General features: G+C 45.7%; 2 protein-coding genes and 1 long non-coding RNA gene across 5 annotated transcripts in view; 2 read left to right on the top strand and 1 right to left on the bottom strand.

Moving 5' to 3' along the window:
* Positions 1–12,096: 12,096 nt before the first annotated feature.
* LOC123368046 lies at positions 12,097–40,347 on the bottom strand. The gene is made up of 3 exons (XR_006578673.1): positions 40,220–40,347; positions 24,115–24,286; positions 12,097–13,482 (listed from the first exon to the last, which is right to left on the bottom strand). It is a non-coding gene; the product is annotated as an uncharacterized LOC123368046 (long non-coding RNA).
* LOC123368020 (protocadherin-8-like) lies at positions 14,611–19,035 on the top strand. Its single transcript, XM_045012458.1, has 3 exons — positions 14,611–17,274; positions 17,413–17,620; positions 18,125–19,035. Exons 1-3 carry the CDS (start codon positions 14,827–14,829, stop codon positions 18,496–18,498), a joined length of 3,030 nt encoding a protein of 1,009 aa, XP_044868393.1. The 5' UTR covers positions 14,611–14,826; the 3' UTR covers positions 18,499–19,035.
* Positions 40,348–56,714: 16,367 nt separating the features above from the next.
* Positions 56,715–71,571, top strand: part of CNMD (chondromodulin) — a 16,714-nt gene continuing 1,857 nt past the window's right edge. Inside the window, exons 1-7 of one of the 3 annotated variants that reach the window (XM_045012486.1) lie at positions 56,715–56,776; positions 57,515–57,655; positions 61,518–61,658; positions 64,179–64,292; positions 66,345–66,498; positions 68,684–68,892; positions 71,547–71,571. The exon at positions 71,547–71,571 is cut by the window's right edge and continues 1,857 nt beyond it. In XM_045012486.1, coding sequence (XP_044868421.1) covers positions 61,539–61,658; positions 64,179–64,292; positions 66,345–66,498; positions 68,684–68,892; positions 71,547–71,571 — 622 coding nt within the window. In that variant the 5' untranslated portion in view covers positions 56,715–56,776; positions 57,515–57,655; positions 61,518–61,538. Of the gene's footprint in view, positions 56,777–57,134; positions 57,257–57,514; positions 57,656–61,517; positions 61,659–64,178; positions 64,293–66,344; positions 66,499–68,683; positions 68,893–71,546 lie in introns of those variants that run through there. The other 2 variants (XM_045012472.1, XM_045012478.1) reach the window with 2 other exon arrangements.

Below are 71,571 nucleotides of genomic sequence, written 5' to 3' on the forward strand. Positions count from 1 at the left end.
ACATGGTTCATCAGCAGGGCTGGAACCTTTAGATCCACTGCACAAACTGAGTTGATGGAGTAACTGACAGCAGTCATGGGTTATCATCATCCTCTATGTGGACTAGCATTAGAAGGGGCTGGGCTATTTTGCTAGTGGGTTTCACAAATATTTGCTGACAGCAGAGGAATGGTGAAAGTAGGTTCTATTCCAGGCTCTGGAGGAAAGTGTGCTCTAGTGGTAACAGACTCTTCTGCCCATTCCCCCAAGCATGATCCATTCTGGCCTGTCCCCTGCAACCTCTCCCTGCCCCAGTCCTCTCTACTCCCCACCCCATATTCTTCATAGCCCCCTCAATTTCCATCCCCACCTCCTAGTCCCAGTCTCCTTGCCCAGCCGGTCCCAGTCTCTCCCCCAGCTCTCAGTCCCAGTTTCCCTCTTCCCCTACCACCAGCTTCCAGTCCCAATTTCCACCCTCCTTGTCCCATTCTATTCTTCCCACCACCTTTGCAGGTCTGGCACTTGTCCCTTCTGCATTCGAATCAGACAATTTAGTTTTCATACCGCCTGGGCCCAGCATGGAGGGTCACTGACAGCCCAGGAGAGATGAACTCCCTGCTCTCAGTTCAGATGCCTGAATCAAACATGGAGTGCAGCAGCCCAGAGCCGCAATTGCAAGAAAAGTCCTGCTCAACCCTGGGCTGGAGCATGCCAAGTGCATACAGAATCTTCCAGAAATTTAGCTGTTAAAATCTGTCTCTACTGAGCATGTGCAAACTGAGCTTTTTCAAAGGCCTCTAACTTGGCCAAGTTTAGATGGATTTTCACAGTGATGGCAAAAGGCACATCCCTGATCCAAAGGCTACCCCCTCCCTGGCAAATTTCAAAACCCTGCTCCACAGCATAGAGGCTCTCGGGCTTTTCAAAGAAAAGATCACCAGAGTTTTTTAACCTGGGCAAAACAATGTAGCCTTGTTCTTGGAAATGGCTGAACTGTTTTGGATAGAATTTTCTAAAACTTTAACTTGAGGCAGACACACAGCATGGCCAATTTCAGCCCAAACAGTTAAAGTTTGTCAAAGTTATAAGCTATTGCAAACAAGGTCTTATAATGGGAAGTGTCTGGCAATCTTAATAATACACGGTGCTAGAAAAAAAACTATATAATGGATCAGCTATCCTAGCTGATGTCTCTGTAAATGTCGGTGTTTAGGGAAACTCTTCAAATCATTATATATTTTTTTAGTTTTAAGTTTTCTGTGTTTTCACCCATAAATCACCTTTCTCTTAAGAGCCATGTCTGACAGCACCAGTCTCCACCCCTCAACCCACAGCATCTTTACCATCACACTAGCTCTAGGGTAGGCAACCTATGGCACGTGGGCCAAAGGTGGCACTCAGGCTGATTTTCAGTGGCACTCACACTGTCCAGGTCCTGGCCACCGGTCTGGGGGACTCTGCATTTTAATTTAATTTTAAACGAAGCTTCTTAAACATTTTTAAAACTTTATTTATTTTACATACAACAATAGTGTAGTTAAATATTATAGACTTATAGAAAGAGACCTTCTAAAAATGTTAAAATGTATTACTGGCACGCGAAACCTTAAATTAGAGTGAATAAATGAAGACTTGGCACAGCACTTCTGAAAGGTTGCCGATCCCTGCACTAGCTTTTCAGATCAGCTTGCTGCAGACAAGTATTTGTTTAGACAGAAACATGTATGCAGTACTTAGTACAGAAGCAGACACGAAAGTCACTTGAGCCATCAGCCCTCATTTTCTTGGCTAATATAGATATTATGCCAGTCTTCCCGCTAAAAGCCAATGTGTTTTTTGAGGGGGCCTCCCTCTAAGCCTCAGGCTCTTCTGCTAAGTCACTCCACGTATTTATTACTGCATATAAAACGTTACAATATTTTTCTCAAAGGGAAATTTGGTGGACATTGTGGCTAACTGGTTTTTCCAGTGATCTGGAAAGCTTTACATTTGCCATCCAATGAATGTAAATGTACAAGATTTCACTTGCTTACATTTACAGAGGCCTCAAAGAAGATAGAAACACAGGTTGGGAGTCAAATTGGTCACAGCTTTTAGAAGCATTTAGAATAAATAAATGAGCCAATAGGCCAAACCTAAAATCCAACAGGCAATTCCTGCCAAACTTGATGGGCCACCTCATTATAAAACCTGTGGGTGGTTTCAAGCCCATATCTATGCCACAGCACAGCCCCACTGGTGTGATCTCTTGTGTACTTGAAAAGTAAACAGGTGCCACAGGTGTCCCACTTTGGAGCTGATTGACTATAACCTAAAATTGGACCAACACACTATGCTGGGCCTTTGTACAGATGTGCCCCACAATCACTGTTCATTTCCCAACATGCTCATAACACTTGTGGCTCTGTATTTGGTAATGATGCAATCTATTCTCATGCTTCAGGGCTTCATCCAGTTGCCTGCGGGTGTCAGGAAGGAACTGCTTCACCCAGTGCATAATCATAATCTGGGGGGAGCTTTTTGCCTTCCTCTGAAGCATCAGAGATTTGCCACAATTGGAGACAGGATACCAGGATAAGAACTGCTGTAATTGGCCAGACCAGTGATCCATCTTATCCAGTATCCTGTCTTCTAACAGTGGCCGGTGCCAGATGCTTCAGAGGGAATTAAATGAACAGGGCAATTTCAAGTCATCCATCCCCTGTCATCCAGTCCCAGCTTCTGGCAGTTGGAGATTAAGGGATACCTGGTGCATGAGATTGCAGCCCTGATGATCTTGGCTAGTGGCCATTGATGGACCTACCCTCCATGAACTTATCTAATTCTTTTTTGAACCTAGTTATACTTTTGGCCTTCACAAAATCCCCTGGCAACAAGTTCCACAGGTTGACGGTGCCTCGTGTGAAGCAGTACTTCCTTATGTTTGTTTTAAACCTGCTGCCAGGTTTGGGTGACCCTAGTTCTTGTGTTATGTGAAAGGGTAAATAGCTCTTGCCTATTCACTTTCTCCACACCATTCACGATTTTATAGCCTTCTAACATATTCCTCCCCCTCCCTCCCCCCAGTCTTCTCTTTTCTAATGAACAGTCCCTGTGTCTGTCCTGGTCTCTGCCTGTAGCACGCAACAGTTGAGTCTGCTTTGGACCAAAATGCTTGGTTTTACTGAAGTTGTGGTGGCTCAACATAGGAGTATTTGGGGGAAATTTTATGGCCTGTGTTATGCAGGAGGACAGACTAGACGGTCTAATGGTCCTATCTGGCATTAAACTCTATGAAATGGACAATGGCAAGCTCTTACTGACGCTGCTACAGGTTCCAAGTCCCATCCCTGCACATGCATGGTTTGGAGGGCAGCTTCTTCCCTGGATCCTGCTTTATCTAATAGGGCCATTTGCCACATTATAAACTGAGAATAAGTGAAGTCCAAATGTGAAGGATTAGCAATGTATATGTGTGTTCAGAGTCTCTGGATCACCAAGGATAGACAGCGATAGAGATAGCAACTCACAAGGAGATGCCAATTCTTTCCTTGACCCATTAAGGCAATCTGAGCACATTATGCTAAATTCACGAAACACAGCACAGTATGTGAGCCCTTAAAACAAAGGTCTTGGGTAACATTTTCAAAAGTACCTAAATAATTTAGGAATCTAAGTCCTACTGACCCCTTAAGTCACTTAGGTGCTTTTGAAAATTTTACCCCTTGCCTACTTGCATGACTATTAAAAGAGATGTTTTCTCTTTTAGCCAAAATTTCCCCTTCTTCCACTACTGTTGCCAGCTGGCTCCCCTACTCTGCCTCCATTTCAGGGAGTTACATGCAGGCAGGTTATGAAGCACTTTGTGATCACTTGGGAAGAAAGACATTACATAAGAGTTAAATATAGCACATAAAAATCAAAGAGCAGATGGACAACATATATGGAACCCTTGCACATTAAAGACTGAATTCGTAAGAGCAGTTCTACATGGAAATTCAACATGTGGATGGAAAAGGGAGGCAGAACCAGGTGTTGAAACAGGAGAGAGGCCTCTCTGAACCTGAGGACACTCCTTTCTTACCAGACCCGGGTAGCTCCTAGCCATGCAGGCATTAGACTCTGGGCCCAGCCAATCCAGTTCTATAGTATAAAACAGGCCAGAAATTAAACTCTGACAACAATAATAACTGGGGACCTGATCCAAAGTCTATTGAAGTCAGTGAGAAAACTTCACTTGACATCAGTGGGCTTTGGATCAGCTCTATAATGCTGTAGACACAGATGCACACTTCATCTGACCTTGAAGCAAGAGGAGGCTACCAAGAAAGTAGAACTACGGTAGCCAAGAAAAACAGGTTAATGATGTAATTGGAGGGACCAGCTCCTTGCTCCTTCAGGGTCCGAAGCTACAAGCTGTTCCTTGGAAGGAGCATGCTTATGATCAGGCCCTTACTTAGTACTTGAAACAGAAAGACTGTCATCTCCCAGTTTCCCTGATTGCCTGTCTCAGGAAGCCCAGCTTGTGAGGCAGATGTGGCTGCCGCAAGCCATAAGGAACAGGTGCCAAACTCCTTCTGGTGTAAGCTGCAGAAACAGAGCGAGGAGTGAAAGATTATAAAGAGCTAGTAATACAGGCTTCCCGGCCCTGTGAAGAATCAGGAGGACAGCAACCCCAAACAAACCCATGGATTCCTACTCCTTCCTAGTTAACCAGCGACCTCAGCCAGAATTCGTTTGAAAAGTTCCAAGTGGAATTCAGCACTCCTGGTGTATTACGCCTATACCCAGTTCAATCAAACTACCTCTACAACAAATCAAAGTGCTCCTGTCACTCTGGGATCTCTGCCAATGCTACTCCCTGTTCTCCGGTCTCCGTGAAGAACCCCAATACTTTATGTGGGTGCCCCACCAAGGAATCCTTGAATCCAAACTTTGAGGTCAATGGGTCCCCCTCCCAGCCCCTGGCCTGCATCAGCCAGTCAATGGATTTTGCCTTCATCCAGCATTCCTTGGCACAAGAGTCTGCAATTGCCAGGTTCCAGAAGGCCTGGATGAGTCTGGGTGCTAGTGTGTGTGATCATCTCCCACACAAAGATAGTCAAAAAGAAGGCACTCCGTGACAGTGCGCACTTTAATCCCTGAATACAAGGCCATATGAGAAGCCTAGTCATTGTTAAATTGCTACTACTCATGCCAATAGGTAGCATGAGGAGAACTTGCTACAAGTATCAGGTCATCCCACTGCCTGGGAGCAGGAAGATACCCCTACCAGGCAGGAGACAACTGTCAACAAGACCAAATTCTGAGAAAATTGAGCACGGGATCTTCAGGGTTGAGCCGCTCAGCCTGTAAATTGTGTTAGACTTCCTTGAGTGCTCAGAACTTCATCAGTCCTTCCCTATAGTGCATGCAGAATGTTTTGTTTAGCCCATAACAGCAAGGCTTGGAGAAGAAAAAAAAAACCACTTGCCCACTCATCAGTAAGGAATAACATACATTCTCTGGCAAGTGCAGCAGCAGCCTGTCTGGTCAGTTCCATTGCTCTTGCAGCTTCCTGAGCAGCAATGACATGAGCCAAAGCCAGACTCTTCTGTGACTCTACAGCTGCTTGGGAGGCTGTGTGCAGTAGGGACTCAGTCCTTCACAGCTGGAGGCACTCTGCAAGAAGAGACATATGGGGGAAGGAAAAAAGAGATGAAAGACTCCTCTTCACTAACAGTATTAGACTGAGCACCTGCCTCTGCTGCCCATAGGATTCTACCATAGGGATTTATACTGGTGCCCCTCACCTAAAATGTTGGCAGCAATGGCAAACTCAACTTTAGCAATGGGGGAGAGTGTGTGAAAGTAGGATAGGCTGAGGGGAGACAGAGGTGGAGTGACATTATGATTAGACTAATCACAATATATTTGTGTGCAGACACTATCATTACATTTAAATAAATAGATTACATCCAACTGTATACAGGCTTAGAAATGCAGGACGGCTGTAACCACTGAGAACTGGCAGGCAGAGTGGTGCTAGGTGGTATTATAATTAGCAGTACATAAATGAAATTAAGAAAGGGAAAGTGTGTAGTGAATATCCTGGTGAGATTTACTAGACAGTGGAATAATCTCCTAAGGGGAATGATGGAAGGCCCATTACAATGGGCATTTAAAAGTATACAGGGCAATGCACTAGCACTGCACATTTGCTGGAGGGAACAATCCTGCAGTGGCAGGAGATGCCTAGACCTGAGACGTCCTTTTCTTCTCTTCTTTATACTTCTAAACTCTCCTTCAGAGAGGGAGAGACTGTAGACGAGGCTGCAGAGAGGGAGGAGAGGATGCAACATTATCCCACAAGCCAAGAAACTGGGGGGGGAACTCCAAATATACCAGACATTAACACACTAGGGTCAGTGCAAAAGATAAAGCACACCCGCAAGCAGTCTTCAGGAACATCACTGTAGTGCGATACCCAGTGACTTCCCCTCTGTTCCATTCCCAGCAGCCAGGCTCAGAAGTAGTTCAGGAAACTTCACCAGGGAACTCTCCCTGGACCTTGCTGGGCCTTCCCCAACAAGCTATTGTATCAGGTCCTAGCTAATATGTTTGGCTACTAGATGGTAGTTGGCTCGTATTTTTTTCCTGCATCAGGGACTGGTGTGAGTGACTGATACACCTATTGTGTGAGCTCCCCAAAACCCTAGGTAGCAAGACAGAGAAGCTTAGAATAGGCTGCTTAAAAAGTATTTATCCCTGAAGGATGCTTCTGATCCAGCCATCTCCAGCAACAAACTTGATGCGACTGGGGCAGGCATCTATCTAAGGTACTCACAGTCTATAATGTATTTAACCTCACAACACTCCTGTGAGGTAGGGAGGTCCTATTATCCACATTATACAGATGGGAAACTGAGGCAGAGAGACACTAAAGGCATGGCTACATTTGCAGATGTAGAGCGCTGGGAGTTAAACCAGCCTTCGGAGACTGCAGCAGGGAAAATGCCGCCCTGTGTTTACACAGTCAGCTGCAAATGCACTGGCGTGGCCACATTAGCAGCTCTTGCAATGCCACAAAGAGCAGTGCATTGTGGTAGCTTTCCCAGCATGCAAGTGGCTGCAACATGCTTTTCAAATGGCGGGGGTGGAGTGTGACAGGGAGTGTGTTGTGTGTATGTGGAGGGAGAGAGAGTGGGTTTTTGGAGGGCTGAGAAGTTCAGACAGCAGCAGACCCCCTCCCCCAGCTTCTCTCTCTCACACACTCACAGCAAGCAGCATTCCACAGTAATGGTTGCTTTGTCCCAGAGCAGATAAGCATGCTGGCTGTCAGAAACAGAGCTTTGAAAGGGCATATCTGCATCCCTGCAGCTGATTCCAAAACAATGAGAAGACTGGCCACTTGACTTCAGGGGATTATGGGATGTTTCAGGAGGTCAGTCACAGTGCAGTAATGCAACACCTCGTTCACACTGGCGCCTGGGTGTTTCAACGGGGGCACAGCAATCTTTATGCTTCTCGTGGAGGTGGATTACCAGGAGCGCTCCAGCTGCAGGGTCCAGGCACTCTACACGCCTTGACAGTGTGGACACATCAGGAGTTAGAGTGCTCGGGGCTACTTTAATGCGCTCTAACTCGCAAGTGTAGCCAAGCCCTAAGTGACTTGCCCAAGGTCACATAAAAAGTCTGCAGCAGAGCAGGGAATTAATTTTGGGATCCCAGCTAGGCCCCTAATGCTAGACCATCCCTCCTCTCTGCTCCTCTGTGAAAAAAAAGTGGACAGTAAAGAGAGGAGTTGGAGATGATAAAGGGGGACAGAGGAGAGGAGGGGGAACAATGATCAAGGTACAGGAGAGGGCTAGAGATGAGAGAGAAAAACAGAGAAATGATTGCCTCCCTGCCAGGGGGAGGGGTAAAGTGTGGGAGTGGAGGACAGTCATCAGGGAGAGTGAGTGGCAAGATTTAAGAGAATATTGTATGGGTGAGGGGCCAGGGATAGGGTGTGCTCACTTTCGGTTTGTGCCTGGGATCCAGTCAAATCTCATTAGCACTGCGAGATGAACTGGGAAACTGAGCACCACATCAGATCCCAGGTCTGCTAGCAGCTCTGACTCATGTCTGGGGCCCACCTTTGGAATGTCCTCACTCTGGACCTGGTGGAGTGGTCCCTTAGGGCATGATGCATGTACTTTGCTTAGCATTTTATTAACTGTAATGTGGTTTTGTTCTCCTTTTGTTTTCTCCTCTTGAATCACAGCCCCAGCTGCCACTCCAATAGGGGCTAGACATTAATCCAATAAAAATCTTTCCTTGTGGAATCAAAACTGCGTGCTGACGTTTATGTGATTTATTTATTCCAGACTATAAACTCATTTTGCATAGTCTACATTTCAAGTAGCACAGAATAACAGCCCGATAATCAGGGTGATTTATAACCCTGACCCAAAATTGCAATTCACGTGAACGTCTGCAGCCTCTGCCGTCTATAGAGTACATGGCCAAAGGCAGAAGCACAACACTGTACACAATCCTCCAGTGCAAACACTGATAGAACAACCAAAACGTTCCTCCTATTAGTTCCAGTCTTTGTTTTCATCGGGGTTTGATCAGCCTAGTCTTGTGGGGTTTGACAGGTTAACCCCACACATCCTCGGTTGTGATCGCAATGATTAAACAGGGCGACTGTTTAGTCCGCGGAGCGTAAGGAATTCTTTTGTTTTTGGAGATCACTGAAGGCAGATCAGAACTCTCCATGAAGCTGCCGAGGAAAGAGGGACCCGTGGAGATGAAAGCAGCATTTCAATAGAAGGAGAGGTCATTCCATTCCTCCCCAGACTACGGAATCCGGGTTGGGGTTGCTTTCTGAACTCTGTTGGGAGATGTGTGCGCAGCTCGGGGATATATAAAGCCATGTGTTCGTGTGTTCCCTACCCACGCCCTTCAGCCAGCTCGCAGTTGAAGTCAGATGGTTCTGCTCTGAGCCCCTTCTAAAGAAATTAGACCAATTCTTTCAGGGCATGGCAGCAATGCATTGTTTACGTGTTGCCTGCAGTTACGGAAAGACTCCGTGGTCTAAACCCCACGCGGAGTCCCAATCTGCCTTCACGCTGGCGGCACAGCGTTCCCAGCGAAGCCACGGGGTCTGGTTAGCTCAAAGCAGACTTTGTCAACGGCGCACGGGTCACAATATTCCCCTCTGACAAACTAGCCCATCCCCCCCCCCTCCATCGGGATCATCATAGGGTTGAAAAGGTGTGGGAGTGAATCTACTCCAATCCGCTGGAAAATGAGAGTGACACCCTGGACACTAGCGATTGTGGGGGCCGGAGTCCAATGGAGATTTACCTTCTTTCCAAGCGCACCTTCCTGCGCTGGAAACTAAAATTGTACACGCAGGAGTTTCTTTCTGTGATCCGAAACTGCCCTAAGCCGTCGGCAGCCTGGACACTCTCGTCCCCCCCCCCCACCCCCATGTGCGCTGTGAGCCTTCAGGGAGGGGGGGGGGGCAGGTCCGCATGCTCTAGGAAACTGACCATGACCAGTGTGTCTTTCACTTGGAGGTTTATGTCACCGATAAACTAGGTAGCGTGAGCTTGTGACTTTCACATCAAACAGGGTGAGGAAAGCGCTTTTGCGTTATTAATAGGACCGGTAAAGTAGGGTGGTTCGTTCAACCAATCCCAGGAGTCCTCTCCTTTTTTCAACGCCGAAGCCCATGGTTTTGCGACAAACAAACGTTTATTTAGCGGGACTGGATCAAAAACGGGGGGGGCGGATATTTAAGACCTGAGTTTCTTCCGCAGTTTCTGGATCAGGTATCTGTGAGAAACAGGGTAACGGTGTGAACAGAGAATGACGGTTTCACGGACCAACCCGACCCGAGTAGCTTTCTCTTTGACTAGATCTATCGATATCTAGACACAGAGGTATTTAACCGCAGACTATCACTGGGCAATTTACCGGCCATCAATCCAGCTTGATTGTTGGTGACACGAAATTAATGGTATAAAAATGTTTTCACTTTTTCTTCGGGGAAATTTCTAACGCCAGACTTCAGTTTGCACTGGGCGGATTCCAGGTCCTAAAGTGCTGTGGCATAGAAACCACCACACACAGCAGGCTTGATTTCCATATCAAAAGTAGATCGGGGAGGGTTTGGAAGCAGAAAACTCAAGCCATCGGAGTTGAAGAAATGCCTGTTTCTAGAGTGCTCTGCGACTCCACAATAATGACTTTATGCAAGAAAGTCAGTAAATTATTAATATCTTGCACAGCTATGGAAAAACCTCCAGTTGTCTGCTTCAAAGAAATTATGCGGTGTGAGAACCTCTATTAGTAACAATACGAACAATTTGCAAGAACATATGTCCGCACGTGAATCAATCAACAGAGCTGGGCTGTTTAACTAATATTTCAGAGACGGGTTTTTAAATACAGAGTTTCCGTATGTTTAATTTTTTAGCTGTACAAAGAATTCTGTTACAGTTTTTTAGAACCTTGTGAATGGATTATCTCCAAACTACGATACATTACGTTTTCTGGGAAGGTTTATACAATAGAGGGATTGGTATCTACTGCCCAAAATCAAAACTGGTAGGAACAGACAGAAAGACATACAGAAAGAAAGGATATTCTGCCTCGCGCTACTTTTAAAGGGTCAAGTGGAACAAACACCCCATTGGGACTCTCTGAAAAACGATCGAATTCTGTATTAGATATAAAAATAATGCCTCTCAAAGCCTCTTCTGATTTATTCTTGATTATGCATTTAAAATACACTTCTTTCCACCGTTTCTCTTGTGAAGTGCGTGGGAGGCAAAACATGGTCCTGTTTTATTGACTGATTGATTTATTTATTTGTAAAGAATAAGAACGCCTCTCCTTCTCTTAGAATAGCGCTGCCTTCTCAGCAAAGTCTAGTTTCCTTTCCTGGCAGAGTTAATCCTAATTAAAAATAAATTACATGCTGTATAGAACTTGAAATGGAAAAGATAATCCTATTACATATGAGAATATATCCTGCTTCTCTTTCCCTCTAAACTGTGGGAGATATCAGATCAAGCTGAGCCACCCATTGTAAACTCTTTGAAAACTTTCCTATAGATCTAATCCATCACGTGACGGCCATGTCAATCTTGCTGTCTGCACGCGAGTTTCACAATGCTGGTATTAGGCAGAGTCAGAGAAATCCAGCTTTTCTGAGCCCACCACATTTGCATTCCGAGAAAATGCCAACCATTGTGGCCATGTTTGTTCTCATGATCGCGAGACAGTTGTCTGCTAAGTTGCTAAGATAAAGAGAAAGGGGCTCCTTTGAGACAGCCAAAGCCTTTTGGTATGATAACAAGGCGATTTGGGGCGCTTTTGTTGGACCAGATCAGCGCTGCGCGGATTTTTTTTCCCCCTCTCTCGGTGGGGATTTGAGTGAGGCGCTGATGCGCTGTTTTAAATCCCATTTCCATAATCTGGCTGCTGCCCGCCAGGCTGGAGAATGCTGGCAATCCGCAGGCACCCGAGCTCACTTCACTCGCGTGCCATCACACCACTCGGGGTAATTACTCTTAACACAGCTCCTCGGCAGTAATTAGGAAGCTGGGCTTTGGGACGCTTGGCACGCCCTGCTGCTGAAAGGCAGCAAAGCGCCTTCCTCGCATTACTTCCACTCGTTTTAGGTCTGTCGGTTAGCCACAGCTTTGAGTCACATGCCTGAATGATCCGTGCCGTAGCGATTTCTTTGGTAGTTTGTGCCACTAAGAATTAGGACTACTGCCGCTACCACCAGATATAAGACTAAAGCAAATGCCATTCATTGGCCAAGCATACCCCGATTTCCAGATGAGTGTGATTGTCAGATGTGGGGCCAAATTACCCTCTCGCTTACACCTCCGAAGCCCTATTGATTTCAAAGACGTTACTCCGGATTTACACCAGATATATCAGAAGCTGCACAGTAATTATTCCGGATTGGTAATTGTGTAATTGAAATCAGAATCCGGACTAGCGGGGGCAGATTTTGGATCATTGTCTTCAATTCCCTTAAAAATAAGACAACTTTGTTCAATTTCCCTCTGGTCTTTTTTGCTCCAGTGGGGTGCTTTGTGTCCTCGGCTGAGGTTATGCAAAAGCTGTGGACACTGAGAAGTCGGTAGTATTAAGGCAAACTGGTAATTTAACCTGGCGATCAGATCTGGATGTCAGGAAAGGGCCTTTATGGCTCACATGGAGCCCGATCCAACTTCCCTTGAAATCAATGGGAGTCTTTCCATTGACTTCAGGGGGGATCCGATCGGGCCCAGGGAGTGGCTCATGCGCACAGCTGGCACAAATGGACAGATGTTTCTATTCACTGTTAAATACTAATACAAGTCAGCTTTGGCTGCATTAGTAACCAGCCCTTAAAGGCTCATAGGATGCCTGTTGTGACTAGGGCTGTATACAGATGTACATGTAAGCACTGGCCAGTGACAAGTTCGTTGTCCTGCAGGGGTCCCATTAAGGCATGATCAGCCCCAAGGAGGAAGCCTCTGGTGACAGAGGGATTAGGGAGGACTCCAGTTACTAGCCTCGGACATTCTAGTCAGGCGGGCGGAGGGGATCGATACGTGTGGGACCTGGGCAAAGGGAGAGAACTACTGCAATCCGCGTGAGGGGAAGGTTACTAGAGAGGATGCCACGAGACCCATGTGCTGTTGAGGTAGATGCTTTGTATTGCCCATACACAATGCCTGCTGCAGCTGCTACAGCAATTGCTCTTTTTCATCCCTGAAATACACAGCGACGGGATACAAATAAAGGGGAAGAGCACCAGGAGGCAGAGCGCTTCTGGGCAGCATTAACTGACGCAGCCTTGTGTCTGTAGACGTCTTTACATTTATAGATACACTCTAGTAAGGGCTCTCTTTCTTGCACATTGGAGGAAGCTTGGAGCATGCCTCTCCCCAAGTCCTGCAGCCTGATTTTGCTTTTTCGTACTAGCATGGTAACCGCTTGAAGTGCTCAACCGAGCGGATATCTTTTATACATAGTTTACAGATCAAAACAGCACTCGGTTCAATTTAAAGCGCCTCGTGTCTTTTTCTTTCCCCATCGCGGTACACAAAATCACGGTGTACCAATTGCAATGTGTACTTCTGTTTCAGAATGTGACCTAAAACGTGGAATCCATTTAAGGGTCGGTCCCTCGGGAGAGGCGATCGATACAATCTTCTCTTCTCCCACTGACTTTATTTGAATGGTCTCTTTCACCAGGACCGTATCTGAGATCAGGTACGCATTCTCTTAGCTCGCTATTCCCCCACAGTGCTTAGACCTAACATGAAGCTGGGGAGCGACGGGGGGACCCGATGAATGCACGTTGCATGCGCTGTCTCAGTATCCTCTCGGACTGCAGGACTAGTAAAACTTGGTGACTCACTGCTATGTCTTCATACTTTTCTAGGCAGATGGTTTAGTTCCCCAAGGTTCGTGCCAGGTTTCAACCTCATGCTGTTATTTTGTTCTTCTGGAACGAGACTAGTGTTGCTTCCCAGAGAGGCCCTATTAGGACAAAAAGAAAATCCTCTAAATAGCCGTAACAGGGCATCAGGAGGGATAGATCTTAAATGTATTTTAATATGAGCTGGGCATTGTGTGTAATTCAGCGCCCATCATCGTTTAGTCAAAGAGTTATGGCAGTGATTGGGAATGAATAGAGGGACATAATGGATACATGTGGCGTTTGCTCATTATATTCAACTTAGCCCAACTCCTCTGTGGAAACTGTTCAACTTTCTTTCCCTTTAGCTTGTCATAGTGAAATAATACAGACATTGGTGCCTCAAATGGGATAGCCTGCCATGCTATTATATTGCTACAGCTAACGAGAGCTTCATAAGCCTTTGATACAGTCTGATCTTTGAAACCTTTCCAAATCTCCTCAAGCTTATGCTAAATCCTATTTGGAACTTTTTTTTTTTTGCCTGCTAGTGCCCAAGGCTTAAGAAAGCCACTTGGGCAGTGACATGCATACTAAAGCATCCTAGGAATATCTTCTGAAAGGCAAATTACAGGTCTGATCACAGGATCTCACGCGAGTAAAGCACAATTATGCGGACAAATTTGAATAAAATCAATTTTCAGTTAATCCTTCAATCTCGTTTAGGGGCTTGCTATGATGATCAATACAGAAATCAAGGGAAAGAAAATCAACCCCCACTATATATGCATTGCGCAGCACTTTATTAATCGATAATCATAGGCAGACACACATAATAAACACATTCACGCACACGCAGCCCAAGCAAGCTATTTCTCTGCGTTTTTAAGTGACTAGCTCAGAAGAGCAGATATTTGCACACTAGGCACCTGTTCAACAGCAGGGTGCTGTAGTGGTACAATTAACAAAACACTCCGCGCATTTTACTCCACGCTCCCTGTGCCAACTCATTTGCAGCTCGCCTTAAAAAAAAAAGAGTTAAAGAAAACAAAGAAGAGATTCCCTAATTTTCCTTTCTTGTTTTCCTCTCTAAGCCTTTTCCACATTAAAGGGATTTTCTGGGAGGCATTCAGGAGAGCAGTGTGAAAAGAGTGCCTGCCATTGGCTGTTCGGCTCCGAAAAATTTGCATATCCGCGTCTATTAAAGGCCCCCAGGAGACGCAGTACGGTTTAGAAGCTGGAGAAACTGAGCCTAGCGCACCGGCATCGCTGGCACCTCTCGGGTTAGGGCAACTATAAGCAATCGGCTCATTTGCCTTGCAGAGCATGCATGATCTGCACCTGGGAGCAGGAGAGTTACCCTCCCATCTCTTCCTGCTTTAGGGGCAGACTCACTCCCTAACAGCTGGACAACCGTTTCTCCGCATCCTCAGCCCCTTTCAGGTTAGCAATTCGGTGCAGGTGACATGGGTCTTGCTAGGGACGGGCGCAGCCTCGCCTTTCCGCCGCGCCTCGTCTACCTCTGCTGGCTGCTCTCGGTCACCCTGTGCAAGACGGTGAGATACCGCACTTATGAGGAGGACGCGCCGGGCACAGTCATCGGCACTTTGGCAGAAGAGATGCACGTGAAAGCGCCCGGAGAGATAAGTTTCCGGCTGATGGAGCAGTTCAGCAACAGCTCGCTGGTCCGGGTGCGGGAGGGCGACGGGCAGCTGAGCATCGGCGAGGAAGGGATCGACCGGGAGCGGCTGTGCGGCCAGTCCCTCCAGTGCGTCCTGGCTTTCGACGTGGTGAGCTTCTGGCAGGAGCAGTACCGGCTGGTGCACGTGGAGCTGGAGGTGCGGGACATCAACGACAACGCGCCGCGCTTCCCCCAGGCGCACATCCCGCTCGAGGTGTCCGAGAGCGCCGCGCCCGGCACCCGCCTGCCGCTGGAGATCGCCGTGGACCCGGACGTGGGCTCCAACTCCATCCAGAGCTTCCAGCTCTCGCGCAACAGCCACTTCGGCATCGAGGCGCAGCCGCGGGCGGACGGCGGGAAAAGCGCCGAGCTGGTGCTGCTGCAGGAGCTGGACCGCGAGACCCAGGCCGCCTACAGCCTGGAGCTGGTGGCCCGGGACGGCGGCAGCCCGGCCCGCGCGGGCACGGCCACGGTGAGCGTCCGGGTGCTGGACGCCAACGACAACAGCCCGGCCTTCCCGCAGGGCTCGGTCACGGTGGAGCTGGGCGAGGACGCGCCGCGGGGCTCCCTGCTGCTGGACCTGGACGCGGCCGATCCCGACGAGGGGCCCAACGGGGAGATCGTCTACGGCTTCGGCAGCCAGGTGCCGGCCGAGGCGCGGCGGCTCTTCCGGCTGGACCCGCTCTCGGGCCGCCTGACGCTGGAGGGGCCGGTGGATTACGAGCGGCAGCGGACCTACGAGCTGGACGTGCAGGCGCAGGACCGGGGCGCCAGCCCCCTGGCGGCCACGTGCAAAGTCATCGTGCGCCTGGCCGACGTGAACGACAACGCGCCGGGCATCAGCGTCAGCCCCCTGAGCGGCGCCCCCGCCGGCGCCGGGGTGGCCTACGTCAGCGAGGCGGCGGCGCGCGACAGCTTCGTGGCGCTGGTCAGCACCTCGGACAGGGACTCGGGCCCCAACGGGCAGGTGCGCTGCGCCCTCTACGGGCACGAGCACTTCGCGCTGCAGCGCGCCTACGCCGACAGCTACGTGCTCGTCACCGCCGCGCCGCTGGACCGCGAGCGCATCCCCGAGTACAACCTGACCCTGGTGGCCGAGGACCTGGGCTCGCCGCCCTTCAAGACCGTCCGGCAGTACACGGTGCGCGTGAGCGACGAGAACGACAACGCGCCGCTCTTCGCCAAGCCCGTCTACGAGGTGGCGGTGCTGGAGAACAACCCGCCGGGCGCCTACCTGGCCACCGTGGTGGCCCGCGACCCCGACCTGGGCCGCAACGGGAAGGTGCTTTACCGGCTGCTGGAGACACAGGTCCTGGGCGCCCCCATCTCCACCTACGTCTCTGTGGATCCGGCCACTGGGGCCATCTACGCCCTCAGGACATTCAACTATGAGATCCTCAAGCAGCTGGAGCTGAGGATCCAGGCCAGCGACGGGGGCTCCCCTCAGCTGTCCAGCAGCGCCCTGATCAAGGTGAGGATGGTGGACCAGAATGACAACGCCCCGGTCATCACCCACCCCGTGCTCGCCAACGGCTCTGTGGAGATCGGGGTCTCCAGCAAGGCACCCCCCGATTCCCTAGTGGCTCAGATCAAAGCCAGAGACGCGGACGATGGGGTCAATGCGGAGCTCACCTTCTCCTTCGTGGCGGAGCCGCAGCAGCAGCCAGAGCTCTTCGCCATCAACAAGAAGACAGGTGAGATCGTGCTCAGGGGGGACCTGTCCGAAGAGCTGGGGCAGGTGTTCAAAGTCATCCTCACTGTGACTGACAATGGCAGGCCCCCCCTTGTCACCACAGCCACAATCAACTTCCTGGTGACTGCCACGGCACCCTCCAGCAGCCATGAGGTGGCCAAGCCAAGCACCTGGGAGGAGAAGGCTTTGGAGTGGGACATTCCCCTGATTGTCATCATCATCCTAGCTGGAAGCTGCACCCTGTTGCTGGTGGCCATCATCACCATTGCAACCACCTGCAACAAGCGCAAGAAGGAGACCGACATCAAGAACAATGGGCCCCTGACGGAGCGGATCAACATCTCCCACCTAGAGAAGGGGATCCAGGAGGATAGCAGCCCCAGAGGGAATGTGTTTGAAGCGCGATCCTTTCCCAGCAAAGCTTCTTTCACCAGCCCAGCCCCTTCTCCACCTGCAGAAGAAATCTCCTCTTCTGAGACCAGCACTGTGAATGCCTGTCTCTACGAGGGTCAGAAACAACTTAGGGCAACTAATGGGGAGGTAAGATCCCACTGCACTCATTTGTGCTTTAGCTTGAGGGACTGGAAGGAGGTATGGGGTGGTTTGGAAGAGGGGAATCTTGATACAGTTGTGATGTTGACATATGTTTATTTCTCCCATACTCCCGATCCCCTCCAGCCCTATGCCTCTGCTCCTAATTATAGCAAAGAATCCACGCCACCTGTGGCCATCTGGAAGGGTCATTCTTTCAATACCATATCAGCCCGAGAAGCGGAAAAGTTCAGTGGCAAAGACAGTGGCAAAGGTGACAGCGACTTTAATGACAGCGACTCTGACATCAGCGGGGATGCCCTGAAGAAGGATCTCATCACTCACATGCAGAATGGTAAGGGTTCGGTCAATTTCACAGCACAGACCGGCTGCAATGAAAATAAAAACTAGCCCAGGAGTAAAAGGATCTATCAATCTATCTAAGGTACACTGAGCTTACTGGACCAGTTTTATAGCAGTCACACTATTTGCATCTTTCCAAGGCAGCGCTCACTGCAGGTGTAGCCCTGCCAGCATTTTCACAGCATGCAACTTAAGTATCTACGTGCATGTTGAGAACATAGTGCAAATTAGAAGCAGCTAGCCTATTATAAAATTCATTTTCAAAAAGCTCTTCCTGCTGACATACATTGTGAGTTAGGGCTTGCTAGCTAAATGGAATAATGATAGCTTGCGGAGTGTGCTTTGCAGCAGTGTCCTGAAGTATTGTTCTTCCACCTCCCCCATCCCCATCATTCTAAGCTTTTGATGATCTGGGCAATAACTCTCTGCTGAACTCAAAATTATGTGGCTGTTTCTCCAGCGATTACAGGTCTAAGGTTTTTATTTGTATTTTTAGGATTATGGGCTTGTACTGCTGAATGTAAAATCCTGGGCCATTCGGACCGCTGCTGGAGCCCATCCTGTGGCCGATCCAACCCTCACTCATCTCCTCATCCCTCAGCTCAGCTGTCCACCTTCTGCAAAAGCACCTCCTTGCCCAGGGACCCACTTCACAGGGACAACTACTACCAGGCCCAGCTGCCCAAGACAGTGGGACTGCAGAGTGTCTACGAGAAAGTATTACACAGAGACTTTGACAGGACAATCACATTGCTCTCCCCTCCTCGCTCTGGGAGGCTTCCAGAACTTCAGGAGATGGGGGTGCCCCTATACCAAGCCCCCTCGACTAGATACCTAGCCCCCCAGACTGACACTAGCGAGAAGGTTTAATGCTACACGCTCCCCATCCAAGCACACACATACACGAACACTCCTAGGTCACTCTCAAGAGCCCTTAAGTTATTGACCAGATTCAGTGTTGTACATATAAATATGCAAGACGTGCCTTAAAATGAAGTTGTTGGGAAAGATTTCCAATCACATCGATACTGTTTGGTATTTGCAAACAAAAAACTGTATGTAGTTAATGTAATTTTTATGAAATGTGCAGTATTTAATTTTTCCCCTACCCTGTTCTTTTGCTTTTAGTTCACCTATGGCCTGCTATTTTTGTAGTGTTTTTAACCTGTATATTGTGTAATGTAATGTTTGTATATAAGGAAAATTCGTTATATTTTTATATAATAAAAGATAAACAAATTGAAATTGTTGCCAAAGGAATTGTCTGAAAGACACAAAATAATAATATCCTGAATTATTTAGAATCAAATAAGGGAAATTCCTCCTTCACAGTGTAATAATAACCTAAGCAACCCAGTGTATTGAGAAGTTTGCCTTGCCAACTGTGACCTGTATTTTTTGAGTCTGTGGTCAATTTCAAGTTAAATGTTATTTAATTCCATTTGGTTTCTGTAATCAGTGTCACCAATAAACACACTAATAAAGGTTTTGTGATGTGTTTGAGGGGTCTGCTTGTGGATTTCATCCTTCAAAGATTACAGCCCTCTACAGGTAAACAAAATCCATTTCTATAAGGAATTATACCTTAATGAGAATTTGTTATACTTCCAGAGTTACCCTTTACTTTTGTTGAGTGGCACCTTACTCCACATTTAGTCCCATTGATTTCAATAGCACCACTGGTGGATGAAGATGCTACTCAACAAGATCAAAAATGGTAGAATCTGGTGGTAAGTTAGTGTTTGTGGAATCTGTGCCATCTCAGTGGCCTATAGCCAGATCCTTAGCTGATGTAAATCAAGATAGTTCCATTGAAACCAGTGGAGCCATGCTGATTTACACCAGTTGAAGATCTAGCCCTTAATCTCCCTTGCCTTAAAATGGTTTAGGATTTGATCCTGCAAACACTTATGCACAAAAGTAGTTTTACTGAAGTGTGTAACTCCATTGAAATAATTGGATTTACTCATCTGAGTACAGTGTGTGTGTTTGTAGGCTTGAATCATTGTTATAGAACATTAATATGTATACACTAGATCAGGGATCAGCAACCTTTGGCATGTGGCTGGCCAGGGTAAGCACCCTGGCAGGCCGGGCCGGTTTGTTTACCTGCCGCATCCACAGATTCGACCGATCGTGGCTCCCACTGGCCACGGTTCGCCTTCCCAGGCCAATGGGGGTGGCAGGAAGCGGCAGCCAGCACATCCCTCGGCCTGCGCCGCTTCCCGCCGCCCCTATTGGCCTGGAGCAGCGAACCGTGGCCAGCGGGAGCTGTGATCAGCCGAACCTGCAGACGCAGCAGGTAAACAAACTGGCCCGGCTCGCCAGGGTGCTTACCCTGGCAAGCCGTGTGCCAGAGGTTGCCTATCCCTGCAGTATATTAAGAACAGAAGGCAAGACGGTCCAATATACATGTGTGAGAATATATCACAATATAGATGTAATAAAACGTCTTTTCAAGAGAAAGAAAAGCTTAAAAAAATTATATTTCACTTTCAACAAACAAACGTTCTTGAATCTTAAATGGAATGACATTTAAGAATTACCAGGGTTGTAGAACAAAAAAAATTTTTTCCCTAGCCAGTTGTTCAAAAATGACTAATAGCTTTTAATACCAGTGTAAACTTTTGCAAAGGACAGCTGCATACTTTGAGTTAAGTTACACATATGCACATGTTTTGCATCAAACAGTAACATTTTGTGCTAGAACATTCGCAAAAGGCAATGCATGTTGGTTTTATTTGCAATTCTTCAGTGAGAAAAGTGTAATATTAATGACTATATTCAGACTTTCTCACACAGAAAACTTAATGACCTTTGAGTTAAAGATACTAGACTCTATGACCCATGAATGCAAATGAAAAGTCATATTTCATCAAAATTTCAGTCATCAATTTCCCTTCTCAACCCAGTTCCCTTCCAGTCCCACAGTGAACATCTCTCCACTGTCATCCTGAACAATGTGTTATGTGCTGACCAAATAAACATATTTGTGTGTTTTGAGAAGTAATATAGGTTTCATGAATTACTTTGTATGTAGGTTTAATAAATTACATTGCCTGTGAGTTTTGTATCATTGTGTGTAAGTGAGGTGCCGTATCAGAAGGCCTGATCCACAGCTCACTGAAGTCAATTGGAATCTTTCCATTGACTGGTTCAGGACTAGACTATAAATGGTGAGTGTGCTGTATGTTTTTCTGTAGTGTTTGGGAAAATGTATGTGAATGAGTGATATGTATCATTGGTGAGTGTTCTAAATTTGGTAGTAATAATTATGTAGCAATTACAGAACTGAAATTTGTATTACATTATATTTAGGGTGGAAGTTAAGGCTGCATGTTGGTCACTAAGCAGGGTGGAACTAAATCATTTTATTGACTAATTTTCCATAGCTCAAAACAGTAATTCTGAATGTAGTGTAATTAGTTCTGGTGGATATTGAAAATTAATCTCTTTGTTTAAATTGGAATGCAGTCCTAAAACAGATAGGAGTCCTTAAAGGAAAGAAACTAGATTATATTAATGTGACTTCCTTAACTCGTATTTCCATACAGTTTCACTGTATATTTTGCTAATATGTGCTCTTAACTTTTTTAACGGACTACACATTTTCACCATATATTAGCCTTGTGCTGCACTAATAACCCTGTAATAAACTCCTACACAAACTAACCCTATAAGCTACTTAAAAGTCTGGTTCTGTGTGTCAAATTCTCTGCTGGCATGACTCCATTCACTGCAATAATGTATTGCCAGCAGAGAATTGGTCCCAACAAGTCTATCACTATGTTAAAGAAAGGAGGTCTTGATGTCCCATGGGGATGGGGATGGACTAGCTCACATATGGTCCATTTCATTGTAGTATATTATGCTGCATTTACAGAAACAATGACTACCATGCAGCTGCCTCACTCTGCTATATGACTGCTACATGGGAGTTCATCTCTACATGACTAAGGGATTGACCCAAAAGAGGAGTTGGAGTCAGAGGACCAGCCGCTCTGCATAACATGCCCCTTTTCAGCGAACTTGAACTTGTGATGCAAATGTTATCATAAGTTACTTTGGTCCTGTTTATAAAGTTGTACCTCTCTTTGAACAGATCACAGAGAGGGTATCAGTGGGGCCAGCCAACGGTCACGCAACAAGGATAAACACTAGGCTGCCATTGTAATGGGAGGTGTTAGCAATGGGGAAAGGCTGGGATCCATGGCTCACTTATTTCCATGGATCTTGGCCTTATATGACAATAAGCAATCTTGGCTGTGGTTGTTTAGTTCTATCACCAGCCCTGAAGCCCAGAAAAAAAAATGCATCTCTCTGGATGGCTAAATCTGCCTTCTGTATGGTTATCTATGAAAGGAACAAAACCCACTAATATCAGATGTCTCTGACACATGCATCATCCACAAGACATACCCATATTTTTGTAAATATTGTCCTCCAACATTGCTTTCCCAGTGTTTGTAATCACCACTTGTCACATTATGTCTTCATCAGGCCCCTATCCTGCAAACTCTTACTCCATCTAGCAGTCTAAAAGAAACCAAATTCTGCCATGGACTTCAGTGGGCTTACTAGCATGAGAACTAGTCACATGAGTAAAGATTTGCAATACGCGAATTCTTCAGATCACAGACGTTGGGAGAAATCCTGGAAATCAATGGGACTTTTGCCAGTGACTTCAATTGGGACAGGCTTTCACTTCTGTATTTGTATTTGTCTAGTAAGAGCAGTGCTTATCTATGGCATTACACATCATGATAGCACTGAGGGCCACAGTTAGTGACCAAAAGTCCCAATGGCTATTCAGTGACATATATGAGTTGGTGGGCTCAGTCTAGTTCTTAGCAAACAGCTGTTCACCTCCCACAAACTGCCAGCAGAGTTGGCATTTTTGTGGCAGTCTGGTCAGAGAGGACAAAGACAAAGAGTTTAAACACCCTGGAGATGGTCTGTCTATAAATTAGATGAGGCATAAACGTGGCCAGAGGAAGGACGGATTTGATGGTATACATTACAAGAGGTTTAGCTGCAAGGCAAGGGGTGGGCTTCATTACAGTGCTGTCATCTCTGGATTCTACCCACAGGAATAAAAACCACTCAAGAGAGAGGTGTGTGAACACAGGGGGAATGTGGCTAGGGTTGGAGGGGACTCAGCCACCCCCATCCTCAACCTCTCTTTTGTCATTTTCTAAGTGACCCCACCACCAGTGAGCATGCCCAACTCGGGCAGGCAAAGCCCTGTGTCTGGCAGCACCAGGGCCAGGAAAAAGGCAGGGAGGGATTGCGTGGGACACCATAGGGAGTAAGGGACCTGCCTGTATGGGAGGGATCTATTTTGAGGGGAGAATCCTGAGGTGATCAGGGGGAAAGGGGTCACAGAGGAGGGGGATCCTGAGCTAACTGAGGTAAAGTGGTGGTCCTGGGGCAAGGGGGGCTCCTGAGGCAACTGAGGTGGGAGAAGAGAGTGCCAGAGAAGAAGGATCCTGAGGTGACTGGGGGGGAAAAGGAGGGTCTTGGGGGAAGGGGGATCCTGAGGATGTTGGAGGGGAGAAGGGAGGTCCTGGTGGAGGAAGGATCCTGAGGGAATGAGGGTGGGGGAGATGGGGTGTCCTGTATGAGGGAGGGATCCTGAGCAAGTGGGGGAGGTAAGGGGGGTCCTATGGGAAGGAGGGGAGCCTGAAGGTATTGGGGCAGAGAAGGGGTGTCCCAGGACAGAAGGGACAGGGCCAGAAAGGGCAGGGTCTCCATGCTGACCCAGACATCAAGTGACACTATGGCAGGCTTCTCCAAATCTGTGAGCAATGAGAGCCAAAGGGCCAGAGCGGGAAGCTGGGCCCAGCCCCGCAAGACAGGAACCCCGCTGTGCAGTTAGTGTGGGCAGTGGCAGATTAGCTACAAGGCCCACAGGGTCTGTACCCAGGGACCCTGGCCAAATGGGGGTCCCCCAGAAAAAATCCGCCACCAGGCGGGTGGGGTGGGAGAAGCCCTTACACCCTGATTCTGCTCTGTGGCAGCAGTGCTGGGCGGGGGAAGCCCCTCCCTCCCCAGCGGCCCCGACCCCCTCCCCATAGCAGCTGTGGGATGGGGGAAGCCCCTCCCTTCCCAGAAGCCCCTGACCCCGTCCCTGGCAGCAGCTGCGCGATGGGGGGAAGCCGCCCCTCCCCAGAGGCCCCAGACCCTATCCCTAGCAGAAGCCATGGGATAAGGGAAGCCCCCCTCCCCTCTGTTGGGCCAGTTCACCATTTTTGTTTTCACAGTTGCTGTTTCCCTCCATTTTGGTCCCCTGTTCTTGTTCATTAGTTGGCACTCTTTTTGAGCTAAGGCGGGGAAAATAGTGGCAGGAAAGAGTCATGTGATATGGGTAATCTACCCGGCAACGGATCATAAAGGAACGGTGCACCCAGTATCAAGGGCTGTCTGCCCCACAGGCAGCCGTGCTTGCAGTATCATCAAGAGAGAAGAGGAGAAGGCTTCACTGACCTGCCCTGGATGCTACCATCTTGTTCCTGCCTCTGTTGATCCTGATCCTGTGTGGTGTCCCTCCTGATCCCGTGTGGTGTTCCAAGTGGTCCTTGGTGCCGTCGTTTCCCGGTGGTTGTTTGTGTTCCAGTCGTGGTCCATGATCTGTGGTGTTGCCGGTCCCAGTGTGTCTCTGCGGAGATGGTGATGTACTTGATTATTTGGTTTTCTCTGTACCCACTTATTTGTTCTGAGGTCCTGGCTTAATGCCAATATTAGGGTGTTAATTACTGAGTGGTTTTATAGTTTGTGGTGATTTGTTTAATAACATACTTGGTTGTTTATACTATACTGCCTCTCCACTGCCTTACTGGGATAAAGGAATCACCACTGGTGATAGATACAGTGGAGGAAAGATCTGTGGCAGGGAGGGTTTTTTTATAAATATTGCCTCCCTGGGTTAAGCTACTATTCTTGTAGTTTTTTCCAGTTAACACCTCCTCCCAGCGGCCCCCAACCCTGTCCCCAGCAGAAGTCGCGAGGTGGCAGGGGAAGCCTCAGCACCCGGACCCCCGCTGCAGCCCTGGGACTGGAGGGGCTCTCACTGCCCGCTGCGGCCCCCCAGGGCCATGGTGTGGGGATAGAGCATCTCAGGTCTTGGGACGGCAGAAAGGAGCAAAAGGGGTTGCGGGGTTGCAGTGGGGGGTGGAATGAGGGGAGACCGTGAGTGGAACAGGGTCGGGCCCCAGAAAAGGGGCAGAAAGGGGTGGGGCTGCGGGCAGGACCGCAGGTGGAAGGGGCACCCCACTTGTTCTGGCCCAGAGCCTCAGGAAACCTTAATCCACTTCTGAATGTGGGGTGGGTTCAGTCCCCCAATGAATACCTTCACCAGCCACCTATGATATGAACTATTTCCCAGGAACATTTGTGTTTAAAATAGCATCTTTGTGAAGCAGATTCAAAACAGGCCATTAATTCATGTCAATATTGCGGGGGCTCGTAGGGGGTTTTCCACCAAGCATGCTCCGAGTAATAACTGCCTTTAGGAACATTCTTTAGGAAACCCATCTCCCTTACAAGGGAATCTCTCAGTAGCATATATGTAGGAAGTGATATATTTTAGAATATAGGTCTGCAGTGCTTGGCAAGGAAGGGTCCAATGCTCTTAGACAAACTGTGGACATGAATTCCACTGGCTGAAATGATTTACAGTGGGTGAGATTTTCAAAAGAGCTCCACATAGATTTAATTCTGCTCCCATTGAAATCAGTGGTAAAACTTCCATTCACTTCAGTGGAGACACTGAGCATTTTTGAAAATCATGCCTAGTTTATTTTTAGTAACCTCACTGAGAACACTGAACTGAGTATACTGACAATATAATGCATACAAAGGTTTCTCACCAAAAACTAGTACCCAACTCATCAAGACAATATTGAATAGCACCAGGCTGGGCCACTAGAAAGCAAGCAAACTCTCAACCTGATGTCCATGTCAATAAGTAAACCACAGCATGGCAGAGGCAAACACCAAGCACTAGTTTATTTCTGCCTCTGCCTCAGACTCTTCCATGTGACTTTGAGCAAGTCATTGAGGGTGCATCCACCCTGCAATAAAAAACCTGTGGCGCTGAACCTCAGATCCTGGGTCACTTGACTCAGGCTCACAGGGTTTGGGCTCCAGGATTAAAAATAGTAGTGTAGACGTTCAGACTTAGGCTGGACCCTGGGCTCTGAGACCCAGCCCCCTTGCAGGGTTTCAAATGAGCAAAGTCAGTGAACTTTGGGGGAATGTCTAGAAGGCAAAGAAGACCTGCCTTCATCCTGCACCTAGGAAGTAAGAAGATAGCTCATTTGCATGCATGAAAATGGGATCTCAGCCAAACTTGTTTGGAAACACTGAAGAGGACTTTGAGCGAGATACATTTCTGTAGTCAGGAGGTTAACCCACTGTGACATTATCTGATTAAAATATGATCATGTAGATCATTATTCCTACCACTGTTATATAATTGTAACAAATCTTATACAGTGTGTTAAGTAAGGCATCAATAGACAGGGTATGATTTGCTGGTTATGATTATGCTATTTGTATGCATGTACCATTTTGGTACTTGAAGTTATGACTGTTGGCTCTATACCTGTATTTCAAAATGTTTGCTCCTGGGTAGCGCCCACAAGGTAGTTACCCAGCACATCTTGGAGGGACTATTCAAATTGAGTGGCCCATCAAAAAAACATTTAACTCGCAATGGAAGACGCCCACCTACCCTGAATGGACTTTCCTGTGAACTTGCTGTTTGAGGTATAGGTAATGACTTCTTCTGAGACTAAGCGGAATCATGCGTGGACATGTGACTTGCCCACGTGACTCCAAACACCATCTTGTCACCTGTGATTTTCCACCAGCTGTGCTGAGCGCTTTGTTTGAAACAATGGATTTCCCTCCACATGGCAGAAGCTATAAAAGGCCCTGAAAACACCTCCATTTTGCCTCTTTCCTGCTCCAGTATCTGGACTATGGACTTATACTAATGGGAGCATTCTAAGCAAGGAATCAAGCTGGCAGTATTTTAAAGAATCCTTATTGAGGCTGCAGGAAAAAAACATCCCGATGTGTAGAAAGAATAGTAAATATGGCAGGTGACCAGCTTGGCTTAACAGTGAAATCCTCGCTGATCTTAAACACAAAAAAGAAGCTTACAAGAAGTGGAAGCTTGGACAAATGACCAGGGAGGAATATAAAGATATTGCTCAGGCATGCAGGATTGAAATCAGAAAAGTCAAAACACACTTGGAGTTGCAGCTAGCAAGGGATGTTAAGAGTAACAAGAAGGGTTTCTACAGGTATGTTAGAAACAAGAAGAAGGTCAGGGAAAGTGTGGGACCCTTACTGAATGGGGGAGGCAGCCTAGTGACAGAAGATGTGGAAAAAGCTAATGTACTCAATGCTTTTTTTGCCTCTGTCTTCACGAACAAGGTCAGCTCCCAAACTACTGCACTGGGCAGCACAGTATGGGGAGGAGGTGACCAGCCCTCTGTGAAGAAAGAAGTGATTCAGGACTATTTAGAAAAGCTGGACGAGCACAAGTCCATGGGGCCAGATGTACTGCATCCGAGGGTGCTAAAGGAGTTGGCGGATGTGATTGCACAGCCATTGGCCATTATCTTTGAGAACTCATGGTGATCAGGGGAGGTCCCGGATGACTGGGAAAAGGCTAATGTAGTGCCCATCTTTTTAAAAGGGAAGAAGGAGGAGCCGGGGAACTACAGGCCAGTCAGCCTCACCTCAGTCCCTGGAAAAATCATGGAGCAGGTCCTCAAGGAATCAATTATGAAGCACTTAGAGGAGAGGAAAGTGATCAGGAACAGTCAGCATGGATTCACCAAGAGCAAGTCATGCCTGACTAACCTAATTGCCTTCTAGGAGGAGATAATTGGCTCTGTGGATGAGGGGAAAGCAGTGGACATGTCATTCCTTGACTTTAGCAAAGCTTTTGATACGTTCTCCCACAGTATTCTTGCTAGCCAGTTAAAGAAGTATGGGCTGGATGAATGGACTATAAGGTGAATAGAAAGCTGGCTAGATCATCTGGCTTAATGCGTAGTGATCAATGGCTCCATGTCTAGTTGGCAGCCGGCATCAAGCGGCGTCCCCAAGAGTTGGTCCTGGGGCCGGTTTTGTTCAATATCTTCATTAATGATCTGGAGGATGGCGTGGATCACACCCTCAGCAAATTTGCAGATGACACCAAACTGGGAGGAGTGGTAGATTTGCTGGAGGGTAGGGATAGGATACAGAGGGACCTAGAAAATTAAAGGATTGGTCCTAAAGAAATCTGATGAGGTTCAACAAGGACAAGTGCAGAGTCCTGCACTTAGGAAGGAAGAATCCCATCCCATGCACTGCTACAGACTAGGGACCGAATAGCTAGGCAGCAGTTCTGCAGAAAATAACCTAGGGGTTACAGTGGACGAGAAGCTGGATATTAGTCAACAGTGTGATCTTGTTGCCAAGAAGGCTAATGGCATGTTGGGCTGCATTAGTAGGAGCATTGTCAGCAGATCGAGGGAAGTGACCATTCCCCTCTGTTCGACATTGGTGAGGCCTCATCTGGAGTACTGTGTCCAGTTTTGGGCCCCACACTACAAGAAGGATGTGGAAAAATAGGAAAGAGTCCAGTGGAGGGCAACCAAAATGATTAGGGGGCTGGAGCACATGACTGAGGGAACTGGGATTATTTAGTCTGCAGAAGAGAAGAATGAGGGGGGATTTGATAGCTGCTTTCAACTACCTGAAAGGGGCTTCCAAAGAGGATGGATCTAGACTGTTCTCAGTGATAGCAGACGACAGAACAAGGAGTAATGGTCTCAAGTTACAGTGGGGAAGGTTTAGGTTGGATATTAGGAAAACCTTTTTCACTAGGAGGGTGGTGAAGCACTGGAATGGGTTACCTAGGGAGGTGGTGCAATCTCCTTCCTTAGAGGTCAGGCTTGACAAAGCCCTGGCTGGGATGATTTAGTTGGGGATTAGGTCCTGATTTGAGCAGGGGGTTGGACTAGATGACCTCCTGAGGTCCCTGATAGTCTATGATCGAGGACTTTCCAATGATTTGGAAGCAATGAGAGCCTTGACTTAAGCCAGCAGTTGATTCCATCACTACTACAAGCCTGATCCAAGAACTTTGCAATTGTTATATGTATTTGATTCCTTTAACCAATTTTAACTTTCACCTTTCTTCCTTTTTTTTATAAATAAACCTTTAGATTTTAGATACTAAAGGATTGGCAACAGCGTGATTCTTGGGTAAGATCTGAGTTGTATATTGACCTGGGTGTGTGGTTGGTCCTTTTGGATCAGAAGAACCTTTGTTTGACTAAACTGGTTTTAAGGAGCCATTCATCTGTAAGTCTAGTGTTTTGATGGTGATACAAGGACTGGAATACCTAAGGAAATTGCTTTTCTGACTTCTTGTTAGGCAGTGTGGTGAAACAGAAGTTTACTTTTGTTGCTGGTTTGATAAATCCTATGGGGAATTAACTACCAGTTTTAGGGTGTATCTCTCTTATTTTTCAGCAGTTTGTCCTGAATTTGGCATTCTCAGTTGTGACCCACAGAGGGATGGTTACACCCACTAGTTAAGTTTAGTCTCCAAAAAGCGTGTTATGATTTTGTCTGATATGTAACCATTTGTTTCTAATGTTCTTACTCACTATTTCCTGAATCTCTAGTCTTTGATCATTCATTTATTCTCATTGTCACTATAAATATACCCCAGTTATGTGGTGTTAAGCAAAGTGCTAGTCCTGAGATGAATCTTACAACCTGATGTTTACACTATTCCTCTGGGAACAGCGGGCCTGGTATTTCTGTGAGGGTTCAGTGGAAAGGGGCTGGACACTACAGGAAACACTGAGAGTGGGTTTGGGGGTTGGTGTGTGCCATTCACTGAACTGCACACAGGAAGCAAGGCCTGCAGAGGTCTGGACACAGTGTGTGTGCTGCCAGAGGCTGGTGGTTTTAGGGAGCCACACCACAGCAAACACAGATAAGACTTCTTCATGCTAAGGACAGGAGGTGGTGAGGTGCCTGGAGAGCATCACAGGAGATGTCAACAAGAAAAGACTAGGAATCACTGGGATTAAGAAATAGAAGAAGAGAACAGATTTTATCTGTGTTGATGTATGTTACCTCTTCCTGGCACACCTCCTTTAAGATGGGATAAAAGGGATTGGTAACTATTCTGACAATCACTATTGCTGCCTACTCTAGATTCTATAGTTAATAAAACTGGAGGCAACCCCCCGAGAAAATGGCCTGATATTCACCAGAATATACACAGTTCCCCTTCAGCACCCACCAATATTATTTTGTAGAACTGTCCCCTAAAAATAACCCTCAAATATTGTCAACTTCATATGAACACCAGCAAAGGCAGCAAAGCTCCATTTCTCCTGCAACAAAGATCCTTCTTCCTTTTTATTCAAAAAGAAGTCAGTTACATTTGGGGAAGTCAGAGAATCCTCAACCTGACCCTTCCAAAAACCCTCTGGCACATCTTAAAAGCAGGTTTGCTTGACAACTGACTAAAGGACAACATCAAAAAGCAGTAAGGAACACTGGTGCTTGTCCAGATGCCTGGACCTGAAATCTTTTTGCATGTGAATCTCCCATTGGCTTCATCTCAATTTCTACCTCTGGAACAACTGTGCAGTCAGCATTTTCCAACAGGTCTACAGTGAGATTGCCCAGAGACTCCAAAGATCCCCCCAAGCTGAGGCACATGGAGCACTGATCCATCTGATCTGTGGATTTAAGACTTGATTGTGCAGGGACACAGCCTCAACAGAACCCACAGATTTATCAGGGAAGCCCATCACTGGGAAAAATGTGGGGCCAGGTGACATGGGAAGTAGGATTCTGCTGGGGTTGATGCCAGCTACCTTCTGTTGACTTCTATGTATGAATTCAGCATGCTGTTGAGTTATGCATGATGAGATGAAATCTGATACATCCCATAATGCAGAGCATGGCAGCATGCTAAATTGAAGCACAGTAATTAATAACAGCTTTCGGTTAGTATTATTAGCCTCACTTTACATGGGAGGAACACTAAGACACAAGAAGATGAAGTGATTTGCCCAAGATCCTACAGTAGGTCTGTGACTAGAACCAAGGTCTCATCACCTACAGGCCAACACAAAGTCTACTGTCCTACAATACAGACACAACCAAAGATAGAGGCAGCTGAGTCCACCAAAGAATTACAACATGAAACAGTAGCAAAGGGGCTTCCACCCGCTTAATATGAAGGAAGAAAAGACCACCCCCATAGCATGGTCCACCCCAGCCAAGATCACACTTAGAGGCCTTTCCTCTCTCTTTGTCCTCCTGTCCCTTGGCTTTCCTGTATGATGCTAACAGGCAGGTTTAGTCAAGACATTCAAACAGGCTTATAAATTCTGCTCTGGAGCCCACCATGGTTAAGGCTTTGTTAGATTTTATCACATCCACGTGACCTGATTTTTATTGGAGGTTGTTTTTTTTTTTATTATTATTTAACCGCACAACTGATTATCCATGTAACAACTTTAATCAATTATCTGTGGCAAAGAACTTCTATGCAAGTTAATTAGCATCATTCTTCCCTGACCTAGCAATATCAGATTGCATCATAGAAGAGCTTAACTTTGAAACGGCAACACACTTCATTAAAAATAACTAATAGCTTCAGGGTGTAAAGATGTAAATGTTCATTTTCTTAATGAGAAAAAAAGGAGTGGGGGCACACACAGATTCTACCTGTCTGTATTCATTATACTATGAACACATGGGATGACTCACATCTGCAAAACTCAAGTTTAATTAACAGGCTTATTTTACAATGATATTTCTCATTACACTAAATTAAATGTTTAAACAGCCAGTGCAAACATTTTGATCCAAGACAAAAATGCTTGCACGGTGCTAGTTTAAGCATTTAATTTATTATAATCCTTTCCATAGGAAATGCCTTAGAAGTTGGTTTTTAGACCATGAAAGGCCATTAATATTATTTCTTCTGGTCATGTTTAATCCAAGACCATCAAAAACGTTAGGCATGAATGAAATTGAACTGGAAGCAAGGGTGATAAATGAGATAGTAAAGGAATTTTCCTTCTTCACTGGCTGCTCCGGAGCCTGAAGCAGGTGCCAGTTCTGTAGCTAAGCTAAGCTCTGTCAGGTTGCATTATCATTAAGAGATCACACAGAAATTAATCAAAGAATGTGTGTGAGTCCAAAGCATGTTTTATTCTGTGATCTCTTACCTTCACCCCATCTACCCTACTTCTGCTCCCCATGGGGACAATTTCTGGAGATCTCATGCAATAAGTGTGCTTTATTTTAAAACCCTGTAACCACCAAAAATTCCCCTAAGGATAATTTGATAGATGTAAATCCCAATGAGATAAGAAGCGCAAGACAGCAACATCCCAGTGCTGTGGGTTGCCTGTGATGAATAATGTGGCTTTTGGACTGATGGAAAAACTCCAGTATAACTGCCCACCTCCCTCCTTTCAGGGACATGGAAGCCAGTAGGTGGCGCTGTAGTTCTTGCAATCTTTGACCTGTTTGACATGGACAGTCCAGGACACAAAGGAAGTGAGTGGATTTTTAACTTACAAAAATAGTAATGAAGATAATTTAACAAATGAATTGAGGTGGCATTATGATACTTCTGCAAATCCTACTACATGAAAGCTGAAAAGCAAAACCATAGGTTTTTCTGTAGGAAAGAAGCAAATATGATATTACAAAGCTTTAAAATTAACTTGAGTTCCTTTTAATTTTATTACATTTCTGCCCTTGATTGAATTTGTGTAAGATGCTAGGCTGACTGTAGTGAAATCAGAACCCTTCTTTAGGCCCACAGAACACATGTACGCTTTCCTCTCACTGCCCCACTAGGGTGCCTTGAATCCTGGAGATATGAGAGTTGGTTCAATCTCTGTTAAGTCTTTCCTATGAGACTGCTGAGAAATGTGATTATTTTTTCTATGTGTGATTTGGACACCTGGTTATTGAGTCCATCGACTGCTTTCACACAGGCTGTTAAACAACCATCAAATCACAGAATCATAGAATTTCAGGGTTGGAAGGGACATCAGGAGGTCATCTAGTCCAACTCCCTGCTCAAAGCAGGACAAGTCCCCAACTAAATCATCCCAGCCAGGGCTTTGTCAAGCCTGACCTTAAAAACCTCTAAGGAAGGAGATTGCACCACCTCCCTAGGTAACCCATTCCAGTGCTTCACCACCCTCCTAGTGAAAAAGGTTTTCCTAATATCCAATCTAAACCTCCCCCACTGCAACTTGAGATTATTACTCCTTGTTCTGTCATCTGCTACCACTGAGAACAGTCTAGATCAATTCTCTTTGGAACCCCCTTTCAGGTAATTGAAAGTAGATATCAAATCCCCCCTTATTCTTCTCTTCTGTAGACTAAATAATCCCAGTTCCCTCAGCCTCTCCTCGTGAGTCATGTGCTTCAGCCCCCTAATTATTTTGGTTGCCCTCCACTGGACTCTTTCCAATTTTTCCACATCCTTCTTGTAGTGTGGGGCCCAAAACTGGACACAGTACTCCAGATGAGGCCTCACCAATGTCGAACAGAGGGGAATGATCACATCCCTTGATCTGCTGGCAATGCCCCTACTTATACAGCCCAAAATGCCATTAGCCTTCTTGGCAACAAGGGCACACTGTTGACTCATATCCAGCTTCTAGGTCCTTTTCTGCAGAACTGCTGCCTAGTCATTCAGTCCCTAGTCTGTAGTAGTGAGTGGGATTCTTCCGTCCTAAGTGCAGGACTCTGCACTTGTCCTTGTTGAACCTCATCCGATTTCTTTTGGCCCAATCCTCTAATTTGTCTAGGTCCCTCTGTATGTTGTCCCTACCCTTCAGTGTACCTACCACTCCTCCCAGTTTAGTGTCATCTGCAAACTTGCTGAGGGTGCAGTCCACGCCATCCACCAGATCATTAATAAAGATATTGAACAAAACCGACCCCAGGACCTACCCTTGGGCCACTCCCCTTGATACCGGCTGCCAACTAGACATGGAGCCATTGATCACTACTTTGTATTGTCACAAATAGTAACAACTAGAGAGAGGCCAAACCAGAACCTTGGTTGTTTGGGATAAAACATGACCCATATCTGAACCAAAGCATGGCTTCCTTAGCACAGCTCTAATAACATGGTCTGAGACTCTGCTGAGCCTCTCCATTCAGCCAGGGGGGTCTAATGGAGCCAAGCTACCAGGAAGCTGAAGAAGAAGTAGGTGCAAGGAACCATAGTTGATGTGGGGGGGCTCTGACCTCACATGTACTATCTACCAGGCGTGGGGGCAGGTCCCATGTCCTATTCCATGGGAACAGGAATCTCCTCCACCCCCTACATGGGAGGAAGTCAGCAAGAGAGTCCTCAAGAGCCCTTTCCTTGTGAAATTTCTGCAGGAAAGAGTGATTTGGACCTTACACTGTAACGTCCCATCAGGGCCACCTAGAGGATTCAGGGGGCCTGGGGCAAAGTGGGGGAGCTGCGGCGCTTGTACTCACCCAGCAGCGGTCTGGGTCTTCGGCGGTGGGGGGCCCTTCAGTCCCTCCTTTGGCTGTCTTTGGCAGCACTGAAGGGCCCCCCCCCCCGCCACCAAAATGCCGCCGAAGACCGGACCGCCGCCGGGCCAGGGCTCACGGGGTCTGGGGCAAATTGCCCCACTTGACCCCCCGCCTGGGCAGCCCTGCGTCCCATTGGACCAATTTCAAGCCATAGCAGTGTAAATAGAAAGAATAGTGTCATTTATCAAATTTCACATGCAGAGAGGGGTAGGTGTACAGAGGTGAGAAATCTTGCTAAAGGTCAATAGAGATCTTATGTGAGATTCATCAGACATCAGAGCAGTGTGAAAATACCATGGAATTAAAGCTGCAGAAAGAGAGGGAAATGCAGAAGAGGATTTGGGGTGCTGTTTTGCTGATGATTCTATTTTCTATCCCATTTACTATTTTTATTCAGTTTTGCAAACGTAGACCATTCAATATTATGCAGCCATGTCAACAGAATGACAAAATAAGAATGATCAACCAACCAACTATGAGATGCTATTTTTCCAATAAAATATTAAACCGAGATAGTCAGGCAAGTGGAAGCAAACAATCCAGCCTTCCTTTTATAAGAAAGATAATGGTTTTGACTAGCATCATTCATTCATACTCTCTCTTCCTTCTACAATATAAAGCCACAAATACACTGGCACTGATGTAAATAAATAGTATTTTGGTGCTGTATAAAACCTGTTGAATTTGCCTGCATAGTCACTCCAGTTTAGTACATCATTAAAAGGTGAATAATCCAAATTAATAAGTAAATCTCCCTAGGGAATCTAATTATGTTGCAAAGAGCACAATCAAAATGCAGGTTGTTGATCTATTTAGTCAGGTGACAATGAACTAGAAACCAGTCAATGCAGTGACTGGTTCATGCTGAATTAGTCCTCAGCGAAGGAGAACCAAATAAATATTTCCTGGCTTTACCTTAGTTGAATGATCACACACCAGAGTTGTTGGGTTTGTTTGTTTGTTTTAAACAGACATCTTAAATATTCAGATACAAACTACTGAATCTACCCACACTGCAGAATTAAACTCAGGATCTGCTTATGATCTGACAAATATTCTGCCAGCAGGTCTCCATTTATTTTTGGTTTTTTTCTTCTTCACAAATCACTGCTTTTACAAAAAATAAGCAGATTAACAAGCTGATCCCTCTGCTTAACTAATTGGCAGTTGGGAACAGCAAAAATTCATTTAAGTTAGTAAGATGGTCATTACAAAAATATCAGCTGAGTTTGGAAACTGGGAGTACAGTCTTTTTCCTAGGATACTCAATGGGCAGCTTTATCTAGGCCACAAAAGGCCTTAGGTATTTCTTAGTGCATTCAGGTTTATTCATCTGTTGTTTCCTTAGTGTAGATATTCAGTATATCTTTCCAGCAGGCAAGAAACTGAGACTTCTGTATACAAGTTTCATCTTCGGAGACTGTGAAAAAAAAATCCCATTAGTTCATTCTGGTACAGTAGATGCAAAGTGTGAAAAACCTCCAAATATGTAGATTTAAAAAATAAAACACAAAACTCTTTCTTCCCTAAAAGGGAGTTGGGGAGATGAGTGGGCTACAGAAGGTCTAGACTTTGATTGTCGAGATGCCTAAAAAGAAATGGTGGCCTGGGGTTATTTTAATCAGGTTGCATGTCAGCTTGCAAAATCTCTAAATTAGCTACTGCTCGAGGAGATAAAGATGTTTTTATTTCTTGAAGAATGCAAACAGATTGCTGTGACATGTTCTCAGTCATTATGACAGATCAGATCCACTCTTTGTGCTGTGAGTTTGGGGGAAAAAATCAGCCACTCTGGTGATTCCTACGGAGATTTGAGTATCTCCGAATTTGTAAGAGACATTGACGGAGTTTATAAAAATCCTTCTGAAAGTGAAGTTTATATGCAAAGACTCTGATAAAAGAGATTGACCGTAATTGGGTAGCAAGTTTCTTTCACATTTTTAATAACCTCCAGGCCTTCATAGCAGTCTGATGAAAGGGAAGTTGTGAAAAGAAACAATCTCTATTTATGCAAAAACCCCAATCATATCTTGAGCTGTGCAGAAAATGACAAGAAACCAACTCAGCCTTTAAAAAGAAGGATTCATTTTCCATTTTCTTACTGACTTTTTAAAAACTAAGTTTCATGGGTGGATTTCAAGGGAGCCAGGTTTAGCTGTTCGATTAGCCACGGTCTCAGGAGTCATAAGACCTACATTCTATTGTAGACTCTGCCACTGATTTTGTGTGCCCAATTTTGGGATGCCTGACACAAGAACCATAGGCCTATATTTCCAAAAGTGGCCTGTGACTTGGGGTGCCCAATTTGATGTCTCAAGCAGAGCACCCAAAAACTGAGGCATCCACATTTTTTAAATATGTGGCCTGTGTCTCAGGTCCCCCATTTGTAAAATGGGGCTGATGATATTTACATACCCATACAAATTGCTTTGAGATCTATGGATGAAAAGGCACTAGGTACATGTCTTTTAGGTCACTCCTTTCACACATTGCAGTTCTGTCTGTGTGGAGCTTCTCTACTATTAGCAAGGAAATAATGAGTTGTGAAAAAAGCAAATCATAAGAAGTTTTTATAACAAAGGACAAGGCAAGGAGGAAAGTCAGGAACGGTAGAAGTGACTATTTTTAAGTGTACTCCTGTCATAGGTCTTCTCCCCCACTTGGAGCTGTTGGGTTCCAAGATGGAGACCTGCATGGACTCCTCTAAACTAAAATCCTAGTTTAGATCTGGTTCTCGCTGCCACCAGTCAGTTTTCTAAGTGTCTGACACACTGCCTGTTCCCCCAAAAACTTCCCCTGGGAACACAGATTCAAACCCCTTGAATCTCACCAGAGAGAGAGAAACAGCCAGTTCCCCTCCCCTCCTTCCCTCTCTCCAGCCTGCTCCGGAGAGATACACACCGAGTCAAATCCTTGACTCAACACAAAGAGGGACTCCCCTCCCCTTCCCTTGAAAATGCAAACAAGAGAAGAATCAATCAAGTTCTAAAAAGAAAAAGAAAGAAAAAAAAGTACACTCTCTCTGTATTACCAGGATGCAAAAATACAGGGTCTAACTTATAAAAACTGGAGAGACTTCCCCCTCCCTCCTCCTCAGCATAATCAGTAACAGCAACAGAAATAAAGAATTTCCTTCAGCAAACACACAATTGCAAATGTAGAAATCAAATTATAAGACTAATTCGCCTTTCTAATACTTACTATACTGGATAGTAGGAAATACTCCAGGAGAACTTGGAGACATGTCTGGCCTCTCTTAGATCCAAAGAGAGCACACAGAGCAAACAAGGAACACAGACAAAGCCTTCCCTCCACAGAGATTTGAAATTATCCTGTCCCTTGATTGGTCCTCTGGTCAGGTGTTTCTCAGGTTACTGAGCTTGTTAACCCTTTCCAGGTAAAAGAGACCTTAACCCTGATCTGTTTTAATAACAAAGGACAAGGCAAGGAGGAAAGTCAGGGACGGTAGAAGTGACTATTTTTAAGTGTACTCCTAACAGACCACTGATGGAGCAACTGTATGAGAGGTCAGGATAACAGACTACAGCTAGTTAACCGAGGGCTCAGTTCTGACTCCAGCTATGCACCTGTGAAAAAGAACAAGAACCTCTCTCCTTATGTCTCTACACAGGCTACCCAGAATCTGGTTTTAAGTCTGTAGACCTCAGCCCATTTGCTCAATTACTCCCTTCCCAGAGCAGCTAGGTTGGGAGGTGCAGAAGTGAGTGGGGAATGGGTGAAGTCTTGGCTCCACCCTCTATCTGGTGGCCAGGGCAGTTGAGCCAACCTGTAAGGGGATAGTAACTTACTATTGATGTATGTCCTAGGTATCTTCCCTGGGAAAAAGAAAGAAGCAGGAGAAGAGTTGTGATGCTGAAGTATGTCTGAAGCACAGTGCATCCTGGGAGTAGGGCAGCTTCCACACCACTCTTTGCACAGGGCTATGTGAAGTTAAAGTCTAGCCCAAGGACATAGAGGAGTTATTTAGAGTGCTACGTGGAGATAGAATTAGAAGTTATAGGGTTAAATTAAGAAAAGAAAAACAGGATACCATGAAAAAGTCACATGCGAGTGAAATGTTTGCATTCAGCTATCAGAGTTGTACCCAAGAAGTGGAGTAAGCATCATCCCTTGGGACTTTCAAAACTAGATTGGATGAGGAGCCAGAGAATGTGTTGTGGGGACAAGCCCACACTGGCAGAGCAATGGTTGTTTGCTAGTTTGCTAATAGGTTGTTTGCTAGTTTTTCCATTTCTATGATTCCACAAGTGAAAAGAAGCTGAGATTGTTTCCTCCTGATGCAAACTGCCACTGGCTTTCTCCCAAAGGCCCTATCAATGATAGCAGAAAATCCTCATCTTCCATGTTATAAGAGCTTTAGGATTTTTCTTTGGCTTTCTGCCATCATATCTTGTGGGAACCCAGGGCAATGAGGCGGTGCCAGAGCCCAGATGTCATTGATCTATTAATTCCAGGGGACAGTCCCCTGGGGTAAGAATCTTGCTGAAAGTTCTCCAATTAAGAGGCTTACCTTATACTTTTGCCTCTGCATATCCATTTTGGAAGGTGAACCTAACATATTTTAGTCGTTGTGCCTTCTAGTTAAATTACTGGAAAGCCTGGGATGTGAGTGTGGTGCTATTACTGGTTATACAGTATAGTCAGCACACTGACTCCACTTGATTTTGCTGATAAAGTTGCAAGATAAATCTTTTGACTCTGCATTCTTCTTTCATCAGCATTAGCCCCAAGAAGCCCTCTGATGTCGAAGTCTAGTGACTAGAGCAAAGGTTTGAGAACAAGCGTCCTGAGTTCAAATCTTAATGAGTCTCTTGTTCAGTGTATTATAATTAGATCTCAGGCACTTGACCTCTTTGTACCGCAGTCAACTCTGCTTTAAAACTGGCTAAAGGGTTGACCTCATGGAAACCAGATGCTGCATCTCAGTTGAGCCTGGAGTCAAGATTTTGTGGGTAAATAGATTAAAATTGTTGTTGATTTTTCTTTTTTAAGTCTGTAGCGACCCTGATACAATGTCATTGTAATGTCTGCTTTTGCCATTTCGGTGACAGTCTCTGGGGGGCCCCCGTTTCAGTGTCAAAATAAAACAAAGTGATGTCAGAGAAAGCTATATTAGAGTAAAAATAATGGCACATAAAACTGCACAAACAAGGCCACACAGCACCCTGAGCTTAGGTACTCTTGTGCCTAAGCATTTCAGCACAGGCAGAGCTGAGTCCTACCCTGGCCAGTGCAGAGATGAGGAGCAAAGATGGCACAATCCCAACAGCTGGGGGAAAAGATCCCTCAAAGTGAGCCTGGGCTAGAAGTTCAGGGGTGCACTTTGCTGCCTTACTTCACTGCTCTTGCCAGTCTCCTGTGATCTACATCCAGCCCCTGGTTTCTGCCTTGCTCCTGCTCCATTCCTGATCCTTGCTTCATCTCTGGTTCCCACCTCTATGCTCCACGCCTGACCATTGGCTACCAGTCCCAGCTCCGAGCCTGGTTCATCTTCTGGCTACCAACTCCAACTTGACTTCCAAGCCCTTATTCCAGCCCTCCCTATTGGGCCAGACTGCCTACGCCCCAGTTCCTAGCAGTAAGTTGCTGCCATGATAGGGTCTGACTTTGTCACGGGGTGGAGCATTTCCCTGCAATATTACACAGCATCCTTTTCTTTGGGATTCAAGGTCAGGTCCCAGAAGGGCAGTTGCATTAGGGCAAGACTTACAACTTGGTGGGCCCCAAGCAAGAGTGAGGCCCCCAAGCTGCTAGGGATTTGGATCAGACCATGGATTGCCTCCTGATCTGGTTCAGCTGCCAGAGGTGGGTGTGTCTGGCAGTGAGATAATTCTTCTTCCTTTTGTCCTCCTGCCAGAGATAATGATTGGGCAAAGGGCATGGGATGTGGGTCACACCAGTGCCCATCTACTTACTTATGCTTAAGATTATTCACAGGTTTCTTTACCTGGCATGTGGAGAGAGTGTCTCTTGCTAGTCGTAGCTCATTTCTGATCAGTATCTGCAGCTTCAGTGGTGGTGAGTGCCCAGATTCTGTCCTTTCCTGGAGGTGGTGGCGGCAGCAGCAGCAGTAATAGCAGGAGAGATGTATTCACTCCATTGCAGTCCATCAGTCCAGCCCTGTATCAAACCAAAGCAGTAAAGAAGCGGGCTCCATGTTAATTGCACAGGGTCACACAACAGCTCAATGCAGAACTGATTAATACTGTGATTTTTAAACCTCTCCGGGGCCCCCTTTGCAGTCTGCTTAGGCCACTTCCATATAATGGCCAACCTGTTAGACAGCCATCAGGGCTATGTGTGCTTAAAGAACACATCTGTTTGGAGAACAGTAATCATTCTCTTTCAGTACCTAGGGCATATTTATTAAATACAGTCAGCAGTCTGTGCCCCTGGTTAGCACGTGTTGCTCCTTAACAGATGTGAACAGGCAGCTAGTTATCTGGCACAGCTTGCTTCCTATTTAACACCTTCTAGGTTTACTGGCAGAGAAAGTGAACTAGCCATCAGGCAAGAAGGGTCTAACACCTTCCCACTCCAGACCCCAAATCAGGAAAATCAGGATTTTTTTCCCTCAAAGTAAAACACTTGTTAAACATCATGGGCCAGATCCTGAGCTGGTGTACATCAGCCGATTGACAGCAGTTGAGGATCTGGTCCCTTTACTGTTCAAGAAAGCAGAGACAGTTCAGCATGCATCTGATTCCACACCCGTGGAAGTCAATGGGTTGTTGACTTCAGTGGGTGCAGGATCAATCCTTTTTTCAAGCAGCTATTTGTCTTGTTTGTTTTTACATTTTTGCTCTGGAAGTCATCAAATTTAAGGCCAGAAGGGACCACCAGATCACCTAGTTTCACCTTCTGTATATCATAGGCCACTAAACATCATCCAGCTCCACCTCCCATCCCCCACAAACTAAGCCCAGAAACCAGAATTAGATCAAAGTATTACTGCCTTCAGGAGACTAAACTATTGTGTGCCACAGGCAGAGAACAAGAGGGACCAAGGTACACAAGTGCCCAAGGCCCCTGCAATGCAGGGAATTGATTAGATGAGAAACACCCAGCTGGTCCAAGCAAGTGACCCCACACAACCTGCTGCAGAGGAAGGTGAAAACACCCAAAGGTCACTGCCAATCTGACGTGGGGAAAATTCCTGCTGACCCCACATACAGTGATCAATTAGACCCTGAGCATATGAGCAAGACACACCAGTGAGTAATGCTTCACAAAATAGTATTGACAGAACAATGACAGTCAAATGAATCAGACATGTTAGCTCATCTGCCTGCCAATGCTGGATTGTTCCCTGCAATCCATTCTCTAGTGTTTTGTCTTAGTCTAGTATTAGTAGGGTTGGGTTTTGAGGTGGTGTGAGTAAGTTCTCTATTTTAATAAACTTCCTCCATATCAAGCACATACCAGTTACACCCAACTTATTCATTGGGAACATTTAGGCATCACAGAGGAAGTGGGTCTTGAGGAGGGATTAGAAGGGAAAACAGGCAGGGCTATGTCCCATATGCATCCTTTGGAGTTGGAAAGCTTAGTGTTTGCCCTGATTTTTCAGCCTGGAATGAAAAAGGATCAGTGTTCAGTGCTTGTGTGCAAACTGAGTCCCTTGCCACACAACAGAGAGCCCTATTTCTGCTGTAAGGATCCTTCTGCAGTAGCTTTTCCATCCCTCAAGGAAAATATTTTATCTAAGTTTAAATAATTAAACAAACCATATAATTTGAAAAACTCATGCTGATTTTTAAAATGCATTATCCGAAGGAGCTGAGAAAATTCTTTCTACTGCTCAACGCTTTCCACTTTCTGTGCCCCAAACTGACATTAACTAATTAATTACATAAAGGAAAGGGACCACCCTGTTGCATCCCAGAACCATCAGAGGAAGAAGAAACCAGTTACATCAATCTCTCAAACCAGTATTACCACAGCTGGGGGCCAGATTCCTTCAGAGTAAACAAGGGAATACAGAGAAGGAAACAAAGCCCTTTTCATTAAACTGAGATGGTTTTGTAAAGGGCAATTCATTCACACAGGGGTTCGTTCTGCTTTTAGGCAAAGGATAGGTTTCACTTAGTTCATTTAAGGACCAAAAGCAGCCCTGATGTAATAAAGTGTGGTTCCTTCCAAAAGAGTGGAGTTGTGCTCACTCACACCAGGGCTGAATTTAGCAATCTGGGATTCTTGTAAATGGGGAACTCGATAACCTTAAGCTACTGCTGTCTCTGCTGTAGATGCAATATTCAGTGTAAGACTACAAGGAAGACCATAAAGAAGCTGGGATGAAGTTCTATAGGGCCCAATCCAAAGAGCTCACTATGGTCACTGATTTATCAGGTTCTTTTCCGAAGCAACCCCCAAAGCTACCCAGATATAGAACTTCACTGTTTCTGTTCAGACAGCCTCTAAAAAGAAAACAATGAGCCACTTGAGACAGCATCTCCAGTTAGTGTCTGGAACAGCTACAGAAAAATGGTCTTACCTGACAGTGTACCAGAAGGGGGCTGTTGTGCTTTACGGTCAAATCCAGCATTAATTCCCCCATTGTCTGGCCAGCCACAGCACCCCTAAAATCTCACCGAGGCCCAACCACCTGGTGTTTGCTCATTTGAGCTTCCAGTAGCTCCAGCAAAGGGGAAGCTATGCAGGATAGCCTCTGCTCCCCCTGCTGCAGTTAGTTTGGCTGCATGTCATGATGTTTTCCACTCCTTGGCTCCCTTTCCATGCCATGCCAGGGCCCTACATAATCAGTTCTAAACGAATTTATAAAATGTGATAAGAACATAAGAGCTGCCATACTAGGTCACACTATGGTCTAGCTTTCCCAGTATCCTGTCTGTGACAGTGGCTCGTACCAGAGCTTCAGGGGGAGTATACAGAACAGGGCAATTATAGAGTCATAGACTTTAAGGCCAGAAGGGACCATCATGATTAGTCCAGTGGTTCCCAAACTTGGTTCACAGCTTGTTCAGGGTAAGCCCCTGGCAGGCCATGAGACGTTTTGTTTACCTGAGCGTCCACAGATACAGCCGCTTGCAGCTTCCAGTGGCCGTGGTTTGCCATTCCCAGCCAATGGGAGCTGCGGGAAGCAGTGACCCAGCCCGTGCCACTTCCCGCAGCTCCCATTGGCCGGGAATGGCAAACCGCAGCCACTGAGAGCTGCGATCAGCTGTACCTGCGGACACTTAGGTAAACAAAAGTGTCTTGTGGCCCGCCATGGGCTTACCCTGAACAAGCCGTGAACCAAGTATGGGACCACTGATTTACTCTGAGCTCCTGCACATAGCATCCACAGAACCTCACCCACCCACTCCCGTAATAGACTCCTAACTTTTGGCTGAGTTACTGAAGTCCTCAAATCTTGATTAATGGACTTAAAGTTGCAGAAAACCCACCATTTACTCACATTCAAACCAGCAAGTACCTGTGTCCCATGCTGCAGAAGAGTGATTATGGAGTGCTCTACCCGTCTTCCACTCCTGACTTCTGCCAATCAGAGGTTTAGGGTCATCCTGAGTATGGGTTGCATCCCTAAGCATCTTGTCTAACAGCCACTGATAGACTTGTCCTCCATGAACTTATCCAGTTATTTTTTGAACCCAGTTATACTTTTAGCCTTCACAACATCCCATGGAAATTAGTTCCATAGTTTAGTTGTGCATGGTGTAAAAAAGTACTTCTTTTGTTTGTATTAAACCTGCTGCCTGTTTCATCAGGTGACCCCTGGTTCTTGTGTTGTGGGAAAGGGTAAATATTATTTCTCTATTCACTTTCTCCACACCATTCATGATTGCATAGACCTCTATCATATCCCTCCAAGTCACCTCTTTTCTAAGCTGAACAGCCCTAATCTTTTTAGTCTCCCCTTGTATGGAAGCCATTCCATACCCTTGGTCATCTTTGTTGCCCTTCTCTCAACTTTTTCCAGTTCCACTATATCGTTTTTGTGATGGGGCGACCAGAATTGGACACATTATTCAAGGTGTGGGTGCACCATGGAGTTATATAGTGGCATTATGATATTTACTATCCTATTTTCTATACCTTTTCTTAGTGTTCCTAACATACTGTTAGCCTTTTTGACTGCTGCTTAAACTATTTGACAATCTCCCTTGAATGATCCAAGAATGCCCTGGAACTACAAACTTATCAAGGAGACCTGGAAAAAGTCCAAGGAGGTAGGCCTGTGCAGAGGATTTCCCTAGTAGATGAAGTGATGGGATCCTCCTCAGGGAAGGGAGCACCAGCTCAGCTGCTACTTTAGACCCTTGGCTGCAGTAATATCCCACCATGGGCCCTTCCTTTCACCCCCTTTGCAAGAGTTTAAGTGAGAAATTCCACATAGTTGTGAAATCATTGGCCCTTTTCCCACTATCTCCCTCCTCTGTGCCCAAAAATCCTCCCTGCTGTTCCCTGGCAGGAGGGGTGCAGATTCCTCTATGTGGCCTCTTCACTGCCCACCTCCTCCCGGCTCCTGCAATGGAACCCTAATGGTTCTGTTTAACAAGGGCCACTTGCTTCCACAGAAAAGGAGCCAAATTCAATACCAAATAGTTAAATGTTTTTTCTTGCAAGACCAAGACAATGCACTGATAACTGCTGGGTTATTACAGTTAGAGAGGAGAAAGCAGGGAAGAACTATATTGCTGTGTCCTTCTCTCATCCCTTGCCTCTCAGAAGCTGGCCATTGAGAGATAAAGAATAATCTATAGATCAGGAGTGGGCAACCTCTGACATGTGGCTTTCCAGTGTAAGCACTCTGGCGGGCCAGGCCAGTTTGTTTACCTGCCGCATTGGCAGGTTCGGCCAATCGTGGCTCCCACTGGCCGCGGTTCACCGTCCCAGGCCAATGGGGGCTGCGGGAAGTGGCGCGGGCCGAGGGATGTGCTGGCCGTGGCTTCCTGCTGCCTGGGACGATGAATCGCGGTCAGTGGGAGCTGCAATCAGCCGAACCTGCAGACGCGGCAGGTAAACAAACTGGCCCAGCCCGCCAGGGTGCTTACCTTGGCGAGCCGCGTGCCAGAGGTTGCTGACCCCTGATCTATAGGTTCTGAGGTAATGGAGAGTGGGGTCTGGAAAAGCTGGCTGTTAAAACTGATTTTGGAGGGATTAACTGAAAATGCAAACCAGAGAACAGATTTGGAGTGAGAAGTGACATGATTTGGAATAATGATTAATCACAGCCTGTCCCCCTCCTCCCTCCACCATCATCTCTCATTCACTATCAAGCTGTTGATGCTCACCTCCGATCAGCCTTCATCACCCATTTGTTACATTTTCAAATGAGCACCTTTATGCTTTCTCCCATGCTGCCCCACATGCTTGGGAGAAGCCCTGTAAACATCTGCAAAACTAACTCATTAGCCTCCTTAAAATTCTCCTTTACCATGACGCCTACAAAAAAATTGATAGTGGCTGGTGCACTCAGACACTGCCTAGCACACTGACCGACATTGCCTCATGGTTTCCTTGTACCCCCCTGTCTGTCTGTCTGCATCTGTTGTCGCTTGTCCGATACTTAGATTGTAAGCTCTTTGGGGGCAGACACAATCTTTTTGTTCTGTGTTTGTACAACGCCTAGCACAGTGGGGTCCTGGTCCCTGACAATGGCTCTTAGGCACACAGTCATATAGGTAATAAATAATAATTCTTATTTATACAGTGCTAGTAGGAGAGCAGCCCTCCTGACCAATGCTGCAGGGATTGAACTAGGGACCTTCAGAGTTAAAAAGTGTAAGTTGATATAGCCCGAGCTAAAGAGCCTAGCTTTGTAGTAGGAGCGGGGGCTGTCTTATACTGACATCTTCTATGGATTGGGCACAGAAGGGACACATAGGTTACATCAGCACTATGCTAGAGTCCTTTCAGACATATGGCCTCTAATTTTGTGTAACTTAAATTCGCTGCCTAGGGCCTGATGTTGAGAAGTTCTGAAGCTCTCGTTGACTTCAACTGGAGTTGTAGGTGCCTAGCATCAGCTGAAAGCCAGGCCCTAGCTTTCTAGAAATGTAATCACACAAACTTAACAACCACCTTTGAAAACAGCAGGACCCGTACAAACACATGAGAAGGGATGTGAAGTGACAAAAACTGGGGACTGAACTGCAAAGTTTAGCACATAGTATCTCTGTGATTTTTGATTGTTTTCTTTTTTTGTCAATTGTCTAGTTTCTTAATTCCCATCTGAAGGAAGTTATTCTGGAAAACTGTGTATTTTAAGGAGGGACTTGAAGGAGGAAGGGATGGAGGAACAGCAGTGAGAACCTGGTTTAAGGGGCTGTATGAAAGAGCTGAGAGAAGGAGAAAAGAGAATAATATACTGAAATCAATGACACTGTGTGTCACAGAGGCAAAAACTATTTCATTGGTGTTCAGAATTGCAAGTACAATATACATTTCAGGAGACTGCATTTGTGAAAGATATTCTGGCATTGCAAATGGCTCATTTGAAATATTGTTTTGAGTCTGGTCATCAAATTATTAGAGGATTAGTGCAGAGATCAAAAAGGGGAATAGAATTGATTCATAGGTGCTTTCTAATGAGAAAAATAGCCAGACTCGGCCTGTGCTACAGAGAAAAAAAGAAACTTAAAAAGTTCTCCTCAAAGTGCAAGACGCCTCCAGGAAATGAACAGTTCCACTAAGTTGTTTGAGATAATAACTACCTCCCAAGCACAAAAACAAGGTTTGAGGTTAAGGAGGAGACTAGCCTACAAGCAATTTACACAGAATAGCTAGCAAACAGAACACATTGCACATTGTCAAAGGCAAGAATAGAAGCATGCAATGTCAATCAGTTATTTTATTTTATATCTTTGTTTCAAGGAAAACAGAAGGCATAGCTACTAGCTAAATTTGGGGACATACAATGACATATGGGTTGCTTTGATTCAACCTTGGGGGAAAACAAATTAATCTTTAGTGTCTCAGGGTTATGAAGAGCATACTTTGATGGGCCATATGTCCTTATCCTGTCCCATGAGATGAGAACAAGGTTTCAGGTTTCTAACTGTCCTGAACCTATATCTAAACATCTCTTACTGAGCCAGTACTTTAGAATGTTATTACCACAATATATTGCAGCTTTTGCTGGAGAATATTTTGGATCAATTGTACCTCCAGAGACTGAACCTTAGAGAGCAGTTCTACTCAGAAAAGCAACAGTAATAATAACATTGTGTGGATTTCTCAGTACCTTCCACATCAATTTTTCTCATCTTATAAGTAAAATATAAATATATATATATATATATATATATAGTTTTACTTTCTAACTGCCAGCCCTGCCAACACAGCTTGAGTTCTGACAGCCAGGCTAGATTTGCTCAGGTTGCACCTGATCCAAGCAAGGTGCATTATAATTATATGCCCCACTTACACCTTTACACTTATAGTACATGAAGATTATAGAAACAGACAAAGGAATACACTCAGAGCAAAAGCGAGCATGAGAACACTGGGAACAATGGTAGAATAAAGGAAGGGCAGCAAAGGGGAAGAGACAACCTAATATGGGCATTAGTAAAGGGGTGAACAGGAGAAACTGAGGTTAATAGAGAAGAGGAGGAAGGGAGATGCTGCTTTTCAAAGGAAGAAAGAAAGAAAGAGAGGCTAGACAGAAGGAAAAAAGGAAAGAGGGTGATAATAAAAGCGAGTTAGTCTCCGCATCTCTAGACACTGCAATTTATGTAGTCCTTTCTCACAGGGTTTTGCTGCATGCAGCAATTTTAAACTTTCCTTAAAATCCTTTGTACTGTACTGTCTAGGCACAGGAAGGAGAAAAACATAGAGCGATGCTCAAGCCAGAATTTTCTTATAACTAATCATATTTTCCCTAATGAACCTAAATTGTTTATTTTTGAAGTAATATTTGTAGATGACACAAGTTCCCCAGTAAACATGGTCAGTTCTCCACATCAAATGGATATTTTCATACACGTGGCTTGCTTGGCTATTGACAAAGCTTCCTCAAGCATATTTTATGTCCCTCAATACCTGAGGAAATCATTATAATGTCATAGCTTTTTGCATCTTTCCGGTCATTCCAAGGTTGGTTCTTGAATTACCCAATTTGCAAAGCACCTAGAGCAAATAAGGAACTCTGGCCTATTGCACTAAAACTGTCTCTGAGAATCACAATGCTCCTAAGAAGATTAAATTTGTTTATCTTCTTTGGTAAAATATAGGGCCTGCATCAGCATTGAGTTACTCCATTTTTATGCTGGTGCAAAGTCACCGAGTAACAGAGTGACTTTGCACTGAATCATGCATTCAGTGTTATTATCTCCTGGAAATAATGTATCTAATGTAGATTTTAAACATACATTTGTGGCACTTAGAAAATCAGCAGTAATGTAAACGAAGCTACAAAAGAAATATTGAAAGATTTATTTTATCCAACTTGCAGGACACTTGTCATCATATATTTCTCATGTGTTACCCTTCTTCTTCCTCTAAACTTTTTATACATCTGAAGAAAATAGGAAAATATGTTTCCTTGAGACAAGCAAGTACTTTCAAATGAGCAACCTAATTTACATTCTAAATACTCTAAATACTACTTTTCAGTCTAGGGGATAATGGTATTAGGCTATCAAATGTCTCATAAAAGACTATTATTACAACTGTTAGTTAGTCTGAGACAGTTGGTTTAATCCAGCTGAGCATACACACATGATTTAGAGAGAAAACTGCTTTCAAACATCAGTGTCATTACCTTCTTTATTTCACATGAAGGATTCACCGGTGAAGGCAGGTCACGTTTTTGTCCTAAGCCCTGCAAACACTGCCTGTTACACTAGTCTTTATATTCCACAGAAAGCATTTGGAGTTGCTGAATGGTAAGCCATTTGTACTGCTTTTATATCTGTGCAAAATCCTCTTTTATCTGTTGTCACCCATCAGTCAGATGGCAAAAAATGTGTTCTCTTTACCTCTCCATGCAAACGCGCACACAACAGACTTGGCATTTCAGAGCCATTGTTATATGGCTTGACTAGGGATGGTAGGCAATGGGACCTACAGTTATATTCCTTTATCTGCTTGAAAGATATTGCTAATTTTGATGTATGTGAGTCTGGAGGCAGGAGGGAGACTGAAGGAAATAACCAAACGAGTCAGTGATGCTTACATTATTTAAAAAAAAAGACCCAACACTGTTCCTTAATCTGAGGAAAATGTGTGCAAAGAATTAGAAACTCTGCAATGTTCCCCTCCAAGAGCTGTCATTACATTGCTCCATCAGGAAGGAGGGGGTTCAACCACCTGCAGAATGCAAACTTGCAGCGCTTCCATGGAAAGGAGATTTTGGAGTATGGAAGGAAACCTGAGGGCACAGGAAGAGTCCTGGCCACAAGTTTTTCTCCCCAATTCTGGTTCCTCCAAAAAAAGAAAATCCCCTTTAAAAGGGCTCTCTATAGGCCTTCAATTGTTGGAGCTGAAGAAAGGCATACCCAGTCAGAGTCAGGAGGTGTGGCCTGCACACTTATGTACATTCACTTTCTGAGCCAGCAGTGACATCAAGCATCGTTCATTTCCCTGGGTAGATTATTCCTGCCCCTAGCAGGAGGTCATTGCTAAGGGCTATTGCCGTGTCTGTAACTTTGAATCTAGAGCCTATCTATGTTGTCCAGACCAAACACTCTGCTTCTTCCACAATGCTGCTGGTCCCATGCGGCCACTGGGAATCAGGCACAAATTAAATCACTCAGAAGGAGCCACTGATCTTCCAAGTGAAGTTCTCATCCCCCAGACATTTTTACACGGGAGATGAACATAAGGTCCTTAAAATAAATCTGTTTGTTTAAACCAGAGTCTAATGGAAGTTCAAGATCAAAGACTGATATTCTCACAATTTGCCAAGATATTAGCACACAAGATTTTGGGGTAACAAAATGCTTGCTAATGAAGAAGATCATAATGCTTATTATCAGAACTGACCTGCAACAGCATGGCATCCAAGAAAAGGCCAAACTATGCCCTAGTTTTAAAATCATACATCATACTTTGCTTTTGATCTAATGAGCTGTGATTATGTTTATTTTCAGCACCATCTATGCTTGTTAATATTTTTTTTAAATCTGATTGTTAATGACAGAAATTGACAGCAAGGATCAGCCTGTGTTTAAGAAAAGGGAAAATTATAATCTAGTCTCTAAGATTTGTTTCTTAACAATATGGTGGCATAATGCCCAATAGCTCTTGAGTTTATTCTTATTTTGGACAACTTGATATTTTTTAAGCTACTGGTCATGGCAGTGATGGGTTCTGAAGAAATGAGAAAAGACAAAGATTTGTGCATTTATGGAGCAAGATTCAGAAGAAAGAGAGGTTAATTGCGGGGGCCAGATCCTGCTGTCCTTTTGCATACAGAGCTGCTGGCTACAATGGGACTTACAGGCATGGAAGGGTCTAGACTTGGGTGTTTTGATTGGCTAAGAGCTTAGAAGGATTAGGATGCTGCAGTGCTGTTTGACAGGAGGTTAATTGTGCATGCCATGAAGCTTCTACAGGAGCTGGAGAGATGAGGGGGCTCATCTTAAACTCTGGACCTAAGAGCCACCACAGACCTCAGCAGCTTTCATTCCTATTGCAAAGTGAATTCTTGTTTACCTTGCCTTTTCTTATATAAACACACAGCACAGTATTCATATCATAATAAAAGCCCATTCTGCACCCACTATTTTTCTCCGTTTGAGAGGATGAAATAGAGTGAAAGAATGAACCACACAAGACAGATCTTAGGCCCCGTCTACACTGGTAAGTTTCTGTGCAGTAAAGCAGCTTTGAGCACTCTAAGTCCCGAGGTGTACACACTGCCAAGCCACTTAGTGCACAGAAACTGTGCAGTTGCAGCGTTCTAAAAAAACCATCCTGACAAGAGGCGTAGAGCTTTCTGTGCCAGGGCTACAGTGCTGCGGTGCCAGTGTAGACACCGTGGCGATTACGGCACTGCAACTGGCCTCCGGGAGGTGTCCCACAATGCCTGTTCTCACCTCTCTGATCATCGGTTTGAACTGTACTGCCCTGCCCTCGGGTGACCAAGCATAAATTCCTTTGGAATTTTGAAAGTCCCGTTCCTGTTTGCTTGGTGATGCATGCAGTGGTCTCAGTGCATCTTTCTGGGTGTCCATGCCTGCTCCACGCACCAGGCAATCTCCCACTTGGAGCAATGCCAAGCTGCTGGACCTCATCAGCAGTTGGGGAGAGGAAGTTGTGCAGTCCCAGCTGTGCTCCAGCCATAGGAATTATGATACCTATGGACAGATTTCACAATGCATGATAGAAAGGGGCCATGACCAGGACACACTGCAGTGTAGGGTAAAAGTGAAGGAGCTGCAGAACACCTATCACAAGGCGTGGGAGGCAAACTGCCACTCCGGTGCTGCACCCATGAGCTGCCAGTTCTATGAAGAGCTGGACGTGATACTTGTGGCGACCCCACCTCCACTGCGAAGGCCCCTGTGGATACTTCATTGGCTTGCGTGCCAGTTGACAGTGGACCGAGCCAGGAGGAGGAAATCTTGGACAAAGAAGGGGAGGGGACCCAGAGGCAGAGGATGGCTCAGAGGCCAGAGATGCATACAGTCAGGAGCTCTTTTCTACCCTGGAGGAGCATAGCCAGTCACAGCAGTCGAATCTTGGCAAAGCGCAAACAGGAGAGGAGGCCCCTGGTAAGGGGATCGGATTTTGGGAATTGCTGATTTGTTGGGGGCAGAAAGGTTGCAGAAATCAGGCTTGTCTCCCACCACATGCCTATTCTGAGCAGCGGAAAAGGCTGTTGATAGACTCCCTCACTTCACGGGAATCTCCCTCAAAGATCTCCAGGAAACTCTCGTAGAGATACTGGGAAATCCAGGATCCTCCTTTGATTCCCTGCTCACCCTCAACAGGGAGATAACTTCCATAATGATCACATCCTGTGGAAAGTGTGGGGACAGGAATGATTATCAAGCCCCCCCTACAGTGCAGGCTCTTCCCAAGAGCCGCATGCCCAGTGTACAGCAGGGTCTGGGAAGAGTGATTCACGCTGCCCCTGCGGCTACTCACCATTTTGGGGGTCTTATGGCTCATGTGTGCTTGCCTGGGGTCAGCCAGTTGTGACAGGTGCATGAGCATTGGCTGGGTTTTAAAGCACTGAATCAGTGTTGTCTGTGTTGCAAACAATACTGCTTCTGTAAAATGTTGCATTTAAACTTCACAGGGCTGACCTTAGGAGGCCTTCCTTATTGGCGGCAGAACGGCTGCGCAGAATTAAAAAGCGGCCATGAAGAACTAAGAACTAAGGAGGACTTTCTCCGTGAGGTTATGATGCACTCCACCGCTGAGAAACAGAAATTGAAGGAGTGGCAGGACAGCGAGAAGAAGGACCAAAACGAGAATGCAGCACACCAGAAAGAAGCCATGGAGTGGCTCTTTAACGTTATGGAGCACCAAGTGGACACGCTCCAGGCAATACTAGCTCTTCAAACCGAGCAGCTCCATGCGCCAAGCTCAGCTCCCCTGCAGCCGCTGTCACAAAACTCTTTCCCATGCACTCCCCACCATTTCCCCAGCGCCAAGACACTGTTATCAAACTCCGGGCTCCACTCTCCACCCGCAGCATTCCACTCCTCCCTCCTCACAATCCAGCAGTGTGGACTGTCACTACCCACTTCACTCAACACCCATCCCTTTGAGTTTGGCCCTGCTGAAGTACACCACCCACTGCATTGTACTCCAAAGGAGAAGGTTGGGTATGATCCCTGGACATACACAAATCTGTAGCCATCACAGGACCCCTCCTCCTCTTGATACCTTTTCTTCCCCCATCTCCATACAATTATGTTAAGGCCCCTTCTTGCATCATGTGCATCAATCACCTCCTAGCATTACAAGCACTGCAATCCCGAGCATAGCAACAAATATTACTGGCTTTCAGCCTCAAATTGCTGCCTCAAGGCATCCCTGATCCTTATGGCCCCGCGCAGCACCTCTCCAGTAGACCTGGTCTCTGGCTGTTCAAAATCAGCCTCCAGGCACTGAGCCTCTGCGGTCCAGCCCTGAGTGAAACTTTCACCCTTATGGAGCATACAGCACACAGCTATAAGCATAGGAATATTGTCATTGGCCAGGTCTAGCTTCCCACAGAGGCAGCACCAGTGGGCTTTTAAACGACCAAAGGCACACTCAACCGTTATTCTGCACTTGCTCAGCCTGTTGTTCAACTGCTCCTTGCTGCTGTCAAGTTGCCCCGTGTATGGCTTCGTAAGCCACAGCATTAAGGGGTAGGTGGGGGTCTCCCAGGATCACAATGGGCATTTCAACTTCCCCTGTCATGATCTTCTCGTCCAAGAAGAAAGTCTCTGCTTGCAGCTTCTTGAACAGGCCAGTGTTCCGAAAGATGCATGCGTCATGCACCTTTCTGGACCAGCCTGCGCTAATGTCAGTGAAACGGCCACGGTGATCCACCAGTGCCTGGAGAACCATTGACAAATACCCCTTGCAATTAATGTACTCGGTGGCTAGGTGGTCTGGTGCCAGAATTGGAATGTGCATGCCATCTATCGCCCCTCCACAGTTAGGGAAGCCCATTTGTGCAAAGCCACCCACAATGTCACACACGTTGCCCAGAGTCATGGTCTTTTGGAGCAGGATGTGATTAATGGCCATGCACACTTCCATCAACACGAGTCCAACGGTCGACCTTCCCACTCCAAACTGGTTAGCGACTGATCAGTAGCAGTCTGGAGTAGCCAGCTTCCACAGTGCAATCGCCACATGCTTCTCCAACGACAGGGCAGCTCTCATTCTTGTGGCCTTGAGCCACAGGGCTGGGGTGAGCTCATCACACCAGTCCCATGAATGTGACTTTCCCCAAGCGAAAGTTCTGCAGCCACTGCTCGTCATCCCAGACGTGCATCACGATGTGATCCCACCACTCAGTGCTTGTTTCCCAAGCCCAAAAGCGGTGTTCCACTGTGGTCAGCATTTCCGTGAAAGCCACAAGCAATCGCGTGTCATAGCTACTACACGTGGTGAGATCAAAGTCACACTCCTCTTGACTTTGTAGTTTAAGGAATAACTCCACTGCCACTCGTAACGTGTTGGTCAGAGCAAGCAGCATACTGGTCAGCAGTTCGGGATCCATTCCTGCAGCCTGAAAGAGGCAGGGTGTGCAGTACACAAACCGTTGAAAGATGGCACCAAATGTGGATGGAAGCCCAGGATGTTCTGGGATGTGATGCAATGAATCACGGGGCATTGGGACCGGACCCAGGATGCCCCGCAACGCCCTCTGCCTTTCCACAAGTCTTAGTGGCAAAAGAGACAGAGGTGCTCTGTGGGATAGCTGCCTAGAGTGCACCACTCCAAATAGCGCTGCAAGTGTTGCAAGTGTGAACATGCAATTGTGCAGGCAGCTGTCAGTGTGAACACAAAACAGCAGGTTTTCTTCTGTGCTCTCTGAGTGGCGCTGTAACTGCTGGTGCTGTAATTTTGCCAGCGTAGACATGCTCTTAGTCACATCACTTAATGCACTACTGGAAGGCACTCAGATATTACAGTACTGACGGTGGTATAAGGACCAGTACATAATGGAATTTTTTTTATCAGGGAGATTATAATAGTAATGTTCAATATTGCCACTGCTGAGGATGTTAGAGACAAGCACTAATCAAAGGAGAATACATGTTCATACATGTTCTATGAGTAGGAAGGAAAAGGATGGGACAGATTAAAATAAACTGGGAATAATAGAGTGGTATATAGTAAAAAAAAACCAATTGAAAGATGCATGCGGACCCAAGCTAGACCTGTTGAGAAGTTTCCAGAGCAGGAATCGGCAACCTTTGGCACACGGCCTGTCAGGGAAATCCGCTGGTGGGCTGGTTTGTTTACCTGCAGCCTCCACAGGTTCAGCCAATCGCAGCTCCCACTGGCCGCGGTTCACCATTCCAGGCCAATGGGGGCTGCAGGAAGCAGTGGCCAGCACATCTCTTGGCCCGCACCACTTCCCGCAGCCCCATTGGCCTGGAACGGCAAACCTCAGATAGTGGGAGCTGTGATCAGCCGAACCTGCAGACGCTGCAGGTAAACAAACCGGCCCAGCCCACCAGCGGATTTCCCTGATGGGCCGCATGTCAAAGGTTGCTGATCCCTGTTCCAGAGTTTCCCATTTGTGATCTCTTTTAAATCTGGCTCTTCCTGAAATTGGTTTTGTTTGTGTCTGGCTCTGTGAGGGACACTTTGCATTGGCCATGGGCTTGTGTTTAATGATACTAATATCAGTTGTCATATACTATTTATTTTTCCAGATTCAACAGAATAGGGATGTGGGAGGGGGAGAGAGAGAGAGAGAGAGAGAGAGAAAAGATACAGGGTATGTCTACACAGCAACTAGACACCTACAGCTGGCCGTGCCAGCTGACTTGGGCTCATGGGGCTGGGTCTGAGGGGCTATTTCATTGCTGTGTAGATGTTCAGGAGCCAAGGCTTTAGGACATTCCCACTGTTTGTGCCAATGTCATTAATGAAAATGTTAAATGTTAAATAAGTGGTCCCAAGATTGATCCCTGAGGAACTCCACTAGTAACTGCCCTCCAGCCTGACAGTAGTCTCCCCTTTGACCTGGTGTAGTCTCCCCTTTGACCAGTTCTTTGTCCACCTTTCCATTCTCATATTAATCCTCATCTTCTCCAATGTAACTAATGATTTCCCATGTGGAACTACAGTATGTCCTCTGCCTTACTGAAATCTAGGTATCTACTGCATTTCCTTTGCCTAAAAAATCAGTTATTTTCTCAAAGAAAGATATCAGGTTGGTCTGGCAAAAACCATTTTCTGGAGTTAATGGAGCCACAGGCTCATTAGCATTTACCTTGAAACCCTATTGTCTGTCAGACTGATATAAAAACTCCTTTCTCCCCACACCACACCACTCCATCCAAACCACAGCCATGGAAGGGCAGACAACAGTTATGCCACACATAGCTTCAATCTCTGCACTAGTTTCCAGGGCTTGGGCTCTCATCCCCCCATCAGACCCCTTTTGTCAGTTGATTTTAGTAAAAGTCTGGGACAGGTCACTGGCATCCGTGAATTTTTGTTCATTGCCCATGACCTACCCCAGACTTTTGCTAAAAATAACCATGACAAAATCTTACCCTTTCCAATAATCATCGTCTTCCAAAGAGGGGAAGAGGGCTCAGGTTCTCTTCACCCATGGGACTACCCAAGATCTTGAGGAGCTTTCACCCACCTCTTTCCTTTTGATCATTTTTCCCCCAATTCCTCATTTCCATGTCACCTAATCCAGGAGCTGAGAGGACGGGCACGGCGTGGGCAGGGTCATCCTACCTCGGGCTCTGGGCAGCTGCTCAAGGAGCCCCCCCCCCCAAAGGTGTGAAACCCTAAGGTTTCTCCACTGCTGAGGATTGCCAAGCAGAGCCGCGCCAGGCATAAGCAGACTAAGCAATTGCTTAGGAGGACTCCAAGCAGCTCCAGGGGGCCCCTGGTAATGATTAGTATGTGCTGTGTGTGTGGTGGGGGGGATCTCACATAGTCCTGCTTAGGGCCCCCCCATGGGCTGGGCACTGGAGGCGGGCTCCCGAGAGCACCTGGCAGTGCCAGCCGAGACCCCCACACTTTAGTGGCTTTCTCCTGCGCGCGGAGAGTGGCACTGCCCGGCGGGCGGCAGCGGCCCGGGGCTCCGGGAGTTGACAGAAACCCGGCTCGGGTTGAGGCCGGTCGCTCCGGCCCCGCAGGGCAGCCGCGTTCAAAGGGGACCATTGTATCCCGAGCCTGGCTGGGGCGGGGCGGGGAGGGGAGGGGAGGCGCGCCTGGGGGCGGGGTGGGGCTGTGTGCAGCCCAGCCTGGCCGCGGGGGCCACAGGAGCTCCGGGTCCAGACGTGCGCGGGCAGCCATGGCCGAGAGCGCGGAGAAAGTGCCCCTCGCCCTGGCGGGGCCGGAGGACGTGGAGCGGAGCCTGCCGCCTGTAAGTACCGGGGCAGAGCGAGTCCCGCCGCCGCCGCCGCCGCTCCCCGCGCTCAGCGCCAGCTGCCTGGCGGGACAGGTCCCGGCTCTGGTGAGGGCGGGAAAGTGGCGGGATGCGGTGGGGTCCGGCAGTGGCTGAGCGGAGGGGGGGGGTGTTGCTGCTTTCCTCGGCCGCCCGCCCGGCGCGGGGCTGAGCCCCGGGGGCAGCCGGGCTCTGAGGCGAGCGGGCTCCTGGGCTGCCTGTCCCCCTTTGCTGCAGGCCTACACGGCGGTGCCGGTGAAGCCCTCCAGCCCCGGGCGGCTGCTGAAGATCGGGGCCGTGGTGCTCATCGCCGGAGCCCTGCTGCTCCTGTGCGGGGCCATCGGAGCCTTCTACTTCTGGAAGGGGAGCGACCGGCACGTGAGTGGCTGGCGCGGGTGGCAGGGGAGGCGGGCGGGCCGAGCCGAGCGGACCTGGTGGGGAGCCCGCCGCGGGTTCCTTGGCTGAGGGTCCGGCGGGGCTCAGTGGTTCCTCTGGCTCCCCCGGGCACCCCAGCGGGAGTGAGCAGGACAAGCGCCCGCACAGTGCCTGGGGGGAGGGAGCCCCTGGGTAGCATCCTGCAGAGGAGCTCGCGGGGAAAGTTGGCTGTGGCAGCGCTGCTCAAGGACCAGTCACGCGCCGGTCCCTGAGATCTCCTTGACCATTTAGGTTGGGAAACACGGGACTAGCGCATCTGTGGCTAGTTTAAGCCGTGTGCCAGCGGCTGGGCTATCCTCTTGCTCAGTTTGAGAGTTAAGATCCAGAACTTCAGCTACAAAACATGATCAGAATTGTAAACAAGCCATTCTCCCCCCACCTGCCATCCAGAATGCTTGGTAAATATTCTAAAGTGGTTGGAGCATAGAAAATATAGGGGAACAACAATCAGAAAGATCAATTTTGGAGTAGTGGAAACTGGGTCACCTACTTAGAGTGTTGCTAACTGGAACAGGCAATAATTAAACAAAGGTGGGCAGGAGGTGTCAATTCCAACAGTAAACTCATCTGTAAACTCAGTAAACTCATCATCCACATGCATCCCACGAAGTGGGTATTCACCCACAAAAGCTCATGCTCCAATACATCTGTTAGTCTGTAAGGTCCCACGACTCTTTGCTGCTTTTACAGATCCAGACTAACACGGCGACCCCTCTGATAGTAAACTCATTTGTTTACCAAGCAGGATACTTGTAGCCTTGTAAGAACCTATTGCTTCATGGAAGTTTTAAAATCTAGTTTAAAGTCAGGTCTGGGATGAACTGAGTGAAACAAAGACAAGAATTATGAACCTGAGTATTTACATTTTGGAAACAGATATTTTTCTATTAAACCAATTTTTAAATTAACTGCTTGAATTTAATGAGAATCACAATCACACTGGCAACCTTTCTTGATTGGTTGCCAAGTTCTGTAAGTAGCATACCTTCCTCCCTCCCCCCATACCTCACTATAAAAATTCTTTCCTGTCCATTTGGTGTAGCATGATGGAAGCTGATTTTAGGAATAAACATACAGTGTATCCTTGGTATCACAGACAAAAGCTACATTTACTTTTGCTCATAAATCTTCACTGTTTCCCCTCATCCTTTCCCAGGAGATTCACATAATAAGCAAATTCCAAGCATCAGGACAAAATGGTGGTGAAAGAAATGCCATGTCATCCAAATGCTGATTGCAGATCATACTTTGACACTTAAATATGTGGTGCACCAGGCTATATTTAGTCTATTCATAGGGTTCATTAAGGACCAAAATTATTTCACTATGTACCTAGTAGTTTAAATGTGTGCTGAACATAGACAGGAGCTCATAGTATATTAGTTGCAAAATGATTTTAAAAATCTTGATAACTTATATTTGGGTGGAGAGAACTTTTCTGAACTTAGGTTACATGACAAAATACTGCATCAAAAGGGACAGAGGTGGAAACTGGGGTTTTAGTTTAAAGAAGCAAACTTTCAAGATGTAGTGATCATCAGAGTAATTTTAAATATCTTTCCTTTATGTTTTCAAAGATTTTTATAATATGAAATGCCAGATTATGTGAATTTGAGTTTCATTTGCTCATCAGTGACAAGGAGAATGAGTCTCATTGAATTTACCAAGGAGCCTATTCTGCACTCCTGGCTCAAGCAAGACTCCTATTTACTTCAGCAGGAGCCTTATCTGAGTAAGGAGTGCAGAATCGGTCCCTTAATTTGTAGGTAAAGTGTTTCAATATGATATATATTTTAGCCTGCAGGGTACAACTGCTTGACATTTCATTATTTTTTAAAGACAATTTATAGCAAACTCAAAATCCACAGAGAGAAGAAAAAAGTTACAGTAAAAGCTATGTTATCCAGGACTTTACCAACCATAAAGCTCTAGAAACTGGCATTTCTGATATCTCCCAATACGAATCTTCAATAGAGTTGCCAGGTGTCCGGTTGGCTTGGGGCCGGCAGGCTCCCTACCTGACTCCACGTGGCTCTCTGGAAGTGGCAACATATCCCTGCTGCTCCTAGGCAGAGGAATAGCCACAGTGGCTCCGTGCACTGTCCCTGCCCCGCCCCACCCTGAGTGCTGGCTCCACAGCTCCCATTGACTGGGAACCAAGGCCAATGGGAGCTGCATGGGCAGCATGTGTGCCGAGGCAGCACACAGAGCCTCCTGGCCTTGCCTCTGCCTAGAAGCAGCAGGGAGCTGCCCGAGATGAGCGCTGCCCAGATCCAGCACCCCAAAACCCCTCCCGTGCCCCAACCCTCAAGCCCCCTCCTGCACCCAAACTCCCTCCCTCCATAGGTAAGTATAACTCTTAGTTAACCGGAATTTTTGACTAACTGGCACCCCCCATTCCCCCAACATGCTGGATAACACAGCTTTTCCTGTACATAGTAAGAAGATAGGCTGCTTCAGGACACAGCGTAAGACTCATTTGCTTTTTTAGGCTTTCGAAAAGGGAGAGGGGCCTGAATGGGTAGATTGGCCATAGAATGTGTATGGTGTTAACAGTCCAGTTTGCACTGATGGTTTTGATAAATAGATAGCCGATCAATCATAGGACAGAGTCTCATTTTTTGGTCTGTTTAGTTTCACAACACTTGCATTATTTTAGTGTATATGTGCTTTTTGTTCAAATAGATGCATGAAAAATATCTTACTAGTAAGTGGGTTTCTCTTCCCATCTCAGGAAGCTGATAGTAATGCCATCATTTAAAAACTGAATCTTTTTTTTAAAAAGAGTAAAGTGTATTCTGATTGGTACAGAAATAGATAAATGTCAACCTTAAACTGCAGTCAACACCCAATTGAGAAGAAGGGGGATATTAAGCTATTGTTTCAGACTGCCCTCAGACTCAGGAAGGCAACGCTTTGTTGATTCACATTTGGAAGGTTTTCTCTGCAACCAAAAGACTTATGATTTTTTTTAAATAAAAAAAACGTGAATTCTACTGCAACGAATGGGGCTCACAAAAAAATGTTATCATCTTATACCAACTCAGTCTATATACTTTGGATATGGAATTAAGTACTATCTATATAAGCCAAATCTTGCATTCCTCTTGCAAGAATTCAGTGGAAGTCTTGGATGTATGAATAATACAGGATTGAGTCTCTATTTATAAAAGACAATCAATTACCTTTAGCATTTTTTCCCTAACAAAGAGTTGCAAGCAGAAAAAATTGATTTCTAGACTATATTGTGAACTTTATTGAAACTGTTTATATACAGACATTTTAAGAATAAAAGTAAACTCCTTGTGTTGGTACTTATGGAAGTATTGATATTTAAACAAAGCTCACCCCACTCAGAGACAACCACATGCAGCTTGCTACATTCAAGAGACTCTTGTTCTAAGTATCTATATAGTATCAAACGTCTCCAAGGAAGAGTGAGTTCCAGACTCAGGAGCACAGTGGGGATGTCCTCTGCGGGAAATCAGCTCCTTCTGATCCTCCCATACAATATGATTTAGACAGTTCCTAAACCCCATGTAACCTTGGAACCAAATTATTCTACATTCAGTGCGTATGGATGTAAAGCTGTCAGGACTGATACTGCCTGAAACTATTAACGCCTGTTTTATTAGTATGGTCTTGACTGCTGGGGATTCTGTAATAAAAGTGTAAGGTTAAAAGTGTATGGAAAAAAGCCAGCAACCTGAAGAGGGACATGACAATCAGATTGGCACCAGACTTGTTCTTGATAAAAGCTAGGAAGATACAAAAATGTGTGTTAATGTTCTTTATTCAATTACAGATTTACAATGTCCATTATACTATGAGTATTAATGGAAAAGTTCAAGAGGGATCAATGGAAATAGATTCTGGGAACAACCTAGAAACCTTTAAAACTGGAAGTGGAAATGAAGAGGCTATAGAAGTTCATGATTTCCAGATAGTAAGTACATTTGACTGGTCTTGCAGATAAGACATTTTCCAGTGTTGGATTCTAAAGATATGTCTACACTGCAATTAAAACCCCATGGCTGGCCTGTACCAGCTGATTCGGGCTCTGGCTGAGGGGCTGTTTAATTGCGATGTAGACGTTCAGGCTCGGGCTGGAGCCCAGGCTCTAGGAGCCCTGTGAGGTGGGATGGTCCCAGACCTCAGGCTGCAGCCCGCACCCGAACATCTACACTGCAGTTAAACAGCTCCTTAGCTTGCACCCAAGTCAGCTGTCCCGGGCAAACCATGGGTTTTTAATTGCCGTGCAGACATACCCTAAGAAGGGGCCCAGCCCTACACCTATTGCAGTCAATGGCAAAACTCCCATTGACTTCAAAGGGAGCAAGGTTGAGCCCTAAGTGAGGTAGAGGCAGCATCTAGAACAAAAGAAACCATTACCTCCAAGTAGGGCTGGTGAGGGAAGCAATGTGGGTCTTTTTGGCAGGGCTGCCCAGAGGGGGGGGGCAAGTGGGGCAATTTGCCCCGGGCCCCACAGGGGCCCCCACGAGAATATAGTATTCTATAGTATTACAACTTTTTTTTAATGGAAGGGGCCCCTGAAATTGCTTTGCCCCAGGTCCCCTGAATCCTCTGGGTGGCCCTGCTTTTTGGCCCTGGTTCCATGAACGAGGCGGAGGTAACTGGGCCTCCCTGCTTTTGCACAGGCCTGGGGAGATCCATGCATACACACATGGGATGCATAACCCCCACATCATCTGAAAGCTGCTCTCCAGCCCCTTGTGAAACTTGTGGTAACATCAACCTTCCAACTTTTTTGGCAACTAGATTAAAATGCTGATAAGCCTCTTGTCATTTGCCTTCACTATTCCACATCTGCACAAAAGTCCCAGCTCAGTGGAGAGTCCATGAATTCTTCCATCCTTGGACCCTCATGACAAATATGAGCTGCTGGGTAAGTGCAGCTAAAAAAACCCACCACAGACCCCAGAGCAATTGTGACATCTAGGTTGATGAGTGTGGGGGAAAAAACTAGCACAAAAAAATACCTGCCTTTGGTTATTAAGGGCCAAGGGTCACGCTCCAGGAAAGCAAATGGACCAAGCCAGTTTGGTTTTGAGCCTACAAGAAGTGTAAGCTGGAAAAAATACCCAGGAGATAGAGAAGTACCTGTTGCAAATGCCATATACACTAGGCTCACATGCCAACTTATCCTAGAGTTCCCATTTACACATTTGCAGCAATAAAGTTCTAAGCTAGGCAGAGCTGTGAAATGGAGATGGCTAGGTTATGTATATCACTAAGGTAAAGAAAGTCTCCGTATTTTAAGTGATGCTTTGATCATTGGAGCAGGACCATTGAACAAGGCCAGGGTGACCATTTTACGAAAACAGCCTGCATCCTGGGTGACAGGAAGGTATCACAGAAACATATCTTGACTATCTCAAAGTGGCAGAGCTACATCCTGGGGGTTTGAAAAAAAGAATTACCCCAGTGACATTGTATATATCCATCAATAGTCAGCAGAAGGGCTCCTGTCATGCTGTAGCTTGTACATAAAGATCTGTTCAACTATTTCCTCTGAAGCGAAGTAGAACAAAATGGTGGATAGGACAAGACAATTGCTGAAATTACAAGGGGAGGCTCTCTGTGTCCTGTAGAGAGAATCAAACCCACATGGCAGCACAGAAAATGCTACATTTGAATTGGAGGGAGAAGACTTAAGAAAGGCTACCCTGTAGTTACCATATATCAATGAATGGTCTCTAATGTCAATATGTTTGAAATAAAGGGACTTTTTGTGTCATTTATTTAGGATTAGAAACAGTTATTACAACACTGGAATTCTGTCTTGGTTCTCATTTCATTATGAACTTCTGTGCATAAAAAGCATCACAGTATAGAAAAAAAATCAAAGTTATATGTCTAAACTTAGGCACATCCATCCATATCTGTGGCACCTACTATTAAAGATATGAAAATCAGGTCATAGGTAAGTCCAGAGGTCTGTCTAGACTAGGAAAAAGTTACTAGGTTACAACACAAATGGCTAACATGATTTTAAGGATGTTAAACTGCGTCAATATTAGGTGCTAAGTGATGTGTCAAATCATGCTGGCTAACTCCTTTTTTCCTAGTTTAGACAGGCTCTCTCCAGTAGAAGTTGCAGATGCTCAGCACCTCTGAAACTTGGGCCACTTCTTTGGGTGCCTAAATTAGGTGCCTTCATTTAGGAACTCAAGATTAAAATTTCACCTGGTTTGTTTAAATTTTTGCAGCTAAAATAGTCATACAACAGAATTTGGGTCAATTTCTGATTTGACTCTTATTTTTAAAAAATCAAAAAACATGTTTTATTGTCAGTTTGTGGTTGTTTTTTAAAAACCAGGAACTCTGAAGTCCCCAAATTCAGTGAATACCTAATGTTATGTGAACAGAGTTTATCTTGGGGTGGTTTTTTTTAAGCAATTGGGTGACATGTCCATGCATGTAACCATAAAAGGTTTATTTTTAGGGCATAACTGGAATCCGTTTTGCTGGAGGAGAGAAATGCTACATTAAAGCACAAGCTAAAGCTCACATCCCTGATGTCAATACCATGACTAAAGAAAGCCTCTCGTTTGATCTGGTAGGGAGCAATTTTAAAAAAATACTTAACAAAAATATCAAATCATCTAGTAGATCTTTTGGGGTCCTAGAAGGGAGGAGGGAGTGCTTCTGGCAGGCATTGATGGGCACTGCTTCTACTGTTGCTGGGATGGGTTGCATGAGAGAGACTGTAAATGTCTAACTAAGACTCACCAAAAACCATCCCCCCACCAAAACTTCTGCCTCATCATCAGGACAGGAGAAAATCATGGTGTACAAAAATTGAAGAACCTCCAAAATGAGGATGTCCCAACTCTGCCTGTTTGCTGTAATCTAGAATATGCAGTAATACATACTTGTTTACTTAAAAAAGAAAGAGAAAACTCTCTAAAACCAACAAGGAAAGTGCCCTGATTCAAATCCAAAGTCCACTGAAGTCAGTGGGAGTATTTCCAGCGACTTCAGCAGGCTTTGGATCAGCCCCCAGCGGTAGGTACTGAGATCGTCTGTACCCTCCCTCATTATTTTAAGGACGTATGGACTGCATGGCCTAACTGGAATAATTTAACATAATTAAGCACAGGCAATTTTTCTTTTTATTAAAAAATAAAAGGACGTTACATTCATCCAGTATTAAATTTCCACTAATGAAAAATATTTGGAGTCAGGTTTGCAAAGTTAAGGTTCCAATACAAGATTAACTTGGTCACATTACAGATGTGTAGTATGTTCTGCTCCTGCTTTCTGTGTAATTTTTTAAAGATGTATTGTATTAATTTTGCTGTTTCTGTCATAAAACATGCATCAAATAGATGGGATGGGCAACCCAATGCAACTTAATGCTACTGTTAGAACATTAAACTTTTTGCTGCCTAATTTTTCTGATTAAGTGCGCAACCGTATTGTTGCATTAGTCTTTTTTAATTTATAGTAAAAAAAAATTAACTAACTTGTTTCTGAGCTACTACATATTTGATCATGACCAATACTGAATACAAAATGGTAAATTAAAGTAAGTTTATAGCTACCTAAAGTACATTTGCCCACAAATTTGGGGTAATTTCATTTAAAATAAACAACTGGATTCTTTTTATCTTCAAATGTTAGCTCCAGTTAAGTTATTTCAGATGCTGGAAAAAGCCCAAGCGGGAGAATATAAATGATGTGCTGCTCTCACTGGATAGTGAATTTAGATGACTCAAGACATTCTACAAAAATCAATAAATACATTAAAGGAACAACTTGGCAAAAGAAATTGATCTAGTGGGTTATCAATTCAAATATCAGATACTTATATGGAGGGAATTCAGAAGTTTTACTTCAAAATCATATTGATTTTCTTGATGAACAAGACTTTTTAAAGATGTTTCACTGCTGCTAAGAAATAGCTAACATGTTTTATGTAAAATAATACTTTGAACTAAAAAGTATAAAGAATAAATCACTGGCATTTTCCTACATTACTTTGAAGATACAAACCCAAAACCTGCAAGGTACACTTCAAAATGAAGGCTCCTTTAACTTCTAGCTTTTGGGCAATTGAATTGTTATTATTGAACAAGACCTTTAGTCAGACTCATCATGTTAACTTAAAATTGTAGCTGTATGCAAACTAAAACTCTCAGGAATATGTCTATTATGGAAGTGCCCTAACATTTATATGAATTTAGAACAACGCAAGCAAACATCTTAAAAATTATGGGCCAGATTCTTAGCTGGTATAAATCAATATAGTTGTTCTGAAGTCAGTGGATCTACACCAATGTACACCAGCTGAGAATCTGGTCCTATGGGCTGACTAGTAGCTCCATTAAAGACAGCGGAGGTGAAATCCTGGTAGTTTTGCAATTGATTGCAGTGGTGACAGAATTTCACCCCAGGAGTCTTTCCATTGATTTCAGTTGGAACAAGACTTGGCTGTGTGCATGTAGTACACAAACCAAAATAGCACTGTTTGGAACAACATTTCATATCAGTTCCAAGTGAAGCTTCTGTGCTTGACATTTGGCTATTAACAAAAAGCTGCATCTACAGAATACACAGGACCCTTGTTCATTGAACTAACTATGGATTTTATGCTGCCTACTTACAGGAAGATGAAATTATGCCAGTTAAATTTGATGAAAATTCCCTTATCTGGGTGGCTGCAGATCAGCCTGTAAAGGATAATAGCTTCCTAAGTCCCCAAATTTTAGAGCTTTGTGGAGATCTTCCTATTTTCTGGCTTCGACCAACATATCCAAAAGGTAATTTTTCTTTCACTTGAACAAACACTACCCTTTTTCCGCCCGTCCAGTAAATGTACACCAGCAGGGTGTCTAGCCATTAGAGCTGCACAGCTGTGGACCCCATTGCTGGTGCTGAACCTCCACCCCTCTCAGTACACAGGGAATGCTAAGGTCCCCATGTGGAGCTATTCAGTCTGGGCTCCCTCCCTAAACAGTCCCACCACACAACTTCAGTGGAGAGGAGGGCTGAAGGGTTTAACACGTCAGGGATGGAGATGGGACATTGGACAGAGCTCTGAGGTGGCACTGCACATTCTCTCAAGTGGCTGGCTGACTGGTTCTTGCTCACATCCTCAGGATCTAACCAATCACCCCTATGTGGAGTTGTGAAGGAATTTTCCCCCAGGGCAGATTGGCAATGACCTTGGGAGTGGGGTGTGGGGTTAACCTTCCTCTGCCGTGTGTGGGTGCTAGTCACTTCCCAGGATTATCTGGGTATATCTCACTTAATCATTTACCATCATGGGGGCTTTGGGCACTGGCTACATCTGTGGCACATAATAAAGTAGGACCCCATTTATCTGAGCCTCCATTATCCAGCTGTCTGTATTAACCAAACCACCAGCTGCCCAGGGCTGACAGTGGCAGGGCTCAGGCTCTCAGCCCCAGGCAGCTGGCGTTTGGGCTGTCAGCCATGGGCATGGCAACAGCCCGAGCCCTGTCATGGGTGGGGCTAACAGATGTAGCCCCACCACCCATTCTCCGGTTTATCCAGGTTTTTGGTTATTCGATCTGACCCTGGTCCCAATTAGATTGGCTAACCAGGAGTTCCACTGTAGTCTAATCTCCTGTGGACTGTACTAGTTTGGTCTCATTTGGGTTGGTGGGTGTAGTGTGTGGGTGCTGGGTGGTGTTGGTGGCCTGTGATACACAGGAGATCAGGCTAGATGAATTAGTGGTCCTTTCTGGCCCTAAACTCTATGACTTCTAACTTCCTAGGATTTGAAGGTGGCCTGTGAGGGACTGAGGGCATATACTTTGCTAGGGAGACCTTGTGAGCTTGGCAAGGCAGGGCCGGCAGGGAATGTGATGCTATACAGGAGGCACGGAGTGGTGTTCAGGCACTTGCCAGGGAGATTAGGGAGAGGGCCCTCATTTAGTCCAGGGGAGGGAGCAGGAGCTGTGAAGGAGGAAGGGATTCCTTCTGAAGGGCTGGAGGAAGAGGACAAAAGGGACCAGAGAAGGGTTTGCTGCTCCTCCTTAGTGCTCTACGGGTACGTCTACACAGGAGCTGTGAGTTGTACTTCTCAGCTCGGGTAGCCATCTGTGCACTAGCTCTGCTCAAGCTGCTGCCAAAACATGGCAGCATGGCCACTGCAGCATGGGCAGCAGCTCAGGCTAGCTGCATGAATATATAGCCAAGGGGTGGGGCAGGACTGGACTCGGATGGCTAACCCAAGATGTTGCGGCCACACTGCTATGTTTAGCATGCTAGCTTGAGCAGAGCTTGCGTATGTTCGTCTATCCAAGCTGGGAATTACACCTCCCAGCTGCTGTGTAGACGTACCCAGAGATTTAATACTGATTTACAAAATACAGACTAGAAAAGTGAAATAAGTGGCAATGTTGAGTATTTTGGGGATGAGAGTTGCTAATATTTTTTCGTGACTAACGGGATCCAAATTTGCTTGATTAAAATTTTCCACTGTTTTCCTGTGGCCCTGCACAAGGCCATTATGCATCAAAAGAGTATTGTAAAAGTTGCCCATGAGTATTTTAAACCATGTTTACAATCAGGTCTTTTGGAGCCGGACACAAATCTGTCTCCTTCCAAATATTTATTTTTCTATCAAAAATGCACACTAATGACATGAAGATAGTTGCTCTGGCTGAGTGCTGGTGCAGCTATTTATTTCTTTTAGCATTACTGGCCACTCACTGGGTCCAGAGGCCCTTCCCCCAGCCTGTTCTTTGGGCCAGCCACCCATTTGTTTGGGGAAAAAAGACAAATCTCTCACACATACACACAGAATTATATAGACCGTGTATGAAATAGGTGGAAAGACAAGTAGCTCCCATTTGAAGCCTATTAATCTTTGCAGTACTGCTACGCAATCCCACTTTCACGAATGGGTAATAAAATATGGTCCTTATAGAAGACATATTTTAAAACACCTATGTACTCCTGTGACTGTTTTTGCAGACAGCCAGAGAAAGAAGCGCGAAATCAAGAGAAAAATACGTCAAGCTCAATCAAACTTTGATCTGGACCAAATTGAAGCTACTGCTGACATCGTAAATACCAGGTCACCTACTACCCAGCCTGTTCAAAAACCGGAACGCCAATCTAACGCCACTGGTCCCAGTGAGCAAGATTCTAGTTCAACCTTTAATCCAGAAAATCCGTATCATGTGAGTACATATATATTTGATTTAGAATTCCCATTTAGAGCATTTGATTTTGCAGGTAGGTATGAAACTTTATTAAGTACTCATTTCTAGATACCTATCCATTTCAAATGGACTTCAAAAATAATTATAAACACCAATTTGTCAATTTAAACTTTCATTCAATAGTGCAGCCATTTAAAAATTCCACTCACCAGAAGCAACTGAAATATAGATTTTATCATCAGTCCTCAAAATATGGAGAAGTAGATGCTGTGCTTAGGCTGGTGAATTTAAGATAATTTTGCAAGACTGCTGTAGTGAGTTCAGTTTAATACTGAAAACTATATACATCTGATACAGATAATGCATTACCATAACTACAGCAAATTTAATCTGCTTTAGGCAGATAGTTGACACTGATCATTAACTGATAAAAAGAAAACAATAAAAATGCAGAGTCAGCTAGCTAGAAACTAGCTTCTTCATGAAACGTACGTGTGTGTGTATGTGAGAGAGAGGGAGAGAACACGCGTGCAACGTTTTGGATAAAATGCATTGTGACTAGCCACACCTGCAATGGGACAAGTACTGTTACCACTGAATTCAACAGAAATTTTGCCACTGATTTTTCAGAAATCAGGATCAGGCCAAACATGTCTGTCCTGGAAACTGTGATTGTCAGACAGTTCCCACAGCCATTTCTGGCAGCCTGCAGAATGGAATCCTTTTAAAACAATGCAGTGAAAGAACTTGGGAGCAAAATGGGTCCAAGACAGAGTCTTATTTTCTCTCTCATATGAAGAGGTCAACAGAATGAAAATGTGAAGAGTCCCATTTCCCCAAGCCCAACACAGTACTGCAAAACAATTAACTGTACAGCGAGCCACTTCCACTCTACTGCACCATCATCAGACAATTTACAGCACTGTTTGGTACAGCAGGGATAAAGTTATTTTAATAGAATGTTGTCACAAGATCAATGTCTCCTGCTTTGAAAATAAGTCATAGCTTTGTCCTGACATTTATGTAACAGCAGGAGATCATTATCCCATAACAGTGTTCTACTCAGCTGACATCTCTTAAGTAGGCTTAAGCTAATCACTCCAAATAAAGTAGAACTAAATTGACTTTATTTCATATGAATTCAGTTAGTAGAAGTAGCATTGGCCCCAAAAGCAGCACCAGAACTAAACCCTGCCACTGAAGGGGAGGAGCTATCTGCCATACAGATAGACAATAGGGTCTGAGAGGTAGAGCCATTATCCCTCTGGAGAGTGGGAGCAGTACAGCTGGTGTAGGATCCTGCACAGCTCTCTCTGACAGTCTTCCTGCCAGTGGGAATCTGTGTTACCCCAAAAACAGATTTTAGGTTCCCCCCCCCCCGAGTAGCTCACCTAGTGCCCCCTTCTGGGTTTACCAAAGGCTCCCTCAAAACAGCCCACCAGTTAACCAATCTGTTCTCATCAGGCATGGGTCTCCCAGGTGGCTAAGGAAATAACTGGAGGACACGGATACAGCCTGCTGATAAATGATTGACACAAGCAGTATGCTTTCCGAAGCAAAGCATCCCTTGATTAATGCAAACACAAATCCTTAACACAGTAACACAAATCCCCCACACCACAGGCTAAGCACCCCAACCTACAGTAACATACAGTTAACATGATCCTAAGTGGTTGTGCCCCACTTCAGATGGCCAGTCTTCCACAGGTCACTGCAGCCGACAGGTCTCATCTTTCTCTGGTCTCTGCTTCTTCTCTCTGTCTCTCCCCCTGCGTGTCAGGCTCTACACTCCTCGCATCTTTTCCTCAGCTTTCTGTGTCTCTGACACTCTTTACATACTCTGCTGACAGGCTTGATTGACAGTTTTGCTTACTTTTGCTAATATTTTCCTGTCAGAGTTCTGCAGACCACACAGCACCATTGTTTATAATGTACCCAGTCTCATCATCAACAACTGCAAGGCAAATTTAATCTGAATATCCAGAAAGCCAACAGTAATAGGCTGTGGAACAATCCTCTTGGGAAAGAGGTGGAAGGTCTATCACTTGGGACTTACTTAAAATCAGACTGGCTAGAACAGGGATCGGCAACCTTTAGCACATGGCTTGGGCCAGGCCTGTTTGTTTACCTGCCACGTCTGCAGGTTCGGCCGATCACGGCTCCCACTGGCCGCGGTTCACCACTTCAGGCCAATGGGGGCTGCAGGAAACTGGTCCGGCCCGCCAGGGTGCTTACTCTGGCAAGCTGCTTGCCAAAGGTTGACGATCCCTGGACTAGAACATTAGACAATGTAGAGTAGGGTACAGTCCTGCACATACAGGCAGATGGACTGGATAACCCAGGTCTTTTCCATTTCTCACTACTGTAACTCAAATGTTACTGTTATTAAGCTCTCCTTAATTAGAGTTTTCACCAAAAGCTGGGAAAGTAAAATAATGAAACTCAGACAGCCTGATTCCCCGTTGTGTTCCTCTAGTTTTATAATGGAGAGTCCAGTGTAGATGTGGAGTAATGCAGTGGTGAATCAGGCCACTGAAAGCCTGGCCCTCTTGAAGTCAACAGGAGTTTTGCTATTGACTTCAGTAGGAGCAGTATTTCACCTGTTGTCTTTTATGGGGATAACGTGAATGTAGGGAACTCCATCTTCTCTCATTTTGTATTTTACATTTCAGCAACTTGAAGGCGAAGGGATGACTT

Source organism: Mauremys mutica, chromosome 1, assembly GCF_020497125.1.
Source record: "Mauremys mutica isolate MM-2020 ecotype Southern chromosome 1, ASM2049712v1, whole genome shotgun sequence".
NCBI lineage: Eukaryota > Metazoa > Chordata > Testudines > Geoemydidae > Mauremys > Mauremys mutica.

Coding starts and splice junctions, on each gene's coding strand:
- LOC123368020 (XM_045012458.1), top strand. CDS start 14,827: ATGGGTCTTGCTAGGGACGGGCGCAGCCTCGCCTTTCCGCCGCGCCTC. Junction 17,275..17,412: donor TTAGGGCAACTAATGGGGAG/GTAAGATCCCAC, acceptor GATCCCCTCCAG/CCCTATGCCTCTGCTCCTAA. Junction 17,621..18,124: donor CATCACTCACATGCAGAATG/GTAAGGGTTCGG, acceptor TTGTATTTTTAG/GATTATGGGCTTGTACTGCT.